The sequence below is a fragment of the Pristiophorus japonicus genome, unplaced genomic scaffold (assembly GCF_044704955.1).
Source record: "Pristiophorus japonicus isolate sPriJap1 unplaced genomic scaffold, sPriJap1.hap1 HAP1_SCAFFOLD_1429, whole genome shotgun sequence".
Classification (NCBI taxonomy): domain Eukaryota; kingdom Metazoa; phylum Chordata; class Chondrichthyes; family Pristiophoridae; genus Pristiophorus; species Pristiophorus japonicus.
Window position 1 is genome coordinate 1 of NW_027251102.1, and position 57,500 is coordinate 57,500.

At 44.7% G+C, this 57,500-nt stretch overlaps 1 protein-coding gene, 1 non-coding gene and 1 pseudogene across 2 annotated transcripts; 2 read left to right on the plus strand and 1 right to left on the minus strand.

The window, feature by feature from the left end:
- Nucleotides 1–5,823: 5,823 nt before the first annotated feature.
- Nucleotides 5,824–27,455, minus strand: nsdhl (NAD(P) dependent 3-beta-hydroxysteroid dehydrogenase NSDHL). The gene is made up of 7 exons (XM_070870464.1): nt 27,326–27,455; nt 26,955–27,113; nt 20,503–20,649; nt 20,284–20,412; nt 16,294–16,436; nt 10,986–11,088; nt 5,824–7,715 (listed from the first exon to the last, which is right to left on the minus strand). Exons 1-7 carry the CDS (start codon nt 27,344–27,346, stop codon nt 7,383–7,385), a joined length of 1,035 nt encoding a protein of 344 aa, XP_070726565.1. The 5' UTR covers nt 27,347–27,455; the 3' UTR covers nt 5,824–7,382.
- Nucleotides 27,456–29,908: 2,453 nt separating this feature from the next.
- LOC139242672 (U2 spliceosomal RNA) lies at nt 29,909–30,139 on the plus strand (annotated as a pseudogene).
- Nucleotides 30,140–30,944: 805 nt separating this feature from the next.
- trnas-aga (transfer RNA serine (anticodon AGA)) lies at nt 30,945–31,026 on the plus strand. Its single transcript has one exon. It is a non-coding gene; the product is annotated as a tRNA-Ser (tRNA).
- The last annotated feature ends 26,474 nt before the right edge of the window (nt 31,027–57,500 follow it).

Sequence of the window (57,500 nt, forward strand, 5' to 3'; positions counted from 1 at the left end):
CCCTCCCCTCCCACACCCACTCCACCCTCCTCTCACCCCCCGGCACAACCCCCACCCACACCCCTACCTCTCACCCCCCCCCACAACCCACCCACACCCCACCTCTCACCCCCCCACAACCCACCCTCCCTCTCACCCCCCCCTACACCCCACCCTCCCTCTCACCCCCCCCACAACCCCCCCCTACACCCCACCCTCCCTCTCACCCCCACACCCCACCCCCCACCCTCTCTCACCCCCACATCCCACCCCCCCTCTCACCCCCACCCCCCACCCTCTCTCTCTCTCTCACCCCACCCCACCCTCTCTCTCTCTCTCACCCCCACCCCACCCTCTCTCTCTCTCACCCCCACCCTCTCTCTCTCTCTCTCACCCCCACACCCCACCCTCTCTCTCTCTCACCCCCACCCTCTCTCTCTCTCACCCCCACACCCCACCCTCTCTCTCTCTCACCCCCACACCCCACCCTCTCTCTCACCCCCACCCTCTCTCTCTCACCCCCACCCTCTCTCTCTCTCACCCCCACCCTCTCTCTCTCTCTCTCTCTCACCCCCACCCTCTCTCTCTCTCTCACCCCCACCCTCTCTCTCTCTCTCACCCCCACCCTCTCTCTCTCTCTCACCCCCACCCTCTCTCTCTCTCTCACCCCCACCCTCTCTCTCTCTCTCACCCCCACCCTCTCTCTCTCTCTCACCCCCACCCTCTCTCTCTCTCACCCCCACCCTCTCTCTCTCTCTCACCACCCCCCCCCCCCCGAACCTTTGCTGCACTCCTCTATGGCAAGTATATCCTTTCTTAGGTAAGGAGACCAAAACTGCACACAATACTCCAGATGCGGTCTCAGCAAGTTCCTGTATAACTGTAGTAAGACATCCTTGCCCCTATATTCAAATCCTCTTGCAATGAAGGCCAACATACCATTTGCCTTCCCAATTGCTTGCTGCACCTGCATGTTTGCTTTCAATGACTGGAGGTGGGTGGGGTGGTTTGACCCATCCACCTCCACGGAGGTGTGTGGGGTTGCTGACCCATCCACATCCATGGCACGAACCTGGTATTGCAGTACTTCCAGGAACGGTGCTTGGGCTCTAGGCCTTTTGGCTAAGAGCATTAGCGCAGGGTGATCCTTGATGTGTGCAAGGTGACCTCTGGCGTTTGTGATCTGATAAAGAACTGGTGTACAAGGACACCCAGGTCGCTCTGTACATCGACACTTCCCAAGCCATCACCATTTAAATAATACTTTGTCCTTATGTTTTTCTTACCAACATTTATCCACGTTATACTGCATCTGCCATGTGCTTGCCCACTCACTCAACCTATATAAATCTTCCTGCAGCGTCTTTGCAACCTCCTCACAACTCACAATCCCACCTAGTTTTGTGTCGTCAGCAAACTTGGAAATATTACATTTGGTTCCCTCATCCAAATCATTACCCCACGAGTCACTGCCCACCACCCTGAAAAAGACCTGTTTATTCCTATTCTGTTTCCTGTCAGTTAACCAATTTTCAATCCATGCCAGTACATTACCCCCAACCTATATGCTTTAATTTTGCACACTAACCTCTTAAGTGGGACTTTATCAAAGGCCTTCTGAGAATCCAAATACACTACATCTATTCTATCAGTTACATCCTCAAAAAACTCCAGTAGGTTTGTCAAATATGATTTTCTTTTCATAAATCCATGTTGACTTTGTTTAATCCCGTTGATATTATTTAAGTGTGCCGTTATAAAGGAGGTGATAATAGACTAGCATTTTCCCTACTACTGATGTCTGGCTAATCGGTCTGTAGTTCCCCGTTTTCTCTCTCCCTCCTTTTTTAAATAGTGGGATTACATTTGCCACCCTCCAATCTGCAGGAACTGTTCCATAATCTATAGAATTTTGGAAGACGACAACCAATGCATCTACTATTTCCATGGCTACATCTTTTAGTACTCTGGGATGCAGATCATCATGACCTGGGGATTTATCGGCCTTCAGTCCCATTAGTTTCTCCAGCACTATTTTCTTACTAATAATCATGTCCTTTAATTCCTCTTGCTCACTCGACCCTTGGTTCCCGAGACAGAACCGAAGTATTTATTTAATTGTTCTGCCATTTCCTTATACCCAATTACAAATTCTCCCGTTTCTGTCTGTAAAGGACCTACATTTGTCTTCACTAATCTTTTTCTTTTTACGTACTTGTAGAAACTTTTGCAGTCGGTTTTTATGTTCCTTGCAAGATCAGCGGGCATGGGGTCGAGAGAGAGAGGCTGGGGGAGGCGGGGAAGAGAGCGAGAGGAAGGCTGGGAGAGAGAGGCTGGACAGACGTGGGACGAAACTTAGGGGATGTACAGCGCTGAAATTTTTTTAAATGGCCAACTTACCAGTCACGGTCTTCTCAACTTCAGATTATGGGGTCTGTGCCGCGATGTTGCAGCCCAGCACTCCGCTTCTGTGCCAGGTTGCTACGATGGCACCCCACTCCTTAGTGCTTGAGTGGTGGCCCCTTCTCCCGCCTGCAGAGTCGGCTGCACAATGGAAGGGGAGGGCCTGGTCTTCCCGCCAGCGCTACGTGCCTCTGCGTAGCGCTGGAAAATTCACATTGGTTAGCGAGCCGGACCCACTCCCCGAGACGAAGTGGAGCGCAAGATTCTGAGCTCCACTTCCTCTCAGGGGTGGTAAGACCAATTTAGTTTGTGAGGCAGGACTTATGCACCTGGCGCAGGAAGTCCCACCTCGCAGCTGTTAGCTTGGGGACGGTACGCAAATTTGCACCCTTAAATTCTTGAGGCTGTGACATAGTTGTACTGCCTGCTGGAGCCTGACTCCAGCCAAACTCGCTTAATACATGCACAGTACTGCTAGTAGCTGTTAAGGTCAGCACATAATTTAATTGTTATACCTTAGTTTCATTCCAGGGTAAAGCAGACATCAGTCGAACAATAGTCCACCCATGCATCAAGTACATGACTAATGCCTTAATTGTCAGTTCAAGCAGTTATACTTTTTGATAGCATTTTCACAGTGAATTCTTCACTTAATCCACATGCACTCTCCAGCCTCTACATCTCCCAAGGGTGCACAACCCACTAATGCCTTGCTTTCAGTTCAAGCAATTATATCACTTTTCCAACTGAAGTCAGTATGAAAGGATACTTCGTTATCCAAATGATAAGAATTCCCAAGTTTGGGCCGTCACCGATAATGTCCAGGTGCAAGAGTGAGGCGATGAGGGTAGTGCAGTTAATATTGGATATATGAACTTTCAAAAGGCATTTGATAAAATACCACATAATAAATTTGCTCGCAAAATTGAAGAGAGTAGGGGTGAATGGCTGTTTTTCAAACTGGAGAGAAGTATACAGTGGTGGCTGTATGAGGATCACTGCTCTCATTGATATATATTAATGACCTGGACTTGGGTGACAGGGCACAATTACAGATTGCAGATGACACAAAACTCAAATGTAGTAAACATTTGGGAGGATAGTAATAGACTTCAAAAAGATTGCTGAAATGGGCAGACATGGCAATTGAAATTTAATGCAGAGAAGTGTGAAGTGATTCCTTTTGGTAGAAAGAATGAAGAAAGGCAATATAAACTAAGTGATACAATTTTAAAGTGGGTGAAGGAACAGAGAGACCTTGGGGTGTACGTACGCAAATCTTTGAAGGTAGCAGGACAAGTTGAGAAGGTTGTTAAGGTATACTGTGTCCTTGGCTTTATAAATGGAGGCAGAGTGTACAAAAGCAAGGACGAGCTGGGTGCTCGTTAACTTTCCACCATTGTTCATAGATTTATATGTAACCTTCAGGGCTGACCGAGGGCCTTGCGGCTCTTTGTCGGCCGGCGCGGACACGATGGGCCGAAATGGCCTCCTTCTGCACTGTAAATTTCTATGTTTCTATTCTAAATCTTTATAAAAACATGGGTTAGGCCCCAGTTGGAGTATTGTGGCCAATTCTGGACAACACACTTTACGAAGGATGTCAAAGCATTGGAGAGGGTGCAGAACAGTTTTACTTGAATGGTACCAGGGAAGCGAATTCAGTTATGCAGAGAGAGACTCGAAAAACTGAGCTTGTTCTCCTTAGAAAAGAGGTTAAGGGGAGATTTGATACGGCTATTCAAAATCATGTACAGGTTTGGTACAGTAAATGAGAAACTATTTCCAGTGGCAAATAGGTTAGGAACCAGTGGACACAGATTTAAGGTAATTCGCAAAAGCATCAGCAGCGGCATGAGGGAAAAAAAAGTTATACAGCAAATTACAGTCTGCAGTGGAGTGCAGTGCCTGAAAAGCGTGGTGGAAGCAGAGTCAATAATAACTGGATAAATGTTTGCTAGAGAAAAAAAAATTGCAGGGCTATGGAGAAAGAGCAGAGGAGTGGGATGAATTGAAATAACTATCCAAAGAGCCTGCACAGGCACAATGGACTGAATGGCCTCCTGCGTGGCATCATTCTATGATTATGCCCCTTCGGCACCTGCATGATCATTTTTTTTTATTGCAAACCACCACAACCCCATTATTTGAGCCACAGAGTGCAAGTTTGACTCCTATAAGATGGGGAATATTATACTGAGCCCCGGATTATGGCACTTTTACAATAGCCATGAACGACTGCACGAAATGACCAAAATAATTCTCAAATGCATTACAAGCACCTTGTAGCATTTCAGATGCCTTGATAAATCAAGCGGCATCGTACAATATAGCCTGGCCAATGTCTCCAGGGACAGTATAGTCTGCTACATGCTCACAACTTTGGAATACACCGAGGAAAACTGGAGCACCCAGCGGAGAAGGGCAATCTAAGACACCAAGGAGACAAAAGATGAATAGGAGGAGGCAAAAGATCTCATTGCTGAAGTCCCTTTGCAGGCTGCTGGGACCATATGCCAGATTCTCAATGACTAGATCTTTTCATAAGTCCCCCATCCACCATTGCATCAACATTACTAACCCTATCTGATGCCTTCAATAATATGTTGGGATAGCAGATTCTCACCAGAGATCCTGAATTAAGTATTTGGAGTTAAGACTGCAACACATCACTGTACTTAGACAGCTAGAACATCAAGGTGGCTGGTATATTGTAATCTACCCTGTACAAGTCCTTCCATCTGCTAATGGGGGTGGGTGGAAGGCAGGAGGAGAATAGAGAAGTAAACAGGGGCTCTTTGGGGGCCACAGTGGCTCCAAGATGATACATCTAGTACTAAAAGTTCAGAATCATGTCAACCTTCTGTGGCACATTTAGAACATCCAAGTCTCCCATCAGAGTTTCTGCTGACCTACTCCCTCCCCAACCCTACCAAAAAAGTCTAGGTACACTCAAAACAAGAGCAGTGAAAGGACAGTGTTCTCCCCTCTTGGTCCCTCAAAAGAGCTTTCTGACAAGGATTATTAAAAGCAGATGTAACCAAGAGAATAACAACAATTTTGACTTGGTATAATAGATCAACAGAAAGTTACATTCACAAGATCATGGTTAGCAATTAGTTCATCCTATATAAGTCCAAAAAGTATTTTTCTATTTTGTTTTTAGAACACTATCATAATTTAAAAAGGAAATCTGCTGGGTTTTAGTTCTAGTTCAATCTCTCTGCAAATACTTTGTGCCCAATGTAAAAGTCATCTTCTACAGGCAAGCCCTTGTTCCCCAAGAAGCAAAATATGACCGTATTTATAATCGTTTGATCGCATAATTGTTACTGGCTAATATGTAGAAATGCCATTACATCATCGATTTAGCAGACAGACATCAGCCAGAAACATTTTTTATGACAGATTTAACAAACGAATACTTATTCATGGATACAGTTATTTACAGAAGCAGCAGTATAAGTGACATGTTTAATCAGTTGAAATACAGCATCTGCAGCCAGTTCACAAAGGATTAAACAAATTAGTTACTTAGATGTGATCCCTTCAAAATTAACTATCAGGCTTGGGATAAACAAATACAAAATCAGACAGAGATGGCAGTTTACATCCTTAGTAGACCAAACAAAAGAATGTATTTTTACAATTTACATTGGTGCATTCCCAAGGAACCACATTTCATCCCAGTACCTTACAGCCTAAGAGTAAACGAACTAAGAGTAGGTAGCTCGGAGATTCATGTCCAGGATTCCCTTTGAGCAGCAGTTACTTTTAATGAGACTTTCAATGTAATGAGCCAATGGTTTGGCAGATACCAATCTTTTGAATAGTAAATGAGACATGACACATTTAATATCCAAATATTTTACCCGTTAAGGATCCTTAGTCTTTTTCAAAAATGTAAGATAGACCTTCCATCTAATTCTAACTAATGTTAGCGTTTAAATAAATGCTTAATCCCCATTCTGAATAGCATTTTAAAAATACATAGTAAAGAAAACATTTTTAAAAATACTCCATTGTGTCACAGAAATGTAGAAAATGTGCAATATCTCTAAAGGAATAGTTGATAATAACGATAAATGGCAGCACTACACTCCAGAACCGAAGCAACTAACAGTTTAATGGCAATACCACCATCCCAGCTTAGACCAAACTATTTAGATATTAAGCACAACACCATAAAAGGGGGAAAAAGGGATCATTTTCTGTTTGCTGATGTACATTTTATTTAAAAAGATCAGAAATTATACATTGATAACAATTGCAACAATGCTGATATTCAAAGCAAAATTCAGAGTAGTGATTTGGGGAGTTATTCCAATTATTTCATAATTTAAAGCGAAGTTTACCATAAACAGTGAGTGAATAGGGAGCTGAACATTTGTGTGTGTTTTGTTTTAAATCAAGGCCATGACACTCCATGATATCAACCTTTGGGGTACTATATTTTAATAAAAGGCTAAAGGGTCAAGAGAATCCCAGACATTTCACATGGAAGACCGTACTAATAAAGTCTCAACTTGACATACAAGTCAAATGTAAGCAAAAATGCATTTTTCCAATTATTTATCAGTTTGCTTTAAGATATCAGCTTGAATGATAGCCCAAATAATCTATGGATACGGCACAAGTATTTTCTGTGTTACAAGGCCTTCTGGCCACCAAATATTTTCGATTTAAAGTATCCATAGGAAGTGAGGTCTGGGTTTGCTATTTACATCCAATAGTGACATTTTATAATGGGCCAAAGGAAACAATGATAGTGATTAAGATACACAACTACTTTTCCCCTTCCCAGAGGTGGTAGAAGTCACCATACCAGTGTTTTACCAGATTTTCACTGGGTTCCAAGCAACCCAGTCAAGAACTGGTAAAACTTATTCCAATCATGGCATGAATCAGAGCAACAATCAACCCAGATATTCAAATCCACTTGCTACCACCAGATTGAGAACAAAGTAGAATAACAAATAATGGGTTGGCTGAAATGGTAGTTATCTTGATCGACTGAGGTCTGTGAAACTTTGAATTGTATACTTGATTCCTTCATTCAGGCAGACAACAGGTTTATATCCTAGATCTTTCTTTGCTCTTTCACAACTGTAGTAATGGAATGTTCCTGCTAATGCTACTCGCATGGGAGTGAATGTAGGTTTAATGGTCACAAATGGCTTTAGTAGCAACACCAAAATTGAAAGCAAGAAGGCCAAATAATAAGCTAGCAGGTAGGGTATGTGATACTTTGGCCGATCATAATTTAATCCAACTAAAAGCTCAGACAAGAAGGTCCAGAAAGGAATCGGTTCATCATTTGTGATATGATAAGCCTATTGGAATTAAAAAGAAAAAAAGAGTCAAGAAAGCAACGAGCATATTACAAAACAGGAGTTCTTCCAAATTAACCCCAAACACTATATTGACAATTTTGTTAAATGACAACGTGGGTTATGATAATATTTCTTAACTGTATCCTTTGTTAACTATTGCAGGTTAGGGGTGGGGGTGAACAAGAGGACAACATCAAGATCTGCCAAACTAATTTTAAGTCAACATAAATGTTGCAGGATTTTAAAGGGCGCCAGCCATGGCTCAGTGGGAGCATTCTTGACTGAGTCAGAGGTTGTGGGTTCAAGTCCTTCTCCAGAGACTTGAACACATAATCTAATCCGACACACATGCAGTACCCAGACAGTGCTGCATTGTCTGCCCGCTCCCTCTACATAAGAACATAAGAAATAGGAGCACGAGTAGGACCAATGAGCCTCCTCCTACCCCTCTTCATCAAACCCCATCAACATATCCTTCTATACTCTTCTCCCTCATGTGCTTATCTAGCTTCCCCTTGATGTCCAGATTTCGAAGTTGAACAGATGTACCACAGTACTGATAGTGTGACGGCCCCAGCCTGCGAGAGACCATCAGCGGCAGGTCGGGGCCATAAAAGGAGCAGCGCTGTGGGCTCTGGAGCGGCATGCCACTGCAAGGTACAGCGCGAGCTGGTGCAGGAAGGCGACGGCAGCGAAGAGGGTGACTGGATTGGACGTCATCAAGGTCCAGGTCGGTGATTGGAGCGTGGGCAGGTACAGCGGGAGCAGCGAGGTCAGGGCGAAGGAGTGACGAGAGTTTGTGGAGCAACGTGGTCGTGGCCCAGGAGAGGTGCGCGTTCGGGACCCAGGAGAGGCTACCCATGGGCAGCATGGGCCAGCCCACACTGCGATATATGTGCACTCTAGGTCCTTGCAGCAGAGCAGGTCTCCGGTCATCTTGGTTAACCATTGCCACTGGACCAAGGCCTAGCTCTTTTCAAGCCCATGTGGTGGCTGGTGTGCAACGGCCAACACACATTAAAAAAATCCATGCACAGGCATCTTTCACCTTTCAACATGTAGTTCAGGACCTGGAATATTAGGTCCTTCATTGAAACACCTGTGATCTCATCCTTTTTTGGCATGGAAGCAAGTCATCCTCGTTTCAAGGGACTGCCGATGATAATGATTCAGTTATGTGAGTGACAACGTAAGAATATAAGAAAAGGAGCAGGTGTCAGCCATTTGGCCCCTCAAGCCTGCTCCGCCATTCAATGAGATCATGGCTGATCTCTCGAGAGTGCAAAAGCTTCTATGGTACTATTTCAAGAAGAGCAGGGGAGTTCTTCCCGGTGTCCTGGCCAATATTTACCCCTCAACCAACATCACTAAAAAACAGATTATCTGGTTGTTATCTCATTACTTTTTGTGGGACCTTGCTATGTGCAAATTGGCTGCCGCATTTCCTACATTACAACAGCGACTGCACTTCAACCGCTTTGGGATGTCCAGAGGTCATTAAAAGCACTATATAAATGCAAGTTATTTCTTTTCAATACAATGTCACGAACTGTTCAATCTATTAAAGTACATTAGATTATAATACACTTGCCAGTATTAATACAGGTATCAATGTAAAATGATCTATCACTAATCCTTTGGTTGTCTCCGGAGATGGCTTCTGCCGGGTCTGTGTGCAGAAATCCTAACCCTGAAGCAACAAGGTCACTTCTACTAGCAAGAGTGCTGCTGGAGGGAGCAAAGAGATTTTTGTGCAGAGAACTTTGCTGGGTGCCTCTGATGAACAGTGCAGCTGATCACAGATAAATGGGCTCCCGCCAACAGTAACAACTTGTATTTATATAGCACCTTTAACATAGTAAAACATCCTAAGGCGCTTTCACAAGAGTATTACAAGACAAAAATTTGACACCGAGGCACACAAGGAGAAATTAGGGCAGATGACCAAAAGCTTGGTCAAAGAGCTAGGTTTTAAGGAGCGCCTTAAAAAGGAAATGGGGTAGAGAAGCGGAGAGGTTTAGGCAGGAAATTACAGAGCTTGGGCCCTAGGCAACAGAAGGCGCGGCCACCAATGGTTGAGCGATTATAATCAGGGGTGCTCAACAAGGTAGAATTAGAGGAGCGCAGATATCTCTGGGGGTTATGGGGCTGGAGGAGATTAGAGATAGGGAGGGGCGAGGCCATGGAGGGATTTGAAAATAAGGATGAGAATTTTGAAATTGAGGTGTTGCTTAACCAGGAGCCAATGTAGGTCAGCGAGCACAGGGGTGATGGGTGAACAGGACTTGGTGCGGATTAGGACAAGGGTAGTTGAGTTTTAAATTACCTCAAGTTTACATAGGATAGAACGCGGGAGGCCAACCAGGAGTGTCAAGTCTAGAGGTAAGTAACAAAAGCATGGATGGGGGTTTCAGCAGCAGATGAGCTGAGGCAGGGTCAGAGACGGGCGATGTTATGGAGGTAGGCGGTCTTAGTTATGCCGCGGATATGGGATCAGACGCTCATTTCAAGGTCAAATATGACACCAAGGTTGCGAACAATGTGCTTTAGCCTCAGACAGATGCTAGGGAGAGGGTTGGAATCAGTGGCTAGGGGACGCAGTTTCTGGTGGGGACTGAAAACAATGGCTTCAGTCTTCTAATGTCAGCTAGTGGCTCAGTTGGTAGCACACTTGCCACTGAGTCATAAAGTTGTGGGTTCAAGTCCCACTCCACGACTTGAACGCAAAAAGCACAGTTGACATTCCAGTGCAGTATCAAGGGAGTTGGGAGAGAGTTTTTTTTCCAGGGGCGGGGTTGGGATGGAGAGCGATATGAGGAAGTGCTCAGAGATGGCCTTATCTGTGTTTAGCATGATGGGAGTAGCGAGGCCATGAGAGATGGCAAAGTCAAGGATGTGGACATGAATATGGGTTGGGGAATTTACCTGAAGGAAGAGATTAAGGGAGGATAGGTAGTGAACTCAGCAGAGAGCGTGATGAATTGAGAATAGTTGTCCTCTGAGACCCTGCTACAGGCTGATCCTTCTATCCACTAGTAAAAGCTAACAATGGGTCTCTCGGCTATAAATCAGGAAAAATTTTAGTCAGATTGTCAAAAGACAGAAATTTCAGTGTCCTGTTATTACTAAATGTCCCCGTACCATCAATGGAGCAGTCCAGTTCACTAATGCGAAACAATTACGGAGAGCTAAAAATGTGAGATTAATCAAAACAAGATTGAAAAAGCTTGCTGAGAGATATTTATGCAGACATACACTGTCAACCATTACCTTTCCACAGATGTGTGACTTTGGGTGAAGATTCTCTGCTGCCAGGATCAGCCCATGCACAACATTATCAACGTAGGTGAAGTCTACCAGGTTCTTGCCATTGCTGTAAAGGCACACATTTATCAGACCAGAAAGTAAACCAGCCAACAGAATATTGCCAACACATCTAACAAATTTCCAGGAATGATAATTAACAGCTAAACTGCCCATCATCTCATAGAAACATAGAAACATAGAAAATAGGTGCAGGAGTAGGCCATTCGGCCCTTCTAGCCTGCACCGCCATTCAATGAGTTCATGGCTGAACATTCAACTTCAGTACCCCATTCCTGCTTTCTCGCCATACCCCTTGATCCCCCTAGCAGTAAGGACCTCATCTAACTCCTTTTTGAATATATTTAGTGAATTGGCCTCAACAACTTTCTGTGGTAGAGAATTCCACAGGTTCACCACTCTCTGGGTGAAGAAGTTCCTCCGCATCTCGGTCCTAAATGGCTTACCCCTTATCCTTAGACTGTGACCCCTGGTTCTGGACTTCCCCAACATTGGGAACATTCTTCCTGCATCTAACCTGTCTAACCCCGTCAGAATTTTATATGTTTCTATGAGGTCCCCTCTCATTCTTCTGAACTCCAGTGAATACAAGCCCAGTTGATCCAGTCTTTCTTGATAGGTCAGTCCCTCCATCCCGGGAATCAGTCTGGTGAACCTTCGCTGCACTCCCTCAATAGCAAGAATGTCCTTCCTCAGGTTAGGAGACCAAAACTGTACACAATACTCCAGGTGTGGCCTCACCAATGCCCTGTACAACTGTAGCAACACCTCCCTGCCCCTGTACTCAAATCCCCTTGCTATGAAGGCCAACTTGCCATTTGCTTTCTTAACCGCCTGCTGCACCTGCATGCCAACCTTCAATGACTGATGTACCATGACACCCAGGTCTCTTTGCACCTCCCCTTTTCCTAATCTGTCACCATTCAGATAATAGTCTGTCTCTCTGTTTTTACCACCAAAGTGGATAACCTCACATTTATCCACATTATACTTCATCTGCCATGCATTTGCCCACTCACCTAACCTATCCAAGTCGCTCTGCAGCCTCACAGCATCCTCCTCGCAGCTCACACTGCCACCCAACTTAGTGTCATCCGCAAATTTGGAGATACTACATTTAATCCCCTCATCTAAATCATTAATGTACAGTGTAAACAGCTGGGGCCCCAGCACAGAACCTTGCGGTACCCCACTAGTCACTGCCTGCCATTCTGAAAAGTACCCATTTACTCCTACTCTTTGCTTCCTGTCTGACAACCAGTTCTCAATCCATGTCAGTACACTACCCCCAATCCCATGTGCTCTAACTTTGCACATCAATCTCTTGTGTGGGACCTTGTCGAACGCCTTCTGAAAGTCCAAATATACCACATCAACTGGTTCTCCCTTATCCACTCTACTGGAAACATCCTCAAAAAATTCCAGAAGATTTGTCAAGCATGATTTCCCTTTCACAAATCCATGCTGACTTGGACCTATCATGTCACCTCTTTCCAAATGCACTGCTATGACATCCTTAATAATTGATTCCATCATTTTACCCACTACCGATGTCAGGCTGACCGGTCTATAATTCCCTGTTTTCTCTCTCCCTCCTTTTTTAAAAAGTGGGGTTACATTGGCTACCCTCCACTCCATAGGAACTGATCCAGAGTCAATGGAATGTTGGAAAATGACTGTCAACGCATCCACTATTTCCAAGGCCACCTCCTTAAGTACTCTGGGATGCAGTCCATCAGGCTCTGGGGATTTATCGGCCTTCAATCCCATCAATTTCCCCAACACAATTTCCCGGCTAATAAGGATTTCCCTCAGTTCCTCCTCCTTACTAGACCCCCCGACCCCTTTTATAACCGGAAGGTTGTTCGTGTCCTCCTTCGTGAATACCGAACCAAAGTACTTGTTCAATTGGTCCGCCATTTCTTTGTTCCCCGTTATGACTTCCCCTGATTCTGACTGCAGGGGACCTACATTTGTCTTTACTAACCTTTTTCTCTTTACATATCTATAGAAACTTTTGCAATCCGTCTTAATGTTCCCTGCAAGCTTCTTCTCATACTCCATTTTCCCTGCCCTAATCAAACCCTTTGTCCTCCTCTGCTGAGTTCTAAATTTCTCCCAGTCCCCAGGTTCGCTGCTATTTCTGGCCAATTTGTATGCCACTTCCTTGGCTTTAATACTATCCCTGATTTCCCTTGATAGCCACGGTTGAGCCACCTTCCCTTTTTTATTTCTATGCCAGACAGGAATGTACAATTGTTGTAGTTCATCCATGCGGTCTCTAAATGTCTGCCATTGCCCATCCACAGTCAACCCCTTAAGTATCATTCGCCAATCCATCTCAGCCAATTCACGCCTCATACCTTCAAAGTTAGCCTTCTTTAAGTTCTGGACCATGGTCTCTGAATTAACTGTTTCATTCTCCATCCTAATGCAGAATTCCACCATATTATGGTCACTCTTCTCCAAGGGGCCTCGCACAACGAGATTGCTAATTAATCCTTTCTCATTACATAACACCCAGTCTAAGATGGCCTCCCCCCTAGTTGGTTCCTCGACATATTGGTCTAAAAAACCATCCCTTATGCACTCCAGAAAATCCTCCTCCACCGTATTGCTTCCAGTTTGGTTAGCCCAATCTATGTGCATATTAAAGTCACCCATTATAACTGCTGCACCTTTATTGCACGCACCCCTAATTTCCTGTTTGATGCCCTCCCCAACATCACTACTACTGTTTGGAGGTCTGTACACAACTCACTTTAAACCATGTTTGTGTAGAGTTCTTAAAATAAAACCCATTAAAAAAAGGTGGGTATTGCCAATCTCTAATATTACAGAGACCATGTGATCTACCCACAAAAAGGGAAATATGCATTTTTCCATTTCCACAGCAGATGGTGTAACATAGGATTACATAGGATATATGGTACAGAAACAGGCCATTCAGCCCAACCAGTCAATGCCAGCGTTTATGCTCCACTCAAGCTTTCTCCCATCTTTCCTCATCTAAATCTATCAGCATTACACTCTATTCCCTTCTTCATATGCTTGTTTAGCCTCCCCTTAAATGCATCTATACTGTTTGCTTCAACCACTCCCTGTGGTAGCGAGTTCCACATTCTCACCACTCTTTGGGTAAAGAAGTTTCTTCTGAATTCACTATTGGATTTCTTGGTGAATATCTTATCTATAGACAGCCTCTAGTTATGCTCTTCCCCACAAACATTCTCTCTGTATCCACTCTATTTTCCAAAATTCCATGGACTCTGGATCGGATGATAGCTAATGTAACCCCACTTTTTAAAAAAGGAGGGAGAGAAAACAGGGAATTATAGACTGATTAGCCTGACATCAGTAGTGGGGAAAATGTTGGAATCAATTATTAAAGATGAAATAGCAGCGCATTTGGAAAGCAGTGACAGGATCGGTCCAAGTCAGCATGGATTTATGAAAGGGAAATCATGCTCGACAAATCTTCTGGAATTTTTTTGAGGATGTAACTAGTAGAGTGGATAAGGGAGAACCAGTGGATGTGGTGTATTTGGACTTTCAAAAGGCTTTTGACAAGGTCCCACACAAGCGATTAGTGTGCAAAATTAAGGCTAATGGGATTGGTGGTAATGTATTGACGTGGATAGAGAACTGGTTGGCAGACAGGATCAAAGAGTGGGAAACGGGTCCTTTCAGAATGGCAGGCAGTGACTAGTGGGGTACCGCAAGGTTCAGTGCTGGCACCCCAGCTATTTACAATATATATTAATGATTTAGATGAAGGAATTGAATGTAATATCTCCAAGTTTGTATATGACACTAAGCTGGGTGGCAGTGTGAGCTGTGAGGAGGATGCCAAGAGGCTGCAGGGTGACTTGAATAGGTTGGGTGAGTGGGCAAATGCAGTATAATGTGGATAAGTGTGAGGTTATCCACTTTGGTGGCAAAAACAGAAAGGCAGATTATCTGAATGGTGACAGATTAGTAAAAGGGAAGGTGCAACGAGACCTGGGTGCCATGGTACATCAGTCATTGAAAGTAGACATGGAGGTACAGCAGGCAGTTAAGAAAGCAAATGGCATGTTGGGCTTCATAGCGAGAGGATTGAGTATAGGAGCAGGGAGGTCTTACTGCAGTTGTACAGGGCCTTCGTGAGACCACACCTTGAGTATTATGTGCAGATTTGGTCTCCTAATCTGAGGAAGGACATTCTTGCTATTGAGGGAGTGCAGCGAAGGTTCACCAGACTAATTCCCAGGATGGCAGGACTGACATATGAAGAAAGACTGGATCGACTAGGCTTATATTCACTGGAATTTAGAAGAATGAGAGGGGATCTCATAGAAGCATATAAAATTCTGACGGGATTGGACAGGTTAGATGCAGGAAGAATGTTCCCGATATTGGGGCAGTCCAGAACCAGGGGTCACAGTCTAAGGAAAAGGGGTAAGCCATATAGGACCGAGATGAGCAGTAACTTTTTCACCCAGAGAATTGTGAACCTATGGAATTCTCTAACCTCAGAAAATTGTTGAGTCCAGTTCGTTGGATATATTCAAAAGGGAGTTCGATGTGGCCCTTACGGCTAAAGGGATCAGGGGGTATGAAGAGAAGGCAGGAGTGGGGTACTGAAGTTGCATGATCAGCCATGATCATATTGAATGGTGGTGCAAGCTTGAAGGGCCGAATGGCTTGCTCCTGCACCTATTTTCCATGTTTCTATCAAAACCATTTATAATTTAAAAAACCTCTATTAGGTCATCCCTCAGCCTTCTTTTTTCGAGAGAAAAGAGACCCAGCCTGTTCATCCTTTCCTGATATGTATACCCTCGCATTTCTGGTATCATCACTGTCCAAACTCCACGAATGCTGCAAGTACAAGCTCCAATTAAGTTCTCGCTTTAAAATCCATTTTGATGCCTTTAGGCACTTAAGTCACTACAAGAGATGGAAATTGATTTCACAGTACAATTCAAAAGGTGCTGCTGTTTATCGATAACAAAGCAGAATTACTGCCTTCATCCTGTCTTTGAAGTGTTGAAATAGGAAGGAAGCATATTGTATAGAGGATTGTGTTTTCATATAATGGGCCATCCAAATAATCGTACACCCTGAAAAGACACAAGTCACGCAGCATCTTGTCAATTAGAAAGCTGTTAGCTTCTGACTGGTTATTGCTTGGTTGTCTTTTTCCTCCACAGGTTCAGTTATAGTATGACACACTTATTACTTAACGCAGTTACATCTATACAGTACTAACCCAATCACAAACTTCATCTTGCCGCTCTTGGCAGCCTGTACAAGGACAGGTACTAAATGTGGATCTTGTGGTCCAAAAATGCCATGAGGACGAATCGCAACGGTCATGAAGTTCTGATCTGGATTATTAGCACCAAGAACTTCCTGTAATATAAAAACAAAAAGTTAATTGTGAACATGCAAGTAGGAAAGAAGCTACAGCATTCACTTCCATCAATGTAACAGGAAACTTTTTCCTCATGTCTATAATGTTTTGGATACGACCAATGCAGATGCCAAAATACTTAGAACAATTTACAGACTGGTCAAGAGTACCATAAAATAGGCAAAAAGGCTACAAGAAAATGTAACTGCAGAACTTACTGTACTAACTGTAATCCCCATGCAACATTTCAAATGCAAGTACAGGCTGGTCCTCATGAACTTAAATGGTAGTTGGTTAACCTTTTTCAGCTAAAATGATTCTTTCAACCCAAGATTGTTTTACATTAAAAACTTTGCATGTGCACAAAGTGGTGGTTGCAGTCACCAAACTGAAGAGAAATATTATTGTTAGTGATGAGAGAGAGTTAGAGAGGCATAGGCAGTCCCTCGAAATCGAGAAAGACTTGCTTCCATTCAAAGTGAGTTCTCAGGTGACTGAACAATCCAATGCAGGAATTACAGTCTCTGCAACAGGTGGGGCAGACAGTGGTTGAAGGAAAGGGTTGGTGAGGAGTCTGGTTTGCCACACGCTCCTTCCACTGTCTGTGCTTGATTTCTGCATGCTCTCAGTAACGAGTCTTGAGGTGCTCAGCGCCCTCTCGGATGCTCTTCCTCCACTTTGGGTGGTCTGGGCCAGGGATTCCCAGATGCTGGTGGGGATGTTGCACTTTATCAAGGAGGCTTTGAGGGTATCCTTGAATTGTTTCCTCTGCCCACCTGGGGCTTGCTTGCCATGTAGGTGTTCAGAGTAGAGCACTTGCTTTTGGAGTCAAGTGTTGGACATGTGGACGATGTGGCCTTCCCAGCGGAGCTGGTCGAGTGCAGTCAGTGCTTCGATGTTGGCCTGAGCGAGGACACCGACGTTGGTGTGTCTATCCTCCCAATGGATTTGCAGGATCTTGCAGAGGCAGCGCTGGTGCTACTTCTCCAGCGCTTTGAGGTGTCTACTGTATATAGTCCACATCTTGGAGCCATATTGAAGGGCGGGTATCACTACTGCCCTGTAGACCATAAGCTTGGTGCCAGATTGGAGGTCCTGGACTTCAAACACACTCTTCCTCAGGCGACCGAAGGCTGCACGATCACACTGGAAGTGGTGTTGGACCTAGTCATCGTTGTCTGCCCTTGCTGATAGTAGACTCCCGAGGTATGGAAAATGGTGCATGTCATCCAAGGCTGCGCACAGGTCGTCACAATTTGGTTGCATTGAAAAGCAGTTTTTAAACTTTCCTGCACAAGTTCAAAAACTGGAGAAACTTCCCAATAAGCACAAGGGAGGAAAATGTATGCATTGGAGAGGGGGAAGCAAGAACTTTATATTGAAAGCAGTTCCTGAGAGCTATGTTCCCCTTTAACCCCAGTCAGCCCATTGACAGAATAAATACTACACAGTTCAAGTCTAAAAGCTGAAAAATATCAGTGTTGAAAAGCCATTTCAAGTTAGGGTTTCCTTAATTTCTTCTTAATTTTCCTTGTGGTGCAGTCAAATTTTATCACATAATACTCCTGTGGAGCGCCTTGAGATTTTTCACTACGTTAATGGTGCTATACAAATACAAGTTGTTGTTGTTTGGTGGACAGAGGTATAAATTTGTTTTATCTTTCGAATTGGCAGATAAAACAAAAATTGTAATTAGCACATGGAGGGAAAAAAAAAAAGTTTAATATGAAATTTACAAATATTTTTACATTGGTGTAAAAATTTCCCAGAAAACCAAACCAGGAGACAAGCAAAAAAAATACCTCTAACTCACTTTTAGAAAGTATTTATTGAAGAACTGGATGGCACACAGGATTGTCACACTGATCACTGACTGGCTGCCTATTGCAGGTAGAGACTTTTCAACATTCTAAACCCAACTCCTTGTGGCCTTTGACCCAGTGAAAAACTACACAAAGCAGCACATATTGGCAATGAGTCCAATCATAAACATGTCTGGTATGGCAAATAAACATTTACAATAGTGCAGTTGGGGTGGTCTCCCAAGATTTGGTGGAAGGCACATTGTTGTGGTAGAGGGTGGTGAAAGGCTATTCCACGACACGTTAAATCTGTATTGGATATGTATTTTGTAAAATCACCTTTGTATTAACCAAAAATGTACCTGAAGACTACTAACAGATTGTAAGCGCTTATTATAACCTCACACGTGCACCTTCATTCATTGTACCATATGTATTTTTGATATGTAACCTTTACAGTTCTTTATATGATCACTTTTTTAAATATTAAATCAAACAAGTAGTCATTAAAATCTAAAATTTGTCAAGCTTTGCAAAATTCAGAAAAAGCATTCTGCCTTCACACAATTAACAGTGTGAGAATCAACTAACTGGTTTTGGGACTAGACAAGACAGTGCCATTACAATAGGGTCTTGGAATTACAAGGCCTGGGACCAGACAATGTCTGTAGAACAAGAGACAACAGGTCCAGAAGTTGCTGGCTAAGGCCTTGAAAAAAAGCAAGAATCAGATAAGATGGAGGAACAGTCTTCTTCCTCTGTTGTAGGCCAATGATTGGTCAGCCATGAAGGTACAACATCTTGAGGACCAGTCAATCACCCCTTGTCCATCAAAGGTATGATGGGGAGTGGGTTGACTCTTTCCTCCGTCTGAAACAAACTCGACACACCATTGGCTACCCCACCCTTTGGAAAGACCCCAATAGGGTAGATACCCATGACAATATCAACCCCTATAATCACCCTCAAAAGTGGCAAAAAGAGGACCACTTACATGAGTTAGGCTGTAGAGCACCAGGAGCAAGGGCTGACCGTGGAGAGGAACCAGGCAGCAGTGACCCATGAGAAGAGGATAAAATGATACAATCATAAAATGGTTACTGCACGGAAGGCAGCCATTTGGCCTGTTGAGCCAGTGCTGACTCTCAGCTAGTCCCACTCCCCTGCCCTTTCCCCGTAGCCTTGCAAAATATTTTCCTTCAGATACTTATCTAATTCCCTTTTGAAAGATAAAATTGAGCCTGCCTCCACCACCCTTTCAAGCAGTACATTCCAGATCTTAACCACTCGCTGCATAAAAAAAAAAAATTCTTGCGTCGCCTTTGGCTCTTTTACCAATCACCTTAAATCTGTGTCCTCTGTTTCTCGACCCTTATGCCAATAGAAACAGTTTCTCTCTATCTGCTTTGTCAAGACCCCTTGTAATTTTGAACATCTCTAACAAATCTCCTCTCAATCCTCTCTGCTCCAAGGAGAACAACCCCAACTTCTCCAGTCTATCAACGTAACTGAAGGATCCAGATTCAAACAGAGGTCACCCCAGGCAAGGTGTGAACAAGACAAGGGCCAACAAACAGAAGATATCCCAGGCGGGGTGAGATGGAAGAGACCCCAGGTGGGGTGGAAGCTTCCTTCAAGACTCCTATCAAGAGGGTACGAATTCTACCCAGGACAGTATGGGTTATATAATTCTCGTTTTATACTGTGAACTGCTGCTAAGGCACACAAGTGCTGACCTTTGTGTAATACCCAATAAAATACCACTATATTATATTGGAATCATGTCGAACAATTGGGACAGGGGGCAAAAACCCCAGAAGGCGAGTAGAGTCATCTGTGCGCAGATGATATTTTTCATGGAGCAACTGTTTGCATCCTTACGAGTAATTTGTTAAAAAAAAACTTAAAACCCAAATCTAGAACAATTAAGTATTTCAGTAAAGTTTACATCACTCAGCCATGCCACACCATATTCAAGACTACCAGAACTATATAACTTCATCCTCATTTAGGTTTAAAGAGATGTCAAGAGAATAAAACTTACCATCTCCTGTAAGATCTTTGTTTGTGAATAGTAGTCAATGGGCTTCTTAGCATATGGTAGGTCTTCAGAGCCATTCTTTAGGTCAGTGCCTTCAAATACAACACTAGCACTACTAGTCAGCACCAGTTTCTGTGTGCAAGAAAAAAAGTCAGTCATAAAAGGTGGGTGAGAGAAGAAAGCAAAGAAATGCTTATAAAGCTGCAATACACCATTTCTTACCTGAACACCAGCTTCCTTACATGCTTCTATTATAGTTTTTGTCCCTGTGAAATTAACCTTATAGAAGAGTTCTCTGTTGTCACTGGAAGGTGCTGGAGAGGCGCAGTGAAATACGATGCTCACATCCTGAACTGCTGGCAGTATATCCTAAACAAAACCACAATTTATTCATTTGCAATTCCATTGTTGACTTTTTACTTTTAATACACATTAAAGTTTACAAACAGCATAGGACACGTAACACCAAAACAAACTTGATGAACAACCTGTGGTAACTTGCTGGACAACAAGTTCCTCTTGGCTGCAAACAGCCTGAAAGTTTGTGTTTTGAGGGGAGGAGAAAGGCCATAATACTTAGTCCCTAATGGCTGCCTTACACACTAATTTAAAAAAAAGTGTTACTGTTAACATCATTTCCTCCAATCACTGTATCTAGGAAAATGCCAGGTGCCCGGATACTACCATGGTCACAAATATTACATTTCATGTGCACTATCAGACATCAAGCTATCACATCACTATCATATTACATTAATATAGCGATACAAATATCTAGTCTCAGGTAGGTGGCCCCTGCTACAGTAAATTACCTTACATTGGCACAATGCTGAGAGTGTGCTCCATTACACTAAAGAGTTAAAAGCTCATACAGATTCACATCAATTTCTTAAGTGACAGGAACCTCGTGATGCAGTTGGGCAAACAGCCCACTGGCAAAACAAATAACTCCACTCAAAAAAACCTACTGATTAGTTTGTTGTAAGTGGAAAAGAACACGCCATTTGACCAAATGAATCCATGCTTTCCACTGTCAATGTATCATTTGTCCCATCATTACATCTACCCCAATGTATCGAGTACCGCAAGAAGAATTATTTTCAAAATTTCTCCTCAATCCGAGAGGTAAAGTGAAACTCTAGAATAATCAAGTTTACAACATACAATATTCAAACCCGAGTCAGTTGCTTCCCAAACAAAGTTATTCATACGGTCCCAGGACAAGAAATCTGTCCATATTTATCCCGAAAACCTGCAATCCTACTTCAAACAAGACATGTTTCCTCAAAATTATCACATAATTCCTAAACATTAGTGTCTCTTCATTTTTCCCCCCCAGTACCACCATGTTTGGATTTTAAAACTGGGTTCGACAATACTAATTGATACAACATCATAGTGTTCGCTTCCAACAGACAGAGGAGCTTTTCATGTCACCAATCTGGGCTGGATTTGAACCCAGGTCACAGAGGTGTGAAAAAAAGTATGAGAAAAGAGCAAGAAAAGGAGATTGAATGCTTCCGGCCAGGGAGCTAGCACTGACATGGGTACAAGGGGCCAAATAGCTTCCTTCTGTCCTAAAATTTCTGTTGCACAATGATTTACCATAAATGTTGCACACTCTACAACCAGTTTAGTAACTCATTAACTGCTTCAGAAATGTTAAAAGATTGTTAAACTGCACTGAGGGTCCCTTCTACAGGAATTGGAATGGGCGATTGGTGACAACTCAGGAGGAAAAAAAAGGAGCGAGCGAGAGCAAGGAAGAGAGAGAAAAAAAGAAAAAAGGAACACAAATTCGGGAGGGAATGGGGAAGAGAAACACAAACTGGTGCGAAGGAGAAGAGAGATCATGTTAGTCTGTGATGTGCACTGTTGTATAATGGCCCAGAATCTGCATCAGTGGCAAAGCGACAGCGCTTGCCACTGACCTCAAAGAAAGCTGTCCACAAAGATCGAGTGATCTCTGTGGCGTGAATTTCAGCTCTCCCAACGTTAGTTTGAATCTGGCACCAAGTCAAACGAATCTCCAGGGTCCAGCAACAGTAATACACCAACAACAACAACAATTTTTATTTATACAGAGCCTTTAACATAGTAAAACATCCCAAGTCATTTCACAGCAGTGTCATAAGACAAAACAGATAAATTTGACACTAAGCTGCAGAAGAAGAATTTACAGTAGATGACCAACAGCTTTGTTAAAGAGGTAACTTTTAAGGAGCATCTTAAAGGAGGAAAGAGAGGTAGAAAGGCAGAGAGGTTTAAGTAGGGAGTTCCAGAGCTTGGGGCCCAGGCAGCTGAAGGCACAGCCACTGATGGTTGAGCAGTTATAATCAGGGATGTTCAAGAGGGCAGAATTTGAGGAGCACAGACATTTTGTGGGGTTGTGAGGCTGAAAGATTACAGAGATAGGGAGAGGTGAGGCCATGGAGGGATTTGTAAACAAGGATGAGATTTTTGAAATCGAGGCGTTGCTTAACCGGGAGCCAATGTAGGTCAGCAAGGTCAGGGGTGATGGGTGATCAGGACTAGGTGCCAGTTAGGACACGGGCTGCCAAGTTTTGGATGACCTCAAGTTAACGTAGTGTAGAATGCAGGAGGCCAGCCAGGAGTAGTCAAATCTAGAGGTAACAAAGGCATGGATGAGGGTTTCAGCAGCAGGAGAGCTGAGGCAGGGGTGGAGGCGGGCAATGTTACGGAGGTGGAAATAGACGGTTTTAGTTATGCCATGGATATGTGGCCGGAAGCTCATTTCAGGGTCAAATATGACACCTAGGTTGCAAATAGTCTGGTTTAGCCTCAGATAGATGCTAGGGAGAGATGGAGTCAGTGGCTAGGGAACGCAATTTGTGGCGGATTCGGGACCAAAGATAATGGCTTTGGTCTTTCCAATATTTAACTGGAGAAAATTTCTGCTCATCCAGTACTGGATGTCAGACAAACAGTCTGGCAATTTAGAGACCATGGAGAGATCGAGAGAAGTGGTGGAGAGGTAGAGCTGGGTGTAGTCAGCATACATGTGGAAACTGACTCCATGTTTTCAGATGATATCGCCAAGGGGCACATATAGATGAGAAATAGGAGGGGGACACCAGGGGTAACGACACGGGAGTGGGAAGAGAATCCATTGCAGGAGATTTTCTAGCTACGATTAGATAGATAAGAATGGAACCAGGCGAGAGCAGTCCCACCCAACTGGACAATGGTGGAGAGGCATTGGAGGAGGATGGAGTGGTCAACTGTGTCAAAAGCTGCAGACAGATCCAGGAGGACGAGGAGTGATAGTTTACCTTTGTCAGTCACGAAGGATGACATTTGTGACTTTGATAAGAGCTCTTTCGGTACTGTGGCGAGGCTGAAACCAGATTGAAGGAATTCAAACATGGAGTTCTGGGAAAGATGGTCAAGGATTTGGGAAGTGACAACACGTTCAAGGACTTTGGAGATTGGAGATGGGGCGGTAGCTAGCAAGCACAGTGGGGTCAAGGATTGTTTTTTTGGAATGGGGTGATGACCATAGATTTGAAGGAGAAGGGGACAGCACCTGAGGCTGTCATCAAGCAGGCTAAGCAGCCAATCACATTGAAGAATTCTCACAGCTAGTAAACCAGGAAGTAAAACGCACAGATTATAATTTACTTTTTATAAATTTTACAGAGAGTGAAATAAAGATTGAGACTTACACATAGGATTAAGGTAGAAGCTGAAAGATCATACAAACTTTAAAGAAAATTATTTTAAAAACCATGTAATTCTTATATTATTGGTATAATTGGACATTCCAGATATAAAATTATTTTTTCACATCCAGAACAGTAGTTCAGCAGTCAATACAACATTAAAAACCCAGTTACACCTATTTCAACAAGGATTTTTTGGCAGGGGGTGGCATAGTTAAACAGTGCTATTCCAGCATAATAGTGGGAAGTTTTCTTCCTTCAGTGTCATTTGAATCGATTGCCAGTGCCAGGGAGTTCCACAGTGCAATCTGTGGAGGAGCAGGGAATGACTGACAGCAACTTCTGGATTTCCATGTTTATCTGTGTATGCACGGACTACAGAATTGATGTCACTTTCAAAAGGAGTAATGATGGAGAACGCTGACAGCTTCACCATCATTACCACCGCAAAATCTAGGCCAATATATTTTGTTCCGGGAGTCAGGCAACTTTGGTGATTTTCTTTGTGGACTGAGCCTCATCTGCCTGAAGCTGGGTTTCAGTGGTGGGATGTGGGACTCAGTGAATTGAATTAGGTTTGCCTTTATTATTTTTAACTTGCTGTGCATTGTATAGTCATAAAATTGCATGAAAACTTTAGTTAGAAGTTGTTTGTATCGATTATGTTTTTGTCGAATCAATGATATTTAATTGGGTATTTCTCATAAGAACATAAGAAATAGGAGCAGTAGGCCATACGGCCCCTTGAGCCTGCTCCACCATTTAATACGATCATGGCTGATCCGATCATGGACTCGGGTCCACTTCTCTGCCCACTCCCCATAACGCCTTAATTCTTTATCAGTTAAGAAGCTGTCTATTTCTATCTTCAATTTATTCAATGTCCTGGCTTCCACAGCTCTGAGGCAGTGAATTCCACAGATTTACAACCCTCAGAAGAAATTCCTCCTCATCTCAGTTTTAAATGGGCAGCCCCTTATTCCAAGATTTATGCCCCCTAGTTCTCATTGCAGAAACATCACAGAAGTAGTTTTTATTTAAACATTACTTACCCTTCAATTTTTTGGGGGATTTATAAATTATGTTATTCATATTATAGTACAAAGTCAAATATTTTATTTGGGGTTTGGTGATACTAAGACACTAAAGTCAGGTAAATGCAAGAACGTATGCAAACAGTGGACAAATATCACGTGATCAAATATCATATGATTAAATCTCCAGGAATGTGTTAAACCAGAGTTGGCAAACCTAGGTGCAGCGTGAGAATTGCTTTAGCAATGTTAAGATTGTTACAGGTGCATCGTGATTGATAGCTAGTTGTTCATTCCATTAATCCAATTGCATTCAAACGAAAAGTGCAACTATGTGTTCCTGGTATTTCATAGAAATTTACAGCGTGGAAGGTGGCCATTTCAGCCCATCGTGTCCACATCAGCCGACAAAGAGCTATCCAGCCTAATCCCACTTTCCAGCTCTTGGTCCGTAGCCCTGTACGTTACGGCATTTCAAGTGCCCATCCAAGTCCTTTTTAAATGTGGTGAGAGTTTCTGCCTCTACCACCCTTTCAGGCAGTGAGCTCCAGACCCCCACCACACTCTGGATGAAAGTATTTCCCCTCAAAACCTCCTACCAATCACTTTAAATCTATGTCCCCTGGTTGTTGACCCCTCTGCTAAGGGAAATAGATCTTTTCTATCCACTCTATCTAGGCCCCTCAATTTTATACACCTCAATAAGGTCTCCACTTAGCCATGTTCCAAAGAAAACAAACCCAACCGATCAGTTCTTTCCTCAGCTAAAATTCTCCAGTCCTGGCAGCATCCTCATAAATCTCCTATGTACTCTCTCTAGTGCAATCAAATCTTTCCTGTAATGTGGTGACTAGAACTGCTTGCAGTACTCTAGCTGTGGCCGAACTAGTGTTTTATACAGTTCAAGCATAACCTCCCTGCTCTTGTATTCTATGCCTTGACTAACAAAGGCAGGTATTCCGTATGCCGCCTTAACCACCTTATCTATCTGGCCTGCTACCTTCAAGGATCTGTGGAAATGCACTCCAAGGTCCCTCTATTCCTCTACATTTCTCAGTGTCCTACCATTTAATGTGTATTCCCTTGCCTGGTTAGCCCTTCCCAAATGCATTACCTCACACTTCTCCAGATTGAATTCTATTTGCCACTGTTCTGCCCACCTGACCAGTTCATGGATATCTTCCTGCATTCTACAGCTGTCTTCTTCATCATCAACCACACAGCCAATTTTTGTATCATCTGCAAACTTCTTAATTATACCCCCTACATTCAAGACTAAAATCATTGATATACACCACAAAAAGCATGGGACCTACTGCTGAGCCCTGCAAAACCCCACTGGAAACAGCCTTCCAGTCACAAAAACACCCATCAACCATTACCCTTTGCTTCCTGCCTCAGCCAATTTTGGATCCAACTTGCCACTTTGCCCTGGATCCCATGGGCTTTTACTTTCATGACCAGTCTGCCACGTGGGACCTTATCAAAAGCCTTGCTAAAATCCATTTACACTATATCAAAACGCACTACCCTCAATTGATCCTCCTCAAAAAATTCAATCAAGTTAATCAGACATGACCTTCCCTTGACAAATCCATGCTGACTGTACTTGATTAATCCGTGTCTTTCTAAATGAATTATCCTGTCCCTCAGAATTTTTTCCAATAACTTCCCCACCAACAAGGTTAGGCTGACTGGTCTGTAATTACTCGGTCTATCCCTTTCTCCCTTTTTAAACAAAGGTACAACCTTAACAGTCCTCCAGTACCATACATGTAGCTGGAGAGGATTGGAAAAGGATGGTCAGAGCCTTTGCTATTTCCTCTTTTGCTTTCATTCGCAATTCAAAAATCACGAAGCTGGGCATTTTCTCTTTTTGCGAATAGATGGCAACATGCCATGGGAAATTGAATATAAAATACTGTAGTGTTATAACTAAAATGTAATTTACACCAACCTCCTTACAGCACAGATCTGCACTGAAGAACTGAACTCCTTCATTCTCAAATGGTTTTCGGACATCCAAAATATTAACAACGTATCCTTTCTCCAGAAGCTTCTTCACTAAATGTTGGCCTAAAAAACCTGAGCCTCCGATAACAGTACATTTCTTGTGCTATAAAACAAAATGGAAAAAAATATATATTTTCATAAGATCTTAGCCAGACAGGTTATCATTGAAGTCTGCAGGTTCTGCACATGTGCATCAATGTTTTCCCCATCTCTCCCATTCCGTTCATTTATGCATCCAAAACAAATCTCCATCTTCCGCGCTGTTATGCTACACACTACATTAACTCAAACACTGCCAATGAAATACTCACTTACCACCCGCGAACGTGTAGCCATCTTCCGCAGCAAAGTAGAATTTATGGTGATTTCACACTGCAAAGATGTACACTACCACGACCAGAATCCCGTCAGCTCCACCTCTTAAACTCCATTGTGCCAAGGGGTGGCCCTGTCCCGTCTGATTGGTGTTAATGTCCCCTTGTGGCCGAACGTTGCCGGGGTGACAGCCCCACCATCCAATTAGATTATCGGGTGATCATGGGCCGATGATGGCACGTGAAGCAATGACCAATCGGAATTGGATTTTGCTCCGCTTCCTCGGTGACCAACATCAATGTTGAATATAAACCCATTCACAACACAGTGCACGTGTCAATGTGAATGGACAGGTCAGGGGTAACTACTTAACACATAGGTTGGTAAGTGTTTACAATGGATTGCCCAATGTGATTGAGGCGGATTATATCCGGAATATTAAAAAGTTGGATAGGTATTTTGAGAAAATTAACTCGGGTATATAGGCTGTGTATTGTTTTTGAACTGGGTGCTCGGCAGCTGATGGTCTTTTTGGACAAGTGAGGCACAGCTATAAACTGCGTGAGGTTCGAAGTTGTCTAAAGTACGATGAGGAATACACCTCTGGGGACGTCCTCCATCGCATTATCTTTTAATCAGCAAAATTAAATCTGGTGGTCAGGCAAGGTTTAATTTAATAGATGGACCGGCACTTTTCAGTGGGACGTCCACCCGCACATTGCCACGGCAAAACTATGAAAAGAAAATGAGGCCGCCGATAAATTTAAACATCTGCAAAATTCTGCGGGGCGGCTTAACGTCATATCTCCAGCTACATTATATGGAGACATTTTAAAATAATCAAGAAGTTGCATTTATATAGCACCGTTTACATCCTCAGGAGCTTATAAAGTGCTTCCCATTTTTTGAAATGCATTCAACTCTTGGTAGGTAGGTAGGCAAATGCAACAGCCAATTCGCATACATGGTCCCCCAAACTAGACTGAGGTAAATGATCAGTTCATCTGATTTAGTGGTTTTGGTTGAGAAATAATTGTTCCTACTGTTTTGTTCTCTTAAATAGTGCCTTGGTATCTTTTACATCCATCTAAGCAGGCAGTCTCATTTACTATTTACAATCTATATTAATGACTTGGAAAAAGGGACTGAATGTAACATAGCCAAGTTTGCTGACGATACAAAGATGGGAGGAAAAGCAATGTGTGAGGAGGACACACAAAATCTGCAAAAGGACATAGACAGGCTAAGTGAGTGGACAAAAATTTGGCAGATGGAGTATAATGTTGGAAAGTGGGAGGTCATGCACTTTGGCAGAAAAAAAACTCAGAGCAAGTTATTATTTAAAAGGAGAAAGACTGGAAAGTACAGCAGGACCAGGGGGTACTTGTGCATGAAACACAAAAGGATAGTGTTATATATGTATACTTGTATTTACCCTGTGTAGCCACCAGAGGGCTCATCCCCTGGAGTCCCAATAATCCCTTGGGAGCACAGGTATTTATGGAGGCTCCACAGGTTGGAGAGGCACTCTGGAGCCCTGCAATAAAAGACTAAGGTCACACTTTACTTGGAGCTCACAGTGTTCAATCTGACTCTTTCTCCATATACAACAGATAGTATGCAGGTACAGCAAGTGATCAGGAAGGCCAATGGAATCTTGACCTTTTATTGCAAAGGAGATGGAGTATAAAAGCAGGGAATTCTTGCTATAGCTATACAGAGTATTGGTGAGGCCACACCTGGAATACTGCATGCAGTTTTGGTTTCCATATTTACAAGAGGATATACTTGCTTTGGAGGCAGTTCAGAGAAGGTTCACTAGGTTGATTCCAGAGATGAGCGGTTGACTTATGAGGAAAGGTTGAGCCTCGACTCATTGGAATTCAGAAGAATGAGAGGTGATCTTATCGAAATGTATGAGATTATGATGGGGCTTGACAAGGTGGATGCAGAGAGGATATTTCCACTGATGGGGGAGACTAGAACTAGAGGACATAATCTTAGAATAAGGGGCCGCCCATTTAAAACTGAGATGAGAAATTTCTTCAGGCTTGCAAATCTGTGGAATTTGCTGCCTCAGAGCTGTGGAAGCTGGGACATTGAATAAATTTAAGACAGAAATAGACAGTTTCTTAAACGATAAGGGGTTATGGGGAGCGGGCAAGGAAATGGAGCTGAGTCCATGATCAGATCAGCCATAATCTTATTGAGTGGCAGAGCAGGCTCGAGGGGCCGTATGGCCTGCTCCTGTTCCTATTTATGTTCTTTTGAAGCAGCTCTGACAATGTAGCAGTGGTCAATGCTCCACTGAAGTGTCAACCTAGATGATGTGTTCAAGTCTTACAATGCAGCTTGAACTCAAGTCCTTGTGACAGATTGGAGTACCACCACTGACCCAAGGTGACACAAAGCCCGAAATTCTTGATTTGCCCCTTACGGAAGTTTCTCCTCCACTATACTTTGCACCACCTGCCCAAGCCATTGCAATGGTAGTGTGGCAACTCATTCCACATGTACACAGATAACAACTCCACTGCCTTCGCTGCTGTCAGACAGCTTATCTGGGATGAGACAACATTTCCTCCAGTTTCTCGGCCTTTTGGCTAAGATCTGCATAACTAACCTGACCAGCCACCATGACCTCCGGGTGGTTTCTCCCTGGTCAGGAAGGTATATGCTTACATTTTTGTAAACAGGAGGTGGGTGGGATGGCTTGACCCATCCACCTCCACGGAGGTGTGTGGGGGACCTGACCCATCCACCTCCATGGCACGAACCTGGTATTGCAGTACTTCCAGGAACGGTGCAGTGGCTCTAGGCCTTTTGGCTAAGAGCATTGGCGCAGAGTGATCCTTGACTGGTGCAGGGTGACCTCTGGCGTTTGACAAAGAATTGGAACGATTGGACACGAATAAATTAAAAAAACATTTCCTCCAGTTTAATAGTGGAAAGACTGAAGCCATGTCCTTAGCCCCCACCACATCCCATTCCTTAGCCACTGTCTCAGGCTGAAACAGATTGATTATAATCTCAGCAACCTATTCGACTTCAAGCTGGGCTTCTAACCCCATAACCTCACAAACAAAGATTACCAATTTGCACCTTCATAATCACCCACCTCTGCACCAATCTCAGCCTTTATCCTCAACTGTCAATTGCCTCACGCTTAGCATCTACCCATTCTCCCAAAAGGCAGGTAGCAAGACACCAGCGGCCACTTCACCAATCAACTTGTAGCCCCCTCTCCTATTTAATTCATTCGGGGCTTTAAAAAATTTTTTTACAAAAAATCAACTGTTTTCACAAATTAAAGCAGAATGAGGAAGGAAATTGCCTATCTCTCCCTCTCTCCCCCCTCCCCTCCGCCATCTCGTAGGCTTTGGAAATGAGAATCTCTGCTTATTAGTGTAAACCACTGGCATTGATCTATTAACAGTCAACAAACAGAGGTGAATTAATGAGCTGGCTTCACAATTCAAATTATGTTATTCTGAAAATTAATGTAACATAGAAAAAAAAGACACTTTCCATTTTATATCACAAAGCGAAGACTACAACAAGCATGTAATCACAACACATTTAAAAAAAACAATATAAAATTTGTTCTTTAATTTGGGCGGTAGTCGTGGCCGAGTGGTTAAGGCGATGGACTAGAAATCCATTGGGGTCTCCCCGCGCAGGTTTGAATCCTGACGACTACGGACTGTTGTTTTTAAAAAGGGAAGGTGGCTCAACCGTGGCTATAAAGGGAAATCAGGGATAGTATTAAAGCCAAGGAAGTGGCATACAAATTGGCCAGAAATAGCAGCGAACCCGGGGACTGGGAGAAATTTAGAACTCAGCAGAGGAGGACAAAGGGTTTGATTAGGGCAGGGAAAATGGAGTACGAGAAGAAGCTTGCAGGGAACATTAAGACGGATTGCAAAAGTTTCTATAGATATGTAAAGAGAAAAAGACAAACGTAGGTCCCCTGCAGTCAGAATCAGGGGAAGTCATAACGGGGAACAAAGAAATGGCAGACCAACTGAACAAGTACTTCGGTTCCGTACTCACTAAGGAGGACACAAACAACCTTCCGGATATAAAAGGGGTCAGAGGGTCTAGTAAGGAGGAGGAACTGAGGGAAATCCTTATTAGTCGGGAAATTGTGTTGGGGAAATTGATGGGATTGAAAGCCGATAAATCCCCAGGGCCTGATGGACTGCATCCCAGAGTACTTAAGGAGGTGGCCTTGGAAATAGCGGATGCATTGACAGTCATTTTCCAACATTCCATTGACTCTGGATCAGTTCCTATGGAGTGGAGGGTAGCCAATGTAACCCCACTTTTTAAAAAAAGGAGGGAGAGAAAACAGGGAATTATAGACCGGTCAGCCTGACATCAGTAGTGGGTAAAATGATGGAATCAATTATTAAGGATGTCATAGCAGCGCATTTGGAAAGAGGTGACATGATAGGTCCAAGTCAGCATGGATTTGTGAAAGGGAAATCATGCTTGACAAATCTTCTGGAATTTTTTGAGGATGTTTCCAGTAGAGTGGACAAGGGAGAACCAGTTGATGTGGTATATTTGGACTTTCAGAAGGCTTTCGACAAGGTCCCACACAGGAGATTAATGTGCAAAGTTAAAGCACATGGGATTGGGGGTAGTGTGCTGACGTGGATTGAGAACTGGTTGTCAGACAGGAAGCAAAGAGTAGGAGTAAATGGGTACTTTTCAGAATGGCAGGCAGTGACTAGTGGGGCACCGCAAGGTTCTGTGCTGGGGCCCCAGCTGTTTACACTGTACATTAATGATTTAGACGAGGGGATTAAATGTAGTATCTCCAAATTTGCGGATGACACTAAGTTGGGTGGCAGTGTGAGCTGCGAGGAGGATGCTATGAGGCTGCAGAGTGACTTGGATAGGTTAGGTGAGTGGGCAAATGCATGGCAGATGAAGTATAATGTGGATAAATGTGAGGTTATCCACTTTGGTGGTAAAAACAGAGAGACAGACTATTATCTGAATGGTGACAGATTAGGAAAAGGGGAGGTGCAACGAGACCTGGGTGTCATGGTACATCAGTCATTGAAGGTTGGCATGCAGGTACAGCAGGCGGTTAAGAAAGCAAATGGCACGTTGGCCTTCATAGCGAGGGGATTTGAGTACAGGGGCAGGGAGGTGTTGCTACAGTTGTACAGGGCCTTGGTGAGGCCACACCTGGAGTATTGTGTACAGTTTTGGTCTCCTAACTTGAGGAAGGACATTCTTGCTATTGAGGGAGTGCAGCGAAGGTTCACCAGACTGATTCCCGGGATGGCGGGACTGACCTATCAAGAAAGACTGGATCAACTGGGCTTGTATTCACTGGAGTTCAGAAGAATGAGAGGGGACCTCAGAAACATTTAAAATTCTGATGGGTTCAGACAGGTTAGATGCAGGAAGAATGTTCCCAATGTTGGGGAAGTCCAGAACCAGCGGTCACAGTCTAAGGATAAGGGGTAAGCCATTTAGGACCGAGATGAGGAGAAACTTCTTCACCCAGAGAGTGGTGAACCTGTGGAATTCTCTACCACAGAAAGTTGTTGAGGCCAATTCACTAAATATATTCAAAAAGGAGTTAGATGAAGTCCTTACTACTAGGGGGATCAAGGGGTATGGCGAGAAAGCAGGAATGGGGTACTGAAGTTGCATGTTCAGCCATGAACTCATTGAATGGCGGTGCAGGCTAGAAGAGCCGAATGGCCTGCTCCTGCACCTATTTTCTATGTTTCTATGTTTCTTCAAATATTTTTTTTAAGGTTGAGCAGAAACTGCTGGAAGTGAAAGAAAAAAAATCCCTGATATGGCCATCGAAATGATATTGTTGTATTTAGGGAAAATAAGCACATTCATATCAGAAATAAAAACAGAAAATGGTGGAAATGCTCAGCCGGTCAGGTAGCATCTGTGGAGAGAGTTAACGTTCGGGTCGCTGACCCTTCGTCAGAACTGGAAAAAGTGAGAGATGTAACAGATTTTAAGCAAGTGTAGGGGCAGGGAAAAACAAAAGGGCAGGTCTGTGATAGGGTGGAAGGTAGGAGAGTTTAAGAGGCAAAAGGAATGATGGTGCTAGGCAAAAGGAGATGGTAATGGGACAAGTTAAGAAACAAAAGATGAGTCTAAGTAGGGTGTAAATGGAAATGGCAGAATCATCAACAGCTGTGATGTGAAAAATACATTAGAGGTTATGGTCTGAAATTGTTGAACTTGATGTTGAGTCCAGAAGGCTGTAAAGTGCTCACTCGAAAGATGAGGTTCGGTTCTTCGAGCTTACATTGAGCTTCATTGGAACAGTGCAAGTGGCCGAGGATGGAGAGATCAGAGTGGGAGTGGAGCGGAGAGATCAGCTCTGTCCCAACTCTGGGCAAAATTATTAAACAAGGCTTTTGTAAAAATCTGAAGCATTCAAATAAATACTTTAAAAGAAAGCATTAAAAACAATCTCATGGATAAATTTAATCATGTTATTTGAAATATATAATTTGCTTTTGTCATGTATTCAACTGTCATTGTAATCCATGTATAAACTGACCTAAGTTGTACACCATGAGAACACTGACCACTAGGTAGTGAACTTGTGGGAGACACTCCTAACCTGGACTCAGGTATAGAAGGGGAAGCTCCACCCATCTTCTCCACTTCAGTACTGGCTAATAAAGGTTACTGGTACTGGTCACAGAGTGACCTTCTCTCTAATATGGGCCTCATGTGCATTTGTACTGTATAGTAAGGACATATTATTGGCGACGAGAAACTGAGATTTAAACCATGCGAGCATGGCCACTAGCAGCACAGACGAGAGGTACTGTGTTGGTGATGATTGGGACGATTTTATTGAGAGACTACAGCAAAGTTGTGTCACTAAGGAATGGCTGGAACAGGATTCGGCCGACAAATGCAGGGCTCATCTCCTGATGGTTTGTGAATCCAGGACGTACTCCCTGATGAAGGACCTTCTAGCGCCAGAGAAGTTGGCGGACAAGACTTTTGAAGAGCTCAGTAAGTTGATCGGGGAGCACTTTAAACCAGCGAGCAGCATGCACATGGCGAGACACCGGTTTTACACGCACAGACGGCGAGAAGGGCAAAGCGTTCCAGACTTCGTGGCAGACCTCCGGCGACTGGCGAGCCTATGTAAGTTCCCAGATGAATGCAGAGTGGAGATGCTGCGAGACTTTTTTTTAAATTGAGGGCATCGGGCATGCTGGGGTTTTCAGGAAACTGATCGAGACCAAAGACTTGACCCTGGAAATGGCGGCTTTGATGGCCCAGACATTTATCTCAGGGGAGGAAGAGACCAGAATGATGTTTGACAAAAATCTTGGTTTAAATGCAGCAAATGGACAGGGAGTCAACATTGTTTACGCAGCACACAGTTCTCCAGGCAGACAGGGGCAATCGGACATGCCCGAGCATGTAGTCGAACCCAAAGGGGGAATTCAACAAGGGGGAATGGCTAGCTGAACGGCGATTCATGCCATCGCAAGGAACAATGCGGCCGGTAATGGGGCCATCAACACCTGTCAATGGTGCGTTTAAGGACAGTTACAGAGACAGTCAGAGACGATCGACTGGTAATGGACCTTTTGTTTCCAACAACGGCTCATGTTGGAGGTGTGGAGGCAAACACACAGCCAGAGCTTGCAGGTATCAGCAATATACCTGCAGAAACTGCAACGTCAGCGGTCATTTGGCGCGTATGTGCACGAAGCCTGCAGCCAGGTTGATGTATGAGGAGCATGGGCCTGATGTAAGCCCTACGAGGCCAAATGGACACTGCGGAAATCGCTGGAAGCTGAAATTCAGCGAGTTCATGTGGAGCACAAACAGTTCATACACCAGGACGCCACCGATAATGAAGAAAGTGCTCCTCAATGGCATCCCAGTATCAATGGAGCTCGACACTGGGGCCAGCCAGTCCCTGATGAGTATCAAACAGTTCAAAAAGTTGTGGGCGTCCAAGGCCAGGAGGCCAAAATTATTGCCGATTGACGCACAGTTACGGACATATACAAAGGAGATCATTCCGGTGCTAGGTAGCGCCACGGTAGTCATGACCCACAAAGATTCGGAGAACAGGTTGCCACTCTGGATTGTCCCGGGGGATGGTCCCGCACTGCTGGGGAGGAGTTGGTTTGCTGTCATGAACTGGAAATGGGGCGATGTCAATGCAATTTCTTCTGTGGAGCGAATATCATGCTCACAGGTCCTGGACAAATTTGACTCACTATTTCAACCCAGCATTGGCACTTACATGGGGACCAAGGCAGTGATTCACATAAACCCGGACGCCAGGCCAGTACACCACAAGGCCAGAGCGGTGTTGTACGTGATGCGGGAAAAGATAGAAGGCGAATTGGACCGCCTGCTGAGGGAAGGCATCACCTCGCCAGTCAAATTCAGTGACTGGGCGAGCCCGATTGTGCCTGTACTCAAGGCGGATGGCTCAGTCAGAATATGTGGTGATTACAAGGCCACCATCAATCGGCTGTCACTCCAAGACCAGTACCCGCTACCGAGAGTGGAGGACCTCTTTGCGACGCTATCCGGTGGCAAACTTTTTTCAAAATTGGACCCGACCTCAGCTTACATGACCCAGGAGCTGGCAAGTGAGTCGAAGAAGCTGACCACCATCACGACACACAAGGGGTTGTTCAAGTACAACAGATGTCCGTTTGGGATTCGCTCGGCCACCGCGATCTTTCAACGAAACATGGAAAGTCTCCTCAAGTTGATTCCAAGGACAGTGGTTTTTCAAGACGACATCCTCATCACGGGTTGCGATACTAAAGAACACCTCCACAACCTGGAGGAGGTGCTACGCAGACTGGACCGGGTAGGTCTGCGACTGAAAAAGGCGAAGTGCGTCTTCCTAGCTCCAGAGGTAGAATTCCTGGGGATGAGGGTAGCAGCAGACTGGAGCAGACCTACTACGTCCAAAACTGAAGCGATCCAGAGAGCAACCAGACCCCGTAACACGACGGAGCTGCGTTCGTTCCTGGGGCTCCTGAACTATTTTGGTAACTTTCTTCCCAAATTGAGCACGCTGTTAGAGCCGCTACATGTGCTCCTATCCAAAGGTCGCGAATGGGTCTGGGGGGACAGCCAGGAAAGGGCTTTTGATGGAGCATAACAAATTGCATGCTCTAACAATCTGTTAACGCTATATGACCCATGTAAGAAACTTGTTTTAACGTGCGATGCGTCGTCCTATGGGGTCGGGTGTGTGTTGCAGCATGTTAATGCCAAGGGTCAGTTACAGCCGGTAGCTTATGCCTCCAGAAGTCTGTCCCAGGCAGATAGAGGCTATGGGATGGTAGAAAAGGAAGCGCTTGCATGTGTGTATGCAGTAAAAAAAAATGCACCAGTACCTGTTTGGCAGGAAATTTGAGCTGGAGACAGATCACAAACCTCCTAACGTCCTTTTTGGCCGACAACAAGGCCATAAATGCAAATGCGTCGGCCCGCATGCAGAGGTGGGCATTCACGTTAGCCATCTATGACTATATTATTCGGCACAGACTGGGCACTGAAAACTGCGCCGAATCACTCAGCAGGCTCCCATGAGCGACCATCGAGGGGGCAACCGAGTTTGCTGCTGAGATGGTCATGGCTGTTGAAGCTTTCAAAAGCTAAGGCTCACGCGTGACAGCTCGTCAGATGAAAGTCTGGACAAATAGAGATCCGCTACTGTCTTTAGTCAAGAAATGTGTCCTGAATGGGGACTGGGCAGCCACGTACGGGGTATGCCCTGAGAAATTTAAACCATTTCACAGGTGCAAGGATGAACTCTCGATTCAGGCCGATTGCCTATTATGGGGAAACCGAGTAGTCATGCCCCAGATGGGCAGAGAGGCATTCATCCGAGAACTCCACAATGAGGACCCGGGCATTGTCATGATGAAGGCAATTGCCAGGTCACATGTTTGGTGGCCAGGGATAGATGCAGACCTGGAACTTTGTGTTCGCAGGTGCAACACGTGTGCCCAGCTGGACAATGCGCCCAGGGAAGCCCCCCTTAGCTCCTGGTCCTGGCCCGCCAAGCCATGGTCACACATCCATGTGGACTACGCAGGTCCTTTCATGGGCAAAATGTTTTTGATTGTAGTAGACGCCTACTCCAAATGGATCGAGTGTGACATTCTCAATTCAAGCACATCCTCTGCCACGGTAGGAAGTCTACGGGCAATGTTCGCCGCCCATGGTCTACCGGACGTCTTTGTCAGCGACAATGGCCCGTGCTTTACAAGCATTGAATTCCAGGACTTCATGGCAGGAAATGGTATCAACAATGTCAGAACGGCACCGTTCAAGCCGGCCTCAAACGGCCAGGTGGAACGAGCAGTGCAGATCATCAAACGGGATGCTCAGAATCCAAAGGGGTTCCCTACAAAGCCGCTTATCACGCCTCCTGTTGACCAATAGATCCCAACCACATTCGCTCACAGGGGTTCCACCCGCAGAGCTGCTAACGAAAATGACGCTCAAAACCAGGTTATCCCTCATACACCCCACCATGAAAGAAATTGTTGAGAGCAGGCGACGGTTACAATGTGACTACCATGATGGGAATGCGAGGGCGCGATGTATTGATGTCAATGGCCCTGTCTTTGTCCTCAACTACGCTGCAGGGCCAAATGGCTCGCAGGCACTGTGACTGCCAAAGAGGGGAATAGGATTCTGGTAGTTCAACTTACCAATGGACAAATCTGTCGCAAACACGTGGATCAAACAAAAAGGAGGTTCAGCAACCCCATGGAAGAAGCAGAGGAAGAACACGATGTAGAGTTCACTACAGGTGACCGAACACCGGAACCAAATGGAGGAGAGCCCATTCACTGTGGGCAGTCTGGATAGGGCTGAGGCACCACAAACAGCAGACACTCAGGCTAGCGCCCAACAACCGGAGCCCCAACTCAGGTGCTCTACAACGGAGCGTAAACCACCAGAGAGACTTAACCTGTGATCCCCATAAAACTTTGGGGGGGGGGGGGGGGGAGGTGATGTCATGTATTCAACTGTCATTGTAATCCATGTATAAACTGACCTAAGTTGTACACCGTGAGAACACTGACCACTAGGTGGTGAACTTGTGGGAGACACTCCTAACCTGGACTTTCAGGTATAGAAGGGGAAGCTCCACCCATCGTCTCCACTTCAGTGCTGGCTAATAAAGGTTACTGGTCACAGAGTGACCTTCTCTCTAGTATGGGCCTCGTGTGCATTTGTACTGTACAGTAAGGACATATTAGCTTTATTTTTTTACATTTTGTCTAAACCCTTATTTTGGACATGAGATTTCAATTACGGTGAAAAAAATGTAAGCTAAAATATTCAGATGCATCTGCAGAAGTAGAAAAACAGAATATTTTTTTTAAATGGTGAGAAACTTTAAAATGTTGGTATTCAGAGAGATTTGGGTGTCCTGGTGCAAGAAACAGAAAGCTAGCATGCAAGTATAGCAAGCAATAAGGAAGGCAAATGGCATGTTGTCCTTTATTGCAAGGGGGTTGGAGTAAAAGTGTAAGGAAGTCTTGCCACAGAGACTTAGTGAGACCACACCTGGAGTACTGTGCACAGTTTTAGTCTCCTTATCTAGTGAAGGATATTACTTGCCTTGGAAGCGGTGCAACAGAGGTTCACTAGATTGATTCCTGGAATGAGAGGGCTGTCTTATGATAGTTTGTGTAGAATGGGCCTTTACTCACTGGAGTTTAGAAGAATGAGGTGTGATCTCATGGACAAATACAAGATTCTGAAGGGGACTGACAGGGTAGATGCTGAGAGGTTGTTTCCCCTGGCAGATGTGTCTACAATTAGGGGGCACAGTCTCAGAATAAGGGGTCGGCTATTTAAGACAGAGATGAGGAGGAATTTTTTTACTCAAAGGGTTATGAATCTTTGGAATTCTCTGCCCCAGAGGGCTGTGGATGCTGAGTCTCTGAATATATTCAAGGCTGAGATAGATAGATTTTTGGAGTCTGGGGAATCAAGGGATGTGGAGATTGGGTGGGAAAGTGGAGTTGAGGTCGATGATCAGCCATGATCTTATTGAATGGCGGAGCAGGCTCAAGGGGCCATATGGCCTACTCCTGCTCCTATTTCTTATATTTGTGGGAACTTGGTGGCAAGATTCAAGTTTACATTATGAATGCCTTATAAACGTGCAATAAAAGCGTGACAACTGGAAATCAAGTGGTGCAGAGAGGAAATGCACAGATATAGACAAGTTTTATTTGACAGATTAATGGTGGCAGAATGTACACATTTCTGCCATCAATAATGACATTCAAGGAGACAGGAGTAGGCGAAGCATTTTTGGTTCAAATGATTTCATAAAGTGAAATATGTACTTAAAGAATTTTAGTTTGCACAGTAACCAGCAGATAGTGTGGTTTCCCAGGACCCCTCAACTCAAGATCGTCGAAGGCTGGTCTAAAGTCTTCTGCTGTTTCCAGGGAGAATCATTTCAAACGACAACTAAAATCCCTGCCAATAGATTGTTCTTCTTGATGGAGTGAGTGGGGGGGGAACTGTAACGGAAGTTGGAGAATTTGCAGAGAAGGCTCAATTTCTGCCAGGCAGGGGCTGCAGTGTTTGTAACAAGGGGCCGACTTTCAATATATCCAGAGAGCGGTTAACATCGCCGCTCGTTAATTTTACCGCCACAGGCAGATGCTGTATCCCGTTAACTCTGTTTCCCTCTCCATATGTACTGCCTGACCTGCCGAATCTTTCCAGCATGTTCGCCTTTAAATCAAGAACTCGTGTTGGAGCCGTCAGTGATTGGTCAATCTTGTGACGCAACCAAACAAATTGAGGAGGCTAGTGGCATTAGCCAATCAGCGCTGCTGCAGCTACATGAAGGCGGGGCCTGCAGTGTGATTGGTTGCAGGTTGTTAGCCTGGCCCCGGGATAGGATGATTGACGGCCGCCCTCCCGCCATTGGTGGAATTGGGTGATGGTTGCTCGCGTTGCTGGCCTGTGATTGGAGCAGCGGTTGTCATGGTGGTTCTTTTTGGAGTATTTGGCAAGGCGACAGCTCGGGCACTGCAATCCTGCTTTCAACACTTTGTGCAGAGGGTGCGAAATGGCTGCGAAGGTGAGTAAGAGGCCCTTTTGGTCCTATGTTCTGGCCGGTACATCAACATATTCATGGAACATCCTTTAAGTGGGCCACTGACAATAGCAAGTGAATAATGAGAGAATAAAGGGGGTTGCGAATTAAAGAGGAACAGTGGGAGGGACGGAGGGTTAATTGAGAATCAAAGGTGAAAACGGGGCAAATTGGATCGTCCAGAACTAATTTTGAGGGAGGACGTTGGGCATTAGATGTAGGGCGATCAGTATAGGCAAAATAGATTCTATTTAACACACTAGCCAAAGGGTCTTGGGTGTGGTTCTGTTCCCCCAACATGTCGAGGAAAAATGGTTTCTATCTGTATCTAGGGGTTGGTATATGCCACATAATTTATCTTTCTTTGAATCATCCCACATAAACTGATTAACAACATTAAAACCACTGTTAGTTCTGTTGCCAGCAGGAGCACAGTTGAAGTGCTGTTTAACTCCCAGCTTACCAGAGGAAGCACAGTCACTTGTTTTGCTGCATACAGCAAAGTCTCTCAAATAGCAGTGAAATTAATAACTAGTTAATCGTTTTTGCTGACGTTGGTTGAGGGAAGAGTGTTGACTAGGATACTGAGAGTGCTCCGCTGCCCTTCTTTGTATAATGCTATGGGATCTTTTTCTCCTCCTGAAAGGGCATATAGGGTTGGTTAAACATCTCATCCAAAAGTGGCACTTCTAACAATTCCATTAGTTACCTTTTGTAACAGTTAACTGGAGGGTCAGGCTAGATTATGCTCCAAAAAACGGACTAATAATTAGTACTGGTTAATGGAAGTTAATCATCATGAGCACATTTGTTGTACGATAGATTAGTGGTGCAACAGAATATACCATTCAGTGTCCAATATTAAATTATGCACCTGGCACAGTTAATTTTTATAGTCTATGTTACAACCTGACATTGGGTCTCCACTATTAACTCTGTTACTTAGGTGATGTTAGTACACAACGTACAACTACTCGCCTCGGGTTCCAGATGGTTGCTGAATGAATGAGATGATTCCATCTCCCTCTGCAGTGGCTCAATGTCAAATCTTTGTCTGATAATGTTCCTGTGAAGCGCCTTGGGATGTTTTACTATGTTAAAGGCGCTATATAAATGCAAGTTGTTCTATTCAGTAACCATAACAAATTAGGATGGATTTTTTCCCCAGAGGAAATGCCATTCTTCTTTTCATTGCAATCTAAAGTCCATATAGATTGTTACAGAGACAAAAATGAGAAATTAGACCCTGATAAGGGGATAGAATTGGAGAAATCCAGAGATCTTGATGTTGAACCCTAAAAAATGTCATTGACAAACTGAAAATGTTAGTGACGATACAATCAAGAAAGCCCCGTCAGCTGCTATATATAGACTGTGCTTGCAGATACATTGGGCTAGATTTTACAGTTTTTTGTGCAGATCACCCAAAAATTGGTGGTATTTGCAGCATAGGCGGTAAAAATGGGTTTTCAAATTGCTGGCTTGTCACCCATTCTCAAAGCCCCTTGTCTCCATTTTAAAAATTGGGCGTTACCACGAGCGATCTGAAATGGTCGTTAGCATTAAATCTCTCTGACCTTCTGCCGTAAAGTGTCACCGTCCTTAGCAAGGACATGGCTATGCTTGTTTCTCACGATTCAGGAGGTCAGGGGTCATCATTACATGCGCAGAAGAGGAGACCGAGAGAGAGAAAGAAAGAGGGACTGAAAGTGTGTGTGGTGTGTGCTTGTTTGGCTGTTGAGAGGCACGAGGGCAATTCACCAGTAGCAAAAAGCCAACTAAGCAACTAGAACATAGTTGGCACCGAGTTTTTGTCCAACAAATAATATATAACATGGAAGGGATGGAGGAGGCCCTGGAGCTGTTGGCCAGGAACACTGGTGGCAGAGGGCTCCCAGTGGTCCCGGAGCGCGGCACTGCACCCCAAGGTGCCGCACCCCCATTGCCAATGGCACATGAGAGCCAGGAGCAACATCTTCCTTCTGGCTCGGAGCACGTTCCCACCTCGGGACCATCCTCTCCCGTATCCATCCAAGTGGTTCGGTCGTCATCCACACATTTCCCCCCCCCCCCAATGACGCAGCGCCTGAGGAGCACCTTGGCCAGGCGGCTTGGAGTCAGGGAAGGTGGCGGAGGGTTGGTTTTTTACAGATATAGATGATTTCAGACAAATGTTCGGTTTAAATGTTTTTTATTTAACATAACCTTATTGCGCATTGGCTCAGATCACTGCACCGTTACACACTGGTGATTCCTTAACATCAAAGGGTATAATTACACTTAACTTCAATCAACTTAAACTTAACTGTCACCAAGGTGATGTCCACCATTGATGTATGACCTGCACACCCAGCAGTGTGTCAGCTTTGTAAATACCACCAATGTTCTTTCAGGCAAAGTGCTCATTTATGAGCTCCTGACGCAAGAGTCTTGCAGCTATGATACCACCACGGGCCCTTTCATGCGGTCTACAGGGGGCCGGGGGCGTGGTTTCAGCATCAGCCTGATTGTCTGGCCCGATGTCAGCGTTCACCTCCTCGTCCTCCTCTTCCTCTCTCTCCTGAGGTGGACCGTCACACCCTTCTGGCAATTCTTGTCCTCTCCTGATAGCCAAGTTGTGCAGCATGGAGCGCACCACCATGAATTGAGCTACCTGCTCAGGGTGGTATTGGACCTCTCCTCCTGAGTGGTCCAGGCATCTAAAGCGCTGTTTAAGCACGCCAATGATTTTCTCCACGATATTGCGAGTGGCTATGTGGATCTCGTTGTATCGATTCTTGGCTTCAGTGTGGGTGTCGCGCAGGGGAGTCATCAACCAGGTGGCGAGGTCATATCCTTTGTCACCAAGCATCCAGCATGTCAGATACAGTGCTCTCACGTAGGATGTGAGCATCATGGATGCTGCCCGGAAGTTTAGCATTCACTGCCATAATAATTTGCTGGTGGTCGACAACGAGTTGCACATTCAGGGAGTGGAATCCCTAGCAGTTCCTGAAAACCTCTGCATCCTGAAAAGGTGCCCGCATCGCAATGTGCGTACAGTCTATGGCTCCCTGCACCTTGGGGAAGTTAGCAATTCGGTAGAATCTTAGAGCCCTCTCAGTCTGAGCCCCTCTGGTCATAGGGAAGCTGATAAAGTCCATCCTGCATGCGTACAGAGCTTCAGTGACCTATCTAATGCAGCAATGTGTGGCATGCTAAGACCTACTGCAAATGTTGCCAGCTGAGGTCTGAAAACAACCTGACTCTCAGAACGACAGTGTCGCGGTGACTTTGACCTCGCCGCACAGTGCAATCCTGATGATGCTAGCAGGCTGCAGATCTCCCCTTATGAGCTGGCATATCTCAGTGATAACCTCTTTGTGGAAGCGCAGTCTCCGAAGGCAGGTGGCTTCGAGCAAGTTGAGGTAAGACTGCTTCTGCCTGTACTTGCGGGGCTTGTAACGTCTGGTCCTTCTCATCTGTCTGTCACGTCTTACATTGGGTACATGATGCTATCGAGCGTACCTTCTGTTATCTCAAGTCTGCAGCATGTAAGTGGTCACCAAGAGAGGGTGAGAAAGAACAGGTCCCATTCCAATAGCTATCTGTTTTCCACCGATTTATCACAACGAATGAATGTCTCCACTATTACACTCATAATAAAGGGTGAGACTGAGTACTGTGTATAATGAGCAAGTGTGACCTTAGCTCCTTTTTAATAAGATTCCAGAGTGCAGGTACATTGTGGGTGGCCTGCTTATATACTCTGCTCCCAAGGGATGCTGGGATCCCTTGGGACTCCAACAGGTGGGCCCTCTGGTGGTCAGGTGTCATGTAGGTTACATAGGGTTAAATACATAACATCACTCCCCCGTAAAGTCAACAATACACTTATTTACAAGGTGAGACGATCTGGGGCTTTACGCTCCCTTGTCAATCGTCTCGGTACAAATGCTGGTGTGGGTGGGTTGGTCAGTTCTTCACTGGGCTGTTGGGCAGCCGGCCTTGCCGAGTTGCTGGGGATGATGAGTTCAGTTTCGTGGTGAACCATGATGTCACTTGCCACTTGTGTGTGTGTTGGAGGGTCAAAGTTGGTGGTGTCCTCTTTGGGTTTTTTGTAGCTGTTGGTAAACCGCAATTTGATTTGGTCCAAATGTTTTCTGTGCGTTTGTCCATTGGCCAATTTGACCTGAAACACCCTACTCCTCTCTTTGGCTGTGACCATGCCAACAAGCCATTTGGGACCATGTTCATAATTGAACACAAACACAGGATCATTGATCACAATAGCGCGTGACAAATTTGCGCAGTCATGCTACACACTTTGTTGATGCTGCTTGCCCTCCACGTGATCATGGAGATCAGGGTGGATAAGAGCGAGCCTTGTTTTAAGCGCCCTTTTCATGAGCAGCTCAGCTGGGGGCACCCCAGTGAGTGAGTGAGTGGGTTCTAGTGCGGTAGCTGAGCAGCACTCAGGTCAATCGGGTCTGCAGGGAGCCTTCCGACACACGGTTCAAGCTTTGCTTGATGGTCTGAACTGCCCGTTCTGCTTGGCCGTTGTATGCGTGCTTGAATGGGGCAGATGTGACATGTTTGATCCCGTTGCAGGTCATGAATTCCTTGAATTCAGCATTGGTGAAGCACGGCCCATTGTCGCTGACTAGGATATAGGGCAAGCTGTGCATGGCAAACATGGCTTGTAGGTTTTCAATGATAGCTCAAATCAAGAATCACAAAACTTGCCACAAAAATCAGTGAGTAAGTGCATTGTGTGTTGTGGCAATGGACCATACAGTGCAGGAGAATCCAGAGTTAGATCTGGTTTGTTGTGAGTTGGCCTGTGTTAGCTGGAGATCAGTGGGCTTCTGTATCTCCTCGACTAGGAAATGAAATCTACCAAATTCCCTCCTCCACCCCCTGCCCCCTTCTCCAATTGCTTGCCAGAAATCTTCTGCTGGAAAAGAAATGGTAAAGTGTTAGATTTAGTCACGATGGTTAATAGCGTCCATATTTCAAAACATTCAGACGAGGGCAGGGTACTAATGGGTAACTGCTATAAGTGGAGCAGCACTCTAGCATGAGTCACTGCCTGTGGTAGAAGCAGTTAGTGTGAAAAATTGGATAGGAGAAAAAAATAACTTCTAAAATGCCTTTTATTGACTACACGTTGCAGGTTGTTCATTGCAAACTATAAGCTTGTGAACTGGGTATTGTAATCTCCCATTGGTAATGGATTAAAGTAGCAAAGATTTCACCTGAAGTTCAAAACACTATTTCCAGGTTGCCCTTCAACAAATTATTGAGGGGGAGTGATAGAGGAGTGAATATAAAAGAAATGGAATCAGAAAGAGCTATTGATAGAGATCCTTCAAAAATTCAGGGAGTAACTGAGGTATACAGACCAGGAAACCCCTGGTTAGGGCAATGGGAGCTGCCTTTGTATTGGGGAGGGGAGAATTGACCAAAGTGTCTACCCCTGATTGTTATCTGGGCAGTCCTGCTGGAAATGTGTGTCTTTTAGGATCAGGTTTGGCTGTGATGCCCTATGGTTAAACGACTCACTGAGAAAAGTGACATATTTTGGTAGGAAGAACGAGGAGAGGTAATATGAACTAAATGGCACTTAAAGGGGATGCAGGAATCAAGAGACCCGGAGGTGTATGTACACAAATCTTTGAAGGTGGCAGGATAAGTGGAGAAGGCTGTTAAAAAAGCATGCAGGGTTGTTGGCCTTATTAATAGAGACATTGAGTACAAAAGCAAGGAATTTATGCTAAACCTTTATAAAACACTGGTTAGGTCTCTGCTGGAGTATTGCGTTTAATTCTGGGCACCACACTTTAGGAAGAGAGGATGCAAAAGAGATTTATTAGAATGGTACCAGGGACGAGGGACTAGAGAGGCTGAGTTGTTCTCCTTGGTGCAGAGAAGCTTTGATAGAGATATTCAAAATCATGAACAAGTAGTTCGATAGAGTAAAGAAGGAGAAGCTGTTTCCAGTGGCAGAAATGTCAGTTGCCAGAGGACACAGATTTAAAGTGATTGGCAAAAGAACCAGAGGCGACATAAGGGGGAAAAAAAATTACACTGTGAGTTGTTGTGATCTGGAATGCACGGTCTGAAAGAGTGGTGGAAGCAGATTCAATAGTAAATGTCAAAATGGAATTGGATAAATACTTGGAAGAAATATAGGGCTATGGGGAAAGAGCAGGGGAGGGAGACTAATTGGATAGTTCCACCAAAGAGCCAGCCAGCACAGGCATGATGGGCCGAATGGTCTCCTGTGCTGTATCATTCTGTGAATAATAGCTATATGGACGAGGTACAAGAGGATGCCTGACAGATTGGAAACCATACCGTAGCAAAGGTGTACCTTAATGGGGGGGGGAGGGCTTATAGGTCCATCAAGCTTGTTTCTTCCAGAGGAAACACTCTACCTCACCCACTTCCAGTGAAAGGCTCTTCAAGGTTTCTTTCTTCCCACTCCCAAATTATTTATATTTAGAGGAATTCTAGTGTGTGTGTGTATATATATAAGGTTGAACCTCCCTTATCCGGGTCTCCCTCATCCGGCACCATTCCCAGCCACCGGGTGACGCATGCGCAGAACTCCGACATGAACAAATTGAAGTCCTTCCTCACTGCCGACTCCCGCAATCGGTGTATTGACCCCACGACTCATGCCCCTAACACCCCCCCATATCTCTGCCACGCTCCCAGCCCCAAGCCAGCCAGCCCCGATTATCTCCTTGCTCAGTACCTGTACCATCCAATTTAACGTGACCTCCCTCATCCGGCAAAATCCCATATCTGGCACAAGCCAGGTCCCGAGGGTGCCAGGTAAGAGAGGTTCAACCTGTGGTATGATCTTACACCCAACATTACACCTTCAAGTGTAGCTATATTCTTTGAATGAATCTTCTGCTCTGTAAACTGTAAATTCTGCCATCCTCTCCTGTGGGTTGAGCAGCATTACTGGGAGAGCGTTTCCTCATATGCTACCTTTCCAGGTATGTTTGTATATGTTCTGTATTTTGAGGAGCATTGTTCTGTACCTGAATAACTTGACTGGATGTTTACATAGATTAAAAAAAACCTCAATTAATATGACTATGAAAATTTGAAATTGCCAAGATGAACATAAACTCTTAGCCTTGCCACTGACGTAATTCCCTTCCCTAGCCAGTGTCTTGGGTTTAACCATACTATTCGTGCCCTCCGTGTCCTGTTCAACCCTGAGTATCTGACCCCATATTCTTTACATCACAAAGACCACCTACTTCTACCTCGAACATTGCCCATCTCTGCACCTAACTCAGCCCATCAACTACTGAACCCTCATTCCTGACCTTATCACCTCCAGATTCAACTATTCCAATATAAGAACATAAGAAATAGGAGCAGGAGAAGGCCATTTGGCCCCTCGAGCCTGCTCTTCCATTTGATAAGATCTTGGCTGATCTGATCGTGGACTCCCTTATCGCTCAAAAATCTATTGCTGCCTTAAATATATTCAATGACCCAATCTCCACAGCTCTCTGGGGCCGAGAATTCCACACATTTACAACCCTCTGAGAGAAGAAATTCCTCTTCATAATTTTAAATGGGCAGCCCCTTATTCTGAGACTATGCCTCCTAGTTTCACCTATGGGTGGATATATCTTCTCTGCATCCACCTTGTCGAGCCCCCTCATTATCTTGTATGTTTTGAAAAGATCACACCTCCTTCTTCTGAACTCCAATGAGTATAGGCCCAACCTACTCAAGCTATCTTCATAAGTCAACCCCCTTATCCCTGGAATCAACCGTGAACCTTCTCTGAACAACCTCCAATGCAATTATATCCTTAAATACGGAAACCAAAACTGTACACAGTACTCTAGGTGTGGCCTCACCAATACCCTGTATTGTTGTAGCAGGACTTCTCTGCTTTTATACTCCATCCCCCTTGCAATAAAGGCCAACATTCCATTTGCCTTCTTGATCACTTGCTGTACCTGCATACTAACTTTTTGTGTTTCATGCACAAGGACCCCCAGGTCCCTCTGTACTGCAGCACTTTGCAATTTTTCTCCATTTAAATTATAATTTGCTTTTCTATTTTTTTCTGCCAAAGTGGATAATTTCACATTTTCCCACATTATACTCCATCTACCAAATTTTTGCCCACTCACTTAGCCTGTCTATATCCCTTTGCAGATTTCTTGTGTCCTCCTCACAATTTGCTCTCCCACCCATCTTTGTAGCAAACATGGCAACATTACACTTGGTCCCTTCATCCAAGCCATTAATATAGATTGTAAATATTTGAGGCCCCAGCACCGATCCCTGTGACACCCCAAGGTTACTGTTTGCCATCCGGAAAATAACCCATTTATCCCGACTCTCTGTTTTCTGATAGTTAGCCAATCCTCTATCCATGCGAATATATTACCCCCAACCCTGTGAACTTTTATCTTGTGCATTAACCTCTTATGTGGCACCTTATCGAATGCTTTCTGGAAATCCAAATACACTACATCCACTGGTTCCCTTATATCCACCCTGCAAAGAACTCCAGCAAATTTGTCAAGCATAATTTCCCTTTCATAAATCCATGCTGACTCTGCTTGATTTGAATCACACTTTTCCAAATGTCCTGCTACTGCTTCCTTAATAATGGACTCCGGCATTTTCCCGACTGATGTTAGACTAACTGGTCTATAGTTTCATGCTTTCTGTCTGCCTACTTTTTTAAATAGGGGCGGTTTTCCAATCCGCTTGGATCTCCAGGGAATTTTGTTAGATTACAACCAATGCATCTCTGCAGCCACTTTTAAGACCCTAGGATGCAAGCCATCAGGTCCAGAAGACTTGTCTGCCTTTAGTCCCATTATTTTACCGAATACTACTTCTTTAGTGATAGTGATTGTATTAAATTCCTCTCTCCTTATAGTCCCTTGATTATCCACAATTAGGATGTTTTTAGTGTCTTCTACTGTGAAGACCGATACAAAATATTTGGTCAAAGTCTCTGCCATTTCCCTGTTTTCCATTATTAATTCCCCAGTCTCATCCTCTAAGGTACCAATGTTTACTTTAGCTACTCTCTTCCTTTTTATATACCTGTAGAAGCTCTCACTATCTGTTTTTATATTTTGTGCTAGTTTGCTTTCATAATCTATCTTCCCTCGCTTTATTATTTTTTTAGCCGTTCTTTGCTGGCTTTTAAAAGTTTCCCAATCCTCTGGCCTCCCACCAGTCTTGGCCACTTTGGTATGCCCTTATTTTCAATTTGATACCATCCCTTATTTCCTTAGTCAGCCATGGATGGTTATCCCTTCCCTTACAGTCTCTCCTTCTCATTATTTTTGTTGAGAGTTATGAAATATCTCCTTAAATATCTGCCACTGCTCATCAACCATCCCACACTTTAATTCTATTTTTCCAATCCACTTTAGCCAACTCTGCCTTCATACCTTTGTAGTCTCCTTTGTTTAAGCTTAGGACACTGGTTTGAGATCCAACTTTCTCACCCTCCAATTGAATTTGAAATTCAACCATGCTATGGTCACTCATTCCGAGAGGATCCTTTATTAGGAGATCGTTTATTAATCCTGTCTCATTACACAGTACCAGATCTAAGATAGCCTGCTCCCTGGTTGGTTCTGCAACGTACTGTTCAAGAAAACTATCCCGGATACGCTCTATGAACTCTTCCTCAAGGTTACCCTGGCCAATTTGCTTTGTCCAATCAATATGAAGGTTAAAATCGCCCATGATTATTCCCAGCAAGCCTACCATTCTCCATCCTCAAGGGAAAAAAAGTAAAAGCCCATGGGATCCAAGGGAGAGTGGCAAACTGGATCCTAAATTGGTTCAGTGGCTGGAAGCAAAGGGTAATGGTTGGTGTGTGTTTGTGACTAGAAGGCTGTTTCCAGTGGGGTTCAACAGGGCTTAGTACTTAGTCCCTTGCTTTCTGTAGTATACATGATTTAAACTTAAATGTAGGTGACATAATAAAGAAATTTGCAGAAGATACAAAAATTAGCCATGTGGTTGACCGTGAGGAGGAAAACTTTAGACTGCAGGAAGATATCGATGAACTAGTCAGTTGGGCAGAAAAGTGGAAAATGGAATTCAATCCGGAAAGTGTGAGGTAATGCATTTGGGGAGGGGCAACAAGGCAAGAGAATGCACAATAAATGGAAGGATACTTAGATGTGGAGGAACGGAGGAACAGAGGGACCTTGGAGTGTATGTCCACAGATCCTTAAAGATAGCAGGACAGGTGGATAAGGCAGTTAAAAAGGCATACGAATGCTTTCCTTTATTAGCCGAGGCATAGAATATAAGAGCAGGGAAGTTATGCTAGCACTGTATACAACAGTAGTTAGGCTACAGCTTGCGTACTGTGTACAGTTCTGATCACCGCATTACTGGAAAAATGTGATTGCACTAGAGAGGGTACAAAGGAGATTTACGAGGATATTGCCAGGACTGGAAAATTTTAGCTACGAGGAAAGATTGGATAGGCTAGGGTTGTTTTCTTTGGAACAGAGGAGGCTGAGGGGAGATTTAATTGAGGTGTATAAAATTATGAAGGGCCTAGAGAGAGTGGATAGGAAGGCATCTGTTTCCATGAGCAGAAGGGTCAATAACCAGGGAGCATAGATTTAAAGTAGTTGGTAGAATGATGAGAGGGGAGATGAGGAAACAAAATTCACCCAAAAGAATGGTGGGGTTCTGGAACTCACTGCCTGAGGGTGGTAGAGGCAGAAACCTTCATTACATTTAAAAAGTACTTGGATGTGCACTTAGAGCCGTGACCTACAGGGCTACGACCTAGTGCTGGAAGGTGGGATTAGGCTGGGTAGCTCTTTTTCAACCGACATGAACACGATGGGCCGAATGGCCTCCTTCTGTGTCATAACTTTCTATGATTCTATATAGCAGCTTTTACGACCATCGGAAGTTCGAAAGCACTTTACAGCCAATGAAGTACTTTTTAAAAAGTGTAGTCACTGTTGTAATGTAGGAAATGCGGCAGCCAATTTGTGCACGGCAAGCTCCCACAAACAACAATGTGATAATGACCAGATAATCTGTTTTTTTGGGGGATGTTGATTGAGGGAGAACTTCCAGAGTGAAGATGTGCATGAAGATTTTTGTGTCTTGCTCATGGCTGCCATGGACTCCGTCTCCTTTTGTGCACGCGCACTGAATCCGGTTGAGCAAACGCAGTATGAATTATGAGGAAGCCAGAAGTGCGGCCAAACTACCCTGCCGAACCTGTAGGTCATTGCCGCTCGAGCCTGGAGCTGCATCTAGTGCCTTTGGGTTATCTCCAGCACTTTTGCCTAGAATATCGCTATGATTATCTACACAAACATTTTTGCGACGTTATGAGAGAGGAAATCAGAAGGGAGACAGAGGGGAGAGAGAGAGACTGGGCGGGGGGTGGGGGGAAAGAGGAAAGATGGCGGGAAGAGAGGGAGGGCAGAGCAACGAGAGAGAGAGAGAGAGAGAGACTGGGGAGAGGGAGGGAGAGAGAGAGAGAAACATAGAAAATAGGTGCAGGCGTAGGCCATTCGTGCCTTCGAGCCTGCACCACCATTCAATATGATCATGGCTGATCATGCAACTTTAGTACCCCATTCCTGCTTTCTCTCCATACCCCTTGATCCCTTTAGCCATAAGGGCCACATCTAACACCCTTTTGAATATATCTAATGAACTGGCCTCAACAACTTTCTGTGGTAGAGAATTCCACAGGTTCACAATTATCTGAGTGAAGAAGTTTCTCCTCATCTCGGTCCTAAATGGCTTACGCCTTATCCTTAGACAGTGACCCCTGGTTTTGGACTTGCCCAACATCGGGAACATACTTCCTGCATCTCACCTGCCCAATCCCGTCAGAATTTTATATGTTTCTATGAGATCCCCTCTCATTCTTCTAAATTCCAGTGACTATAAGCCTAGTCGATCCAATCTTTCTTCATATGTCAGTCCTGCCATCCCGGGAATCAGTCTGGTGAACCTTCGCTGCACTCCCTCAATAGCAAGAATGTCCTTCCTCAGATTAGGAGACCATAACTGTACAAAAATACTCCAGGTGTGGCCTCACCAAGGCCCTGTACAACTGCAGTAAGACCTCCCTGCTCCTATACTCAAATCCTCTCGCTATGAAAGCCAACATGCCATTTGCCTTCTTCACCGCCTGCTGTACCTGCATGCCAACTTTCAATGACTGATGTACCATGACACCCAGGTCTCGTTGCACTTCCCCTTTTCCTAATCTGTCACCATTCAGGTAATATTCTGCCTTCCTGTTTTTGCCACCAAAGTGGATAACCTCACTTTTATCTAAATTATACTGCATCTGCCATGCATTTGCCCACTCACCTAACCTGTCCAAGTCACCCTGTAGCCTCTTGGCATCCTCTTCACAGCTCACACTGCCGCCCAGCTTAGTGTCATCTGCCAACTTGGAGATATTACATTGAATTCCATCTAAATCATTAATGTATATTGTAAATAGCTGGGGTCCCAGCACTGAACCTTGTGGTACCTCACTAGTCACTGCCTGCCATTCTGAAAAGGACCCGTTTATTCCTACTCTTTGCTTCCTGTCTGCCAACCAGTTCTCTATCAACGTCAATACATCACCCCAATACCATGTGCTTTAATTTTTCACACTGATCTTTTGTGTGGGCCCTTATCAAAAGCCTTTTGAAAGTCCAAATATACCACATCCACTGGTTCTCCCTTGTCCACTGTGCTAGTTACATCCTCAAAAAATTCGGGAAGATTTGTCAAACATGATTTCCCTTTCATAAATCCATGCTGACTTGGACCGATCCTGTCACTGCTTTCCAAATGCGCTACTATTACATCTTTAATAATTGATTCCAACATTTTCCCCACTACCGATGTCAGGCTAACCAGTCTATAATTCCCTGTTTTCTCTCTTCCCTCCTTTTTAAAAAGTGGGGTTACATTAGCTACCCTCCAATCCATAGGAACTGATCCAGATTCTATAGAATGTTGGAAAATGACCACCAATACATCCACTATTTCTAGAGCCACTTCCTTAAGTACTCTGGGATGCAGACTATCAGGCCTGGGGATTTATCGGCCTTCAATCCCATCAATTTCCCTAACACAATTTCCTGACTAATAAGGATTTCCTTCAGTTCCTTCTTGCTAGACCCTCGGTCCCCTAGTATTTCCGGAAGGTTATTTGTGTCTTCCTTAGTGAAGACAGAACCAAAGTATTTGTTCAATTGGTCTGCCATTTCTTTGTTCCCCATTATAAATTCACCTGATTCTGACTACAAGGGACCTACATTTGTCTTCACTAATCTTTTTCTCTTCACATATCTGTAGAAGCTTTTGCAGTCAGTTTTTATGTTCCCTGCAAGCTTACTCAGACTCTATTTTCCCCCTCCTAATTAAACCCTTTGTCCTCCTCTGCTGAATTCTAAATTTCTCCCAGTCCTCAATTTTGCTGCTTTTTCTGGCCAATTTAACACTATCCCTAATTTTCCTTGTTAGCCAAGGTTGAACCGCCTTCCCCATTTTCTTTTTACGCTAGACCGGGATGTACAATTGTTGAAGTTCATCCATGTGTTCTTTAAATGTCTGCCATTGCCTATCCACAGTCAACCCTTTAAGTATCATTCGCCCGTCTATCCTAGCCAATTCACGTCTCATACCATCAATGTTACCTTTCTTTAAGTTTAGGACCCTAGTCTCTGAATTAACTGTGTCACTCTCCATCTTAATGAAGAATTCTATCAAATTATGGACACTCTTCCCCAAGGGGCCTTGCACAACAAGATTGCTAATTAAACCTCTCTCATTACACAACACCCAATCTAGGATGGCCAGCTCTCTAGTTGGTTCCTCGACATATTGGTCTAGAAAACCATCCCTTATACACTCCAGGAAATCTTCCTCCAATGTATTGCTACGAGTTTGGTTAGTCCAATCTATATGTAGATTAAAGTCACCCATGATAACTGCTGTACCTTTATTGCACGCATCCCTAATTTCCTGTTTGATACCATCCCCAACCTCACTACTACTGTATGGTGGTCTGTACACAACTCCCACTACCGTTTTCTGCCCTTTGGTGTTCCGCAGCTCTACCCATAAAGATTCAATATCATCCAAGCCAATGTCCTTCCTTACTATTGCATTAATCTCCTCTTTAACCAGCAACGCTACCCTACCTCCTTTTCCTTTCTGTCTATCCTTCCTGAATATTGAATACCCCTGGATGTTGAGTTGCCTTGGTCACCCTGGAGCTATGTCTCGTTAATCCCAATTACATCATATCCATTAACAGCTATCTGCGCAAATAATTCATCCACTTTATTACGAATGCTCCTTGCATTGAGACACAGAGCCTCAGGCATGTTTTTTTTTTAACACTCTTTGTCCTTTTAGAATTATGTTGTAATGTGGGCCTTTTTGATTTTTGCCTTTGATTTCTCTGCCCTCCACTTTTCCTTATCTCCTTTCTACCTTTTGCTTCTGCTCCCATTTTACTTCCCTCTGTCTCCCTGCATAGATTCCCATCCCCCTGCCATATTAGTTAAAACCCTCCCCAACAGCACTAGCAAACACTCCCCCAGGGACCTTGGTTCCAGTCCTGCCCAGGTGCAGACCGTCCAGTTTGTACTGGTCCCACCTCCCCCAGAACCGGTTCCAATGTCCCAGGAATTTGAATCCCTCCCTCTTGCACCATTCCTCAAGCACATATTCATCTTAACTATCCTGCTATTTCTATTCTGACTAGCATGTGGCACTGGTAGCAATACTGAGGTCCTACTTTTTAATTTAACTCCTAGTTCCCTAAATTCAGCTTGTCGGACCTCATCCCGTTTTTTTACCCATATCGTTGGTACTTATATGCACCACGACAACTGGCTGTTCACCCTCCCCCTCCAGAATGCCCTGCAGCTGCTCCGAGACATCCTTGACCCATGCACCAGGGAGGCAACATACCATCCTGGAGTCTCGATTGCAGCCGCAGAAACGCCTATCTATTCCCCTTACAATAGAATTCCATACCACTATAGCTCTCCCACTCTTTTTCCTGCCCTCCTGTGCAGCAGAGCCACCCATGGTGCCATCAACTTGGCTGCTGCTGTCTTCCCCTGATGAGCCATCTCCCCCAACAGCACCCAAAACGGTACATCTGTTTTGGAGGGAGATGACCGCAGGGGACCCGTGCACTACCTTCCTTCCACCGCTCTTCCTGCTGGTCACCCATTCTCTATCTGCCTGTGTAACCTTTGCCTGTGGTGTGACCAACTCACTAAAAGTGCTATTCACGAAATCCTCAGCATCGCGGATGCTCCAGAGTGAATCCATGCGCAGCTCCAGTGCCACAGTGCAGTCTGTCAGGAGCTGCAGCTGGACGCACTTCCTGCACATGTAGTAGTCAGGAACACTGGGAGCGTCCCTGACCTCCCACATGGCACAGGAGAGAGACTGGGAGAAGAGAGGGAGCGAGAGAGACTGGGAGAAGAGAGGGAGTGAGAGAGACTGGGGGTGAGAGAGAGAGAGAGAGAGAGAGAGAGAGAGACTGGGGTTGTGGGAGAGATAGAGAGACTGGGTGAGAGAGAGACTGGGTGAGAGAGAGACTGGGTGAGAGAGAGACTGGGTGAGAGAGAGACTGGGTGAGAGAGAGACTGGGTGAGAGAGAGACTGGGTGAGAGAGAGACTGGGTGAGAGAGAGACTGGGTGAGAGAGAGACTGGGTGAGAGAGAGACTGGGTGAGAGAGAGACTGGGTGAGAGAGAGACTGGGTGAGAGAGAGAGACTGGGTGAGAGAGAGAGACTGGGAGAGAGAGAGACTGGGAGAGAGAGAGACTGGGAGAGAGAGAGACTGGGAGTGAGAGAGAGAGAGAGAGAGACTGGGTGAGGGGGAGAGAGAGAGAGAGACTGGGTGAGAGAGAGACTGGGTGAGAGAGAGAGAGAGAGAGAGAGAGAGAGAGACTGGGTGAGAGAGAGAGAGAGACTGGGTGAGAGAGAGACTGGGTGAGAGAGAGAGAGAGAGAGAGAGAGAGAGAGACTGGATGAGAGAGAGAGAGAGAGACTGGATGAGAGAGAGAGAGAGAGACTGGATGAGAGAGAGAGAGAGAGAGACTGGATGAGAGAGAGAGACTGGATGAGAGAGAGTGAGAGAGAGAGAGACTGGATGAGAGAGAGTGAGAGAGAGAGAGACTGGATGAGAGAGAGTGAGAGAGAGAGAGACTGGATGAGAGAGAGTGAGAGAGAGAGAGAGACTGGATGAGAGAGAGTGAGAGAGAGAGAGACTGGATGAGAGAGAGTGAGAGAGAGAGAGACTGGATGAGAGAGAGTGAGAGAGAGAGAGACTGGATGAGAGAGAGTGAGAGAGAGAGAGACTGGATGAGAGAGAGTGAGAGAGAGAGAGACTGGATGAGAGAGACTGGGTGAGAGAGAGAGACTGGGTGAGAGAGAGAGACTGGGTGAGAGAGAGAGACTGGGTGAGAGAGAGAGAGAGTGAGACTGGGTGAGAGAGAGAGAGACTGGGTGAGAGAGAGAGAGAGAGAGAGAGACTGGGTGAGAGAGAGAGAGAGACTGGGTGAGAGAGAGAGAGAGAGACTGGGTGAGAGAGAGAGAGAGAGACGGGGTGAGAGAGAGAGAGAGAGACTGGATGAGAGAGAGAGAGACTGGATGAGAGAGAGTGAGAGAGAGAGAGACTGGATGAGAGAGAGAGAGAGAGAGAGAGAGACTGGATGAGAGAGAGAGACTGGGTGAGAGAGAGTGAGAGAGAGAGAGAGACTGGATGAGAGAGAGTGAGAGAGAGAGAGACTGGGTGAGAGAGAGAGAGAGAGAGAGACTGGGTGAGAGAGAGAGAGAGAGAGACTGGGTGAGAGAGAGAGAGAGAGAGCGAGAGAGACTGGGTGAGAGAGAGAGAGAGAGAGAGCGAGAGAGACTGGGTGAGAGAGAGAGAGCGAGAGAGACTGGGTGAGAGAGAGAGAGCGAGAGAGACTGGGTGAGAGAGAGAGCGAGAGAGACTGGGTGAGAGAGAGAG

Bases quoted from the DNA above. Each gene is read 5' to 3' on its own strand.
- nsdhl (XM_070870464.1), bottom strand. From the start codon at position 27,346: ATGGCTACACGTTCGCGGGTG. The intron at 20,413-20,502 runs GTAAGAAATGGT...TCTTGCACACAG, and splicing joins GTAAGGAAGCTGGTGTTCAG to AAACTGGTGCTGACTAGTAG. The intron at 7,716-10,985 runs GTAATGGTTGAC...TAATTCCAATAG, and splicing joins AGTCACACATCTGTGGAAAG to GCTTATCATATCACAAATGA.